General features: G+C 53.4%; 1 protein-coding gene across 1 annotated transcript; it reads left to right on the top strand.

Moving 5' to 3' along the window:
- The first annotated feature begins 11,520 nt into the window (after positions 1-11,520).
- LOC144724674 (CLIP-associating protein 2-like) lies at positions 11,521-51,572 on the top strand. Its single transcript, XM_078603980.1, has 33 exons — positions 11,521-12,068; positions 14,860-14,988; positions 15,485-15,555; positions 16,780-16,872; positions 17,325-17,470; positions 18,717-18,852; positions 19,779-19,849; positions 20,670-20,729; positions 21,527-21,604; positions 23,120-23,296; positions 24,542-24,600; positions 25,517-25,726; positions 27,271-27,363; positions 27,791-28,018; positions 30,371-30,478; positions 32,345-32,452; positions 33,431-33,487; positions 33,774-33,877; positions 34,856-34,876; positions 39,035-39,315; positions 39,799-39,862; positions 41,207-41,370; positions 42,331-42,409; positions 43,016-43,159; positions 43,578-43,727; positions 44,489-44,595; positions 45,334-45,478; positions 46,232-46,286; positions 46,936-47,132; positions 47,313-47,441; positions 48,084-48,290; positions 49,340-49,456; positions 49,681-51,572. The coding sequence occupies exons 1-33, from the start codon at positions 12,035-12,037 to the stop codon at positions 49,777-49,779; spliced, it is 3,921 nt and encodes a 1,306-aa protein (XP_078460106.1). The 5' UTR covers positions 11,521-12,034; the 3' UTR covers positions 49,780-51,572.
- The last annotated feature ends 2,774 nt before the right edge of the window (positions 51,573-54,346 follow it).

Genomic DNA, 54,346 nt, shown 5'->3' with positions numbered 1-54,346 from the left:
CCAGGGGTACGGCAGCCTCCTGGACGCCCACGGGAGGGGGAGCTTCACAGCAACATCTGTGCGGTGGTCCACCAACCCTCCACGGTGCTGAATTACAGGCAGGCCGAGTGCAGCAGCGTAGCCACCACCATGTCACTGGCTACACAGCAACGTAGCCACCACCATGTCACTGGCTACACAGCAGCGTAGCCACCACTATGTCACTGGCTACACAGCAGCGTAGCCACCACAATGTCACTGGCTACACAGCAACGTAGCCACCACTATGTCACTGGCTACACAGCAGCGTAGCCACCACAATGTCACTGGCTACACAGCAACGTAGCCACCACCATGTCACTGGCTACACAGCAGCGTAGCCACCACCATGTAACTGGCTACACAGCAGCGTAGCCACCACAATGTCACTGGCTACACAGCAACGTAGCCACCACCATGTCACTGGCTACACAGCAGCGTAGCCACCACTATGTCACTGGCTACACAGCAGCGTAGCCACCACCATGTCACTGGCTACACAGCAACGTAGCCACCACCATGTCACTGGCTACACAGCAACGTAGCCACCACCATGTCACTGGCTACACAGCAGCGTAGCCACCACCATGTCACTGGCTACACAGCAACGTAGCCACCACCATGTAACTGGCTACACAGCAGCGTAGCCACCACAATGTCACTGGCTACACAGCAACGTAGCCACCACCATGTCACTGGCTACACAGCAACGTAGCCACCACCATGTAACTGGCTACACAGCAGCGTAGCCACCACAATGTCACTGGCTACACAGCAACGTAGCCACCACCATGTCACTGGCTACACAGCAGCGTAGCCACCACTATGTCACTGGCTACACAGCAGCGTAGCCACCACTATGTCACTGGCTACACAGCAACGTAGCCACCACCATGTCACTGGCTACACAGCAGCGTAGCCACCACTATGTCACTGGCTACACAGCAGCGTAGCCACCACCATGTCACTGGCTACGCAGCAACGTAGCCACCACCATGTCACTGGCTACACAGCAGCGTAGCCACCACCATGTCACTGGCTACACAGCAGCGTAGCCACCACCATGTCACTGGCTACACAGCAGCGTAGCCACCACCATGTCACTGGCTACGCAGCAACGTAGCCACCACCATGTCACTGGCTACACAGCAGCGTAGCCACCACCATGTCACTGGCTACACAGCAACGTAGCCACCACTATGTCACTGGCTACACAGCAGCGTAGCCACCACTATGTAACTGGCTACACAGCAGCGTAGCCACCACCATGTCACTGGCTACACAGCAGCGTAGCCACCACCATGTCACTGGCTACACAGCAACGTAGCCACCACTATGTCACTGGCTACACAGCAGCGTAGCCACCACCATGTCACTGGCTACACAGCATCGTAGCCACCACCATGTCACTGGCTACACAGCAGCGTAGCCACCACCATGTCACTGGCTACACAGCATCGTAGCCACCACTATGTCACTGGCTACACAGCATCGTAGCCACCACCATGTCACTGGCTACACAGCATCGTAGCCACCACTATGTCACTGGCTACACAGCATCGTAGCCACCACCATGTCACTGGCTACACAGCAGCGTAGCCACCACCATGTCACTGGCTACACAGCAGCGTAGCCACCACCATGTCACTGGCTACACAGCAGCGTAGCCACCACCATGTCACTGGCTACGCAGCAACGTAGCCACCACCATGTCACTGGCTACACAGCAGCGTAGCCACCACCATGTCACTGGCTACACAGCAGCGTAGCCACCACCATGTCACTGGCTACACAGCAACGTAGCCACCACTATGTCACTGGCTACACAGCAGCGTAGCCACCACTATGTAACTGGCTACACAGCAGCGTAGCCACCACCATGTCACTGGCTACACAGCAGCGTAGCCACCACCATGTCACTGGCTACACAGCAACGTAGCCACCACTATGTCACTGGCTACACAGCAGCGTAGCCACCACCATGTCACTGGCTACACAGCATCGTAGCCACCACCATGTCACTGGCTACACAGCAGCGTAGCCACCACCATGTCACTGGCTACACAGCATCGTAGCCACCACTATGTCACTGGCTACACAGCAACGTAGCCAGTTAACATTGTTTTTATAGCTTTATTTTGGTGATTTTGAAAACATTTCGGTTTAGCCATGTTTCTAGATCTGAAGTTTTCGTGACTGCAATGATTCATACTACTTTGGTTTTTCCAGTAAAGTCACGTAGGTAAAAAATAAAATAAATGAAAACAACTAAATAAAATCATGACGTTTCGAAGGCAACACAATGGAGGCTTGTGTTGCCTTCGAAACGACGCGAATTTAGTTGTTTTCATTAATTTTATGTTTTACCTACGTGACTTTACCGAAAAAAACAAAGAGTATTGGCCATGTTTGTTTGTTGTAGTACAGAGTTAACCTGATAACTTTAATCTAAATTGTCTTACGATTGTTATTGTTTGACTTGCATCCCACTGGGATTTTTGCACACAGCGTTGAAATGCGGTGTTTTTTCCTGGATTTCTCTGTTTGCGAGTAGTCTCTTTAAGATGTTTCTTGTTCATGTTTTTGTTTTGTTGCGGTTGCACCCGAGTCAAGAGCCGCATGGCTCACAGGGTCAAACCTAATGAATGAAACTGAAACCACCGACGAGCTGCCCGGCGCACGCAACTGCTGGCGTTAGGGGGGCACCGCTAGGAAGGAGCGGCACTTGGCCTACACTTCCACCACTGCCCAGACGTCTTTAAAAGAGGAGGAAGAACCCGACCTGCTGGTGGACTCACTCTGGAATACCCATTTATACTGCTGGGTGGACACAGGTGATTGGTGGTGGTGGGGGTTAGGAATCGTGCCCATGTTTCTACTGCCGCGCCGGGAGGTCGTATAGAACCAGCCACCTCTGCATTGCAAGTCAGCATGTTGAACATTACACACACGGGCGATAATCTCGAGACAGTATATTCTATTAGCAAATCATCTTCTTGGTTCTTTCGGTAAAGTCACGTAGAAGGGAAGTAATAAAATAATAAAATAATAAAACATAATAAAATGAAATAATAAAATAAGAAAAAAAAGTATTTATTTTTTTACTTCCCTTCTACGTGACTTTACCGAAAGAACCAAGAAGATGAATCCCTGCAGTCACGAAAGCTTTAAATCGAAATATTAACAAATCATCACGAGATGGGAAAAACCTCTGAAATGGCAATATACTTATCTGAGTGTGGCGTGGCATTAGAGATGATAACGCGTTAGGAGTGGGGGGGCTGTGTGTGGGAGGTCCCGTGATACCCTCGCCATGGTGGTCCAGTCCAAGTCCCAGGGATAAACGGGGGTCGGCTCCTCCTCTGCTCCATCTCGTCGTCTCCACCCCCCTCCTCCAACCCTCTCAACTTGGTTTCGCCGGCTGAGTCGCTAGGATCATCTGTGGAAGCTCCGCAACGGTGGTTGAACGCTAAACCACCACCACCACTACCAGTCCATCATCCCCATCCTATTCCCCATCCAATCCTGCCCGACCACCTCGATTACCTCCTATTCCTTCAGCCCCTACCCCTGCCCCCCCACCAAAAAGAGATCAACATCTCTCCATCAACATCACCATCACTGGCATCAGCATCGGCAAACGCGTCCAGTCCTGCCATGGTGGTAGGAGGCGGAGGTGAGACAGAGCGGTTGACACAGAGACAGATGTCAGATGTGCGGGATGATGCGCGTGCGTGATGCTGTGCATGCGTGCGTGTACGACGCTGTGTGTGTGTGTGTGATACTCTGTGTCCATGTGTGATGCTGCGTATGTGCGTGGTATTGTGTGTATGTATATCTTTGTCTTTGCATGGATGTGTGCATGCATGCGATTCGAAATGTGTGTACGCGTGCTGGTGTGTGTGGTTGATGATGTGAGTGCATGCGTGTCATAAAGAGCTGTCGGCTAACCGGCACTTGCCCCAACAGTCTGTGAAATACTACAGGGGGATCTTTATCTTTTGTATGCATGATGTATGTGTGTGTGCGACGCTGTGTGATGATACTGTGTATGTGTGTAATTGTGTGCGTGTATCGTGGTGTGTAATTGTGTGTGAGTGTAGCGGTTAGCGCTACGAACCCGGCTACCCGAGTTCGATTCCCGCTCACGGCCAACACCAGTGACGATTATCTGAACCAGTCCTGGGCATCCCCTAGGTCGACTCAGCCTCAAATGAGTACCTGTTGCTGTGTGTAAACATTGCCACTGGGGAGACAAAGGCGGCCGGGCGTGGTTGCAAGCTACCCACCCCCTTGTTTGGTTGGTGGCTATACGCGTCCGTTATCCAGCACCGTGGAGGCGAGGGTGGTGAATCACACACACACACGGTTTAGAAACTCCATTTCCCGTTGGGCGTCGAGGTGCAATAGAGAATGCGAGACAACATCTGTGGACTAATACCATCTGTTACATCTGCGTGGGATGGCGTGTCGCACTCTACTCCCCTCCGTGCACTCTCCCACCTCCCCCCCCCGCTCTCCCATCTCGCTCTCCTCCCATCCACTCTCTCCTACCTCTTCCACTCTCATCTCACTCGACAACGCCAGTCAGCCGCCGCCCAGCCACCCGTGCTATCGCCTCAACTACCCCCTGTTGATGGAGACTGCAAATCTTCGTCCATGTCCCTTTGCCTAGAACCGAGCGCCTCTATAAAATAAACACACCAACTGTCCCCTGTACAAGCATCTTGACATGTGGTTGCTTCTAGACGCTGTATGCATCCACACTGCATGATGCCGTATGTATGATCTCTATGCGTGTGTGTGCGGCGTAGTGGTTTAGCCCACTGCAAACGAGACCACCTGAGTTCGATCATCGGCCGCGGCTAACATGATGGGTCAGTGATATCTGGACCAGTCGCGGGCCTCCCTTCGGTCGACTCAGCCTTAAATTAGTAGCTGGTGCGGCGTGTCAAATCATCAGCACTGGGAGACAAAGGCGGCCTGGCGGTGTGCTGACCACTCCACCTCATTGCACCGTGCCAACTTCAGCCGGTGTCTGTAGAAAGTGCACGACCCGGTTGTATCGCGTATTTTCACCATGGTGTCCGACGTTTCGCTCCACGTGCTTTGACCTTCTTCAGGAACTGCCTGGTAAGCAATAGGGGTGGCGGGCGGAATGGGTGAAGGAAGGGGCCATGGAACTTGGGGGTTGAATCCTGGGGTCAGGTTGGCACGGTGCGCGATGGGGCACGGCACGAGAGAGTGGCATCTTCCTTAATCCGCAGCGTCGGCAGCGTCAATTATCGGTGTCAATTAGCCAATCAATTAGCGTTGTAGCTTAATATACCAGTTCCCTCCTGATTACGGATCGCGCCAGACTTGACACGACGCTTGTGTGGGTGTGTTCTGTGCGCACGCGTGTTTGTGTTTGTGTGTGCGTGGCGGGGGAGCGGCGGCGTAGTGGTTAGCACACTGCGCTCTCAACCCGGCGACCCGAGGATCGATTTCAGCTCACAGCGTCGAGAATCTGAACCGCTCGGAGGTCGACTCAGCCTGCATCCTGGGTCGACTTAGCTGGACGCCGCCAAGCCCCTCGTGTGCCGTGCCCGCCTTAATAGGTGCTCGCTAACAGGACTTGCTCCAAGTCCTGTGACGGTGAACCTATGTCTTTATACACGTGCGCATTTGTATTTACGTTCGCGTCATCTGTATATGCAGCGTGTGTGTTGTGCGTTAGTGGGGATCGGTAGTGTAGCGGCTAGCGTGCTGCGTTACGAACCAGGCGGCCCGAGTTCGATTGCCGCTCACGGCCAACACCGGTGACGATTATCTGAAGTGGTACTGGGCCTCCCCGAGGTTGACTCAGCCTCAAATGAGTACCTGGTGCGATGTGTAAACATCGCCACTGGGGAGACAAAGGCGGTTAGGCGTGGTGTTGTGGCCACCCTCGTGTGCCGTGCCGGCCTTTATAAGTGCTCGCTAACAGCACTTGCCCCTACAGTCTGTTAAGGCTACACGGGGGATCTTTGTCTTTTTGTGCATTAGTTGCAACGTGCGTTTCATGGAATATAAATATTTATAACAATAGTGGCAGCCCTTTATCTATCCACTGTTGGATGGAGGCCTCCCAACGCCGTCAGTAGTGGGGTTAGGGGGGGGGAGGCGAGGGTTGTTTGACCATACGTCACCACGCTGGTCATTGCGGGTTGGTTAAGGATAAGCGTGGTGGTAGGGAGCGGACGATGGATGGACAGTGTCATGTATATCACTCGCCACTGATGTCACCCGCATTATGCTCCTTTATCGTAGCGCCGTACTCAAATCTATACATATACACACAGTATATACACACACACACACACGAGTGTATCCTGCATACGGAACCTATATAATACGTGCATTGTCACAGGCTCACTCTGCATGTCCTATTCAGTCGTGATATCAACAATGCCATCGTTACCCAGAAAAGCCTCACCGACTCCCAATTGGGATCTGTGGCCAATTCCATGAATTCAAGGTTTTGGTTTCGTTCGAGAGGAAACCGGAGAACCCGGGGTTAAAAAGATATTGAACAAGAAAACAACCCTGCAAGCTTTTTTTGCACGGATAGATGCAATAATCTATTGCTGTAGAGCCATCTGCAAGACACCTTGCAGCCCGAGACGAGAACACGCGGTATTGCCAGACGGTCTCCCGTCAAAAAACTCGCCAGGCCCAAGCGCAGTACACATGGAACGTTGGGCCAACGTTAGCTTGTGGTCGGAATCGTCGGATCAACGTTGACGCAAACATTGGTCGGACGTTCCATAATTACTGGGAGCCCGTTTTAGCTTCCGAGATGATACGAGATCGGGCACATTTGGGGTGTTTCGGTTGTCCAGGGATAGAAAATCTCCTTTCGGGGGAAGGGGGGGGGTTGACGCGAGATGTGACCTTGATCTGAGCAAATGAATGAAAACTAATTCAAACAAGTGGCTACAATTGTGTGGCTGCACATTGGCTGAGCTACACTGCGCTACGGACCCGGCGACCTGACCTCGAGTCCGCGGCACGACTAACATCAGTGGCTCGTGAGAGTTAAACCGCTGCTGGGTGCTCCCCCCCCCGCTCCCCTCTATGCACAAACCCGCACTACCCAGCGTGGTGAAGTATGGCCAAACGATCCTATGGTCTGGAAAGTAGATGGGCAAACACGTCTTGTATTTATATGTGCACAGAAGTGAAGTCTTCCTCTGGTTGCTCTCAGCCCAAAATCAGAATCGCTGGGTTTACAGTGCAGTGCGCTAACCACTGCGCCACAGCTCCAGTTCAAACTACTTAGGTGTTTCTGGCTAAAGTTCGTGGCACGTGACATCTGAACCACGTCCCCCTCTCCTTCTCCACCACCCCTCACCAGTGCGGTGAAGTAAGATCAAACACAACCCCCGTGGCCCACACGGCGTGCAGGAGGCAGTCATCCAGCAGTGGAATAACAAAGGGATGAACATTAGGTCTATGATACAGTGTTAATGGGCCCCTGCTGTCCCGTGTTACGCGATGACAACGCGCACAAATCAATGGCTCCAGCGATATTGATCGTGGGTGCGCGTCGACAATTACATAAAGCACCTCTGGGTCTAACATCCTCAGTCTGTTGGTCTCTGCTAATCCCCGCGAAGGATACTTCAGATTCACGATCTGTTAATCCACATCCACCGTCCACCTTCATCTTCGGGAAACTGCGGCGGTAGCGGTGACCCCAGGTCACTCTTGCAAACGAGACTCATTCCTGGTCTCCTGGATTCCCACCTGGTTAAACCGCACAAACTTGACCTTGAATTTTTGCCAGATGAAACCTGCAGACTGTGATTCGATTGTCCAACTTCTGCCGAAAATCAAACGGTCACAACGTTGAACCTCGCGGGATGGTGATGTCAGAGAGCTACCGAGTGTGCAATGGTTCGTTCGCCAGAGGTCACCCGTTCTAATCGATCTCCCGGCACGGCAATTTAAACAATGGAGCACGTTTATTATACCGCCCCACCCCCTCGCCTGCTCTCTCTCTCTCTCTACCCAGCAGTATACGTGAGTACATCACAGTTAGGTCGCGCGTCGTGGGTTAAAGTGTGGGTACTCCCACCCCCCCCCAGCTACCACCACCACTTCCAAGATGTGTAGCCAGCAGGGAAAATGGGCCCAAAATAACCTCGAGTGAAACGCCAGAGGTGGTGTGAGTAGGGCATTGCAAGGCTGAGCCTTTACCTCGTGCGTTCTGAACAACCACGGCGCGTCTGTTTATAACGAGCTCCCCCGTGGTGTTGAGGAAGTGAAACTCTAATCATGGATTTACTCTCCTGAGGATTCGGCGAATCGTGGCGATTCTGGGCCGCGAATTGATTCAACTCTGATCTAAGTGTGTTTTTTTACCGTTTCGTAATTTGTCCCGTTTTTTTTTTATCTTCCTCGTTTGTACAGATTTGTTTTCTCCGTTATTCTAAATGTAACGTTATCATATAATTTGCGTACGATGTGCACACGCGTGCTTGTATGCAATGTGGCACGCATATACTTTTGTATATCGTCATTCATTAAATTTCTGAGAAGCACACTTTCGACGCATGTATCGTGAACGCGATCACTGCATCCGTGTTTTCTCCCACATGTAAACACTCATTGATTGGCCGATAAGAGGGAGACAACGGTAGCCCAGTTTCGCCGTTATTCGGACTCGTCGGTGCAGTATGGTTACCAATTCTCACTGCTGCCAAGTCTCCATCCGGGCCACTGATCAGTGGAGACTTCAGCACCTTGGACAGCGACTTAAGACTCACGCGGACAAGTCTAACAAATCAAAGGCCTCTTTCCACGACGATTCGCCGTTATGATTACTTGAATTCACAGCCTCTCACGTCTTCGTTGGCGACCTTAAGCCAGTGGCGGAAATTGCACAATCCCATGACGGGGGCAGGTATATCCATTCGACAACCACTGCTGACTTTTCACAAAGTGGTTGCTCATTTGAGCGATGCCGTGGAGGGATGATGATGATGATGGTAGTGGTTATGATCGTGGTGATTATTAAATGTACAACCTTCCGATTGTAAGTCGAGCTCTCCATTTATGCTCTAGTGGGTGGGAGGTCGCTCATTCTCCTCTGTTGTCCCCAGTGTCTGAAACTCCCCCTCCCCTAACAAACATCCGTGCTGTGGACTGCCCCTGTTCAAGGCATTGCCCAAGAGTTTCTTAATTTTCTCTGCCGATGTCCGGCTGCATCCCTGTCTCTTAGAAACAATTATGTTGAGCGGAAGGGTGGCAACGCGTGTGCCTCATAGCAAGAAGGGCTTGGGTTCGGTTCCCGACTCTGGGGCGTCTTTCTGTGTGGAGATTGTTATGTTCTTCCCCTGTCCCTCTGGGTTCTCGCGATTTTCTCCCGTAGCCAACAGATACGTACACAACGTAACTGGCGTCGATCAAACGTCCCAATGCAGGACCCTCCAGACAAATAGGCTTCAGATTCACGCTGGCTCTCCTGGGTAAATAAATAATCATCATCAGTTTCGCTACGTTCACTGTTTTCCGAAGGGCGTCTTGAGACACGGATGTATTCGGACGCCGATATATGAAGCCACGCGGTTTTGCGGGTCCCCTATAAACGCCACTGTATGGGTGTCCACGTGACTCCACGCGCGAGGCACCGAGGGCTCTCCACTGGAGATATTTTCCAGGTCTCACCTGTACAACCACTCCCCTCCCCATCCTCCCCAAGGTCATTCACGTGTGCCTGGTCTCACCGTCACCCTGGAAACACGGGCGCACCAATTACTGTTACTGGCTGCCCCGTGCTGCTGCCCTGGATCTGGGGGAGGATGGGGGAGGGAGTGATGAAGCGTACCACTGCAAATCCGGCGACGTGCGGGCCGGAGTTGGTGGATCAGGCTGTGATGACTCCCAATAAACGTCTGTACGCATGTGAATTGTAGCCACTTTAACGTATAAATTGCTGTTTGCAAACAAGCAAATTGGGGTGGGGTCGATGATTAAGGGGTGTCGAGTTTGATGATTTTATCTTCTCTCCGGGCTCGCCACAAACGCCACGTGTTGATTCTACTGTACCAGCACCATGGGTTTGGTGGCGTGTGCGAGTGTCTTCACACGTGAAGCAGCTCAGCTGAGCCAATCGCGAGTGGGTTGGTCTGTAGTTAGCCACGGGTTTGGTGTTGCGTGTGATGGTGTGTTATGTGCTGGTGTGTCATGGGCTGGTCTGTCATGGCATGGCTTGTCACGAGCTGGCGTTTCATGGGCTGGTGTGCCGTATGATAGGGTAAAAAATGAAATTAAAATTAATAAAAATAAAACAATAAAATCACGACGTTTCGGAGGCAACCCAAGTCTCACCTGATGACGGAGACTTGGATTGCCTCCGAAACGTCGTGATTTTATTGTTTTATTTTTATTAATTTTAATTAAATTTTTTACCTACGTGACTTTACCGAAAGAGCTAAGAGTATGAATCCTTGCAGTCACGAAAGCTTCAAATCTAGAAGCATGATAGGGTGTTGGTGTACCATGGGTGTGGACCACAACGGGTGTGGACTACGATGTCATGGGATGAGATTGGTGTGGCATGGGCTGCTATGCAATGGGCCCCGTGTGCAGTTGGATTGGGCCGGTGTGCCGATGCTTACTGTGTGGTGGGACCACGCACTGCTGCTAGCTGGGACGCTCCGGGCTGGGATGCTGCTGTCGCAAGGGCCGCTGTGAGATGGGCTGGCACGGGGCCTCTTTATCACCCCACCAGACTGTACCACTGAGAAATCGGATGGATGTGACTCATGAATATTTGAACGTGGGGACGAACCAAGACAAATCTTGACTGCGGGGGCGGGGGTGCAGAGAGCAAGGCACGCGGGGTGGGTGGGACGCAGAGGCGGGGAATTGAGTCTCACCCCCGTGATTTAATAGAGCAGTCCAATATGATAATTTAAAATAGTTTTTATTATTATTATTACACGCTTTTTTATAACTCACGTTGTTGTTGTTGTCGTTGATGTATCCTCAAATCTTGTGACTCAATTTTAAACCACTTCCCAATGTGGTATCGACTGCAAACTTGGTATACTTATGTCATACTGATGACAATACTACGTTCTATCATAAAACATTTAAAAACATATATTTTTTTACATTCTATTTATATGTTATGTTTCGGCTTGGGTCTAATTGTCCACGCTCAACTAACGTTGGCTGTAAATCACCACGGTCCCTTACGTTACGGCAAGCTTCGGGGCCACTTCCTGGAGTCGTGGAGTTCTGCCATTACTAGTACATTTCATTAAAGCGTGTTTAATTTGTTGTTTTCAAAATATTACTTATTTAGCTGGAGAGGAGGAGGCTGGTGCAGACGGAGCGGAGGGAGGAGGAGAGGAGAGTGGGGGGGGTTGTGGGCAGTAAGCGGGGTGGGGGGGGTGTGGTTTAGGGGCGGGGCGGGAGGGTTTTCCAGCCGGCGGCGTTCCGCCTTGCCAAGGTAGTTGTTATGCTCGCAGCGTGCGCGTTTACGTACGCGCGCTCGCGCGCACACGCACGCACTTACGCACGCTCGCTCGCTCGCTTGGACCTTGCGGTGACATCATCGTGCCAGGAGGGATAGAGAAGATGGAGGAGTGGGAAGCCGGGAGCAGAGGAAAGGTGTAACAGACAAGACAGCCGGACAGACAAGACAAGACGCGCATGCGGGCGGACGGGCGTGCGTGCGAGGAAGATGGAAACAGCCTCGGCAGAAATTAAAGATTAAGGGGACATTTGGGCGAAGCTTGCGTTGTGCTGCTACGCCTCCCATCCTGCCCGCCGCTCTGGACGCAGGGAAGATCGCCACTCCCGGAAACTGGTCCAAGAGCCCCCGGGCTAGCCGGCACATTTGAGATTAAGGACACACGCCCGCCCATAGAGAGAGAGAGACAGACAGACACACAGAGAGACAACACGCACGGAGGCACAGCTGCTGAGCTTAACGTGGGCGGGACGCTTGGGTGTGCAGCGCGGTTAAACCCTCGTCATCATGAAGAGGCTCATTTGCAAGAAGATCTGCTCCTGTGAGTTGCACGGCGACACGCGCATGTACACATCAGTTTCGTGCTTGTAGCGATTGTACATTTTTTAGAATTTCTTTACGTTGAATGTTGTTTCTTGACGACGCGGAGAGAACGGAGATTTGCAATCGGTCGCAACGGCGTGGGCCAAACTTAGGTGGTGATTTTCAGTGCGGGCTAAGGGGTCCCCCCCCCCCCATTAATTTGACGGCAGGTGTGGCACAGACGTGACGGCCGCAGCGGGGGAGCTGTGGCAATGGACCACATCTGGTGTGAGGAATTACAGGGGGGGTGGGGGCAGGGTGGGGGGAACCCAAAATTAATTATACATTTTGCATTTAAATACAATGGCAAAGCCACGTGAAAAATGGATGCAGCTGCCCAAATCGTGGCCATGCGTCAACTCGCCGTACATAGTTAAATTAACTCAACACTGTGGTTAACGAAACGTGAAAGGAATGGCTTTTATTTAACAAGTAATTTATCTATAACTGGCTCACAAAGATCGTAGTGGGCCGGGAGCAGACAGGGCGATAATGTTGTCTGCCCGCCACTTTATTCTTAAAGTTGAAAATTATTGAGTATTTTTTCATCCTGTCGTCAATCAACTGCTGGATGAATGACGACCCATGCTAGGCCTGTCGGGGGGATTGTATGACCATACTTCACGCTGGTCAGTGCGGGCTCGTGAAGGGGGTGACCAGGACCGGTTCAGATACTACTCGCCACTGACGTTGGTCATGGCCGGGAGGTTTACAGGACGGTCCATGAACCACCGTGTCCCATGACTACAACACGTTTTTATGTACAGTACATAATATACTTTAAAATTTTCTTGGGTTATCAGAATATTCCTTCCGCATGCTATTAAGGCTACCAACAGTAGGGCTGGGCCAAATTAACTTGAGCCAAGTTCACCCACAGACCAAATCACGATGGGACGCACTTGATCCTGTGAAGTTAAGCAGGCCTGAGACGGGTTCGTACGAGGGTGGGTGACCAACGGGGCCAGGTGTTGTGTCGGCTTAGGCTGCGAGGAGGCTGGAAGACGTCAGTTGCCCCCTCGTATGCCTGGTGGATTCTCTCCGGGTCCTCTAGTCTCCTCTCAAAACAGAACCAAACTCTCATTCGTTACATTCATTAGCAACACATCCCAATGCAGCAGAACCCTCCTGAAAAAAGAAACAGTCACTGAGAGTCGGTGAGCATTGCCTAGGAAAACGACATTTCATACGATGGGGATATTTTTTGCGTGCGGTAATTATTGTGGTGGACCTAAGACATTCAACCGTGTTACCTTGTGTAACAACACCATTGTGGTGGCGACCTAGGTGGGATTTGAACCCAGAATGTTCAGCCGAAGTTGTTGAACCCAACCTCGGTGTCCCGAAATGGCCATTATGAGCCTTCCTGTTGCCACTTAGCCATCTTTAATGGGTTTGTGGGCCCCCAGCGGAGGAGGTCGGCTGCTGAAACCAGGGTTGGTTTTTAATGGCAGAGTAATCGACGATGTAATGGTTAGCGCACTGGACTTGCAATAGAGAAATCGCCAGTTTCACTGGATTTCCCGGCGCGGCAGTTGGGATGACGGTGCAAGTTTCTTGAATCCCCTCTGCCACCTTCTGTACATCTGGCAGCATAATAAATAAAGTACACTATGGTTAGTCAAATGGGAAGGTAGGATATAGTGGGGTAAAACGTGGGTACTCGCAGATTATATCCAACACCGCTGCCTGGTTTGGAAGAGTAGGCCAAAATAACCTCCAGAGGGCCTCTCTAGGAGGGCCTTCCATCAGCAGTGTCGTGAACAAACCTTGCCAGAGGAATGTGGAATTTACACTGAGGCCTGTAATCAACAAATGAGAACCACCCCCAGGCTAGTTTGACTATTAAAAAAACAAGAGATTGCTTGAAAATGTGACAAAAATTTAACATTCTCTCCATAGAACAGCACTATGCACACACACACATATACAGTGAGTCTACTGCATGTCGCTGTGGATTGATGATGTCAGCAGGGCCTGTGAGCAGCACGCGGCCTGGGGAGGCATTAGCGTGGGGGGGGTTGGGTGGGGAAGGCTTGGTATGGGGTGGGTGTGAGATGGGGGGGGAGCTGTGATGGGTGAGCGGTACTCATGGAGTGGGCCCACGGCCAGCTGACGAGTCCCTGCCGCCTGTGACCACGTGGTGACACAATCCCGACGTTGTCGCATCCTCCTCAGCGAGCTGTGGTCTGCCACGAGGTTGTACACTGCTCACTGCAACTGGCCGTGCTAAACCAAGCTTATGGCTCCAAGTACCCCCTCCCTCCCTCCCGTATCCTGTCACCCACCCACCCAGTCCAGTGCTGTGCTCCCCGATACATTTACTAGCACCGTGGACAGCGCCGTGGACGGCGTTATACGTGGCCACGTGTGTGCAGGGTTGCCATCCATCACCACTTTCATGTTTTGTACGTACGTACGTTGAACTGCTTTCGCACCGTACGTAGCCAACCGTACTAATCGGAGTGCCGTTTGTTGCTGACCGCTTGTGGTCCTTCGGCCTTCGGGCCACTGTGTTCTGCGACCATGGAAAGAGCAAATCGGAATTGGGGGAGGTAAATTGCCGACATGGAGTGGCACTCAGAGAGGTCGTCGACCAGGGAGAAGACCTAAAGCCAGACGGCGGACTCCGCTGCGAGATCTATCCGGGATGAAATGACGCGATGGGCGAGGCGCGTGGCGGCGTGGGCTGCGGTGACCTATTGACCTTGACCTTTGCGCGGCCGTGGCCTCTCTCTCCCCCCGGCCAGACAAGGCACACGAGGAGGATGAGCCGGTGGAGGGAAAGGGAGCGCCGGGAGGCAAGGCCGGCCGCCGGGGCCCTGGGCAGGGAGGGGCAGGCCGCAGGCAGGGCCCCTGGTCAGCAAAGGCGGCCACAGGTACGGCGCACGCGGCACCGGCGTGACCCGGATGAGACGTACGCATGCACACAGGTGTAGCTACACAGGCACGCAAAGATCTCCCGTATTACTTTTTGGTTTTTTCGGTAAAGTCACGTATAAAGAGAAAATAATACATTAAATATTATTTTCTCTTTATACGTGACTTTACCGAAAGAACCAAAGAGTAATTCCTGCAGTCACGAAAGCTCCAAATTAAGTATATCTCCCGTATTGCCTTAACAGACTGTTGGGGAAAGTGCTGTTAGCCCGACCGCCTTCGTCTCCCCAGAGGCGATGTTGACACACCGCACCAGGTACTCATTTGAGGCTGAGTCGACCTAAGGGAGGCCCAGGACCGGTTCAAATATTTGTCACTGGTATTGGTGGCCATGAGCGGGAATGGAACTTGGGTTGCCTGGTTCGTGTCTCTGTTTGTGTCTCACCTGCATCCATCTCCGTGTCTCTCCATGGCGTCCCCGTGTCTCGGGCCCAGGGCGGGAGGGTGCCGGAGCGGTGGATGAGGAAGACTTCACGAAGGCGTTTGAGGACGTCCCCTCCGTGCAGGTGAGAGCACGACGGACGTCTGAGAACAAACTAAACTATTAACATTTTTTTTTTTTTACAGGGAAAGTACCCGTGAGCTATGTAGCTCTTTTTTAAGAAGCGACCTAGCCACGAATGATAGCTCTCAACGAAGTAGCTTGTCGCGTGGAGAACAAATACTCTGGGCGCACGTTCATTCTAAATGTGGAGAGGAACCGGAGAAAAATCCACGCGACCACGGGGAGAGACGTGCAATCTCTAAATATACAGCAGCAGGCGTCAGGGTCGGGATTGAGCCCACGATCTCCTGCATACCAGGCGAGGGAGTTAACATCTCCTAGCCATCACAAGCTGGCAAGCCAGTCCATCGAGGGAGCCCCCGCCCTTGTTAGAAGACTCTCCGTGCACAGAAATGCATTGTGCAGTGGCGGTGGCTCAGAGGGTCAGAGTGCGAAGCCGGCACGGCCGAGACCCTGGGTTCGAATCCGGGTGCTAGCTACTGCTGCCCGTGGTTAAACATGCTTCTCACGTGCAGTGAGTCGATGGTCTCGGCCCGGTCACCGAGGACTGTACGAACAACTCATCATAATGAACATGATTTATTTCTCAGTTATGGATGCATTCCAGCTCTTGGAATTAAACGCTTTGGTTCTTTTTCTCAACAATCCGTCCTCCTCCTCTCCCTTAGAGATTTTCCCGACATCCATCTCATCATCCTCATCGCCGCCCTTCCGCGTCCCTGCGCCACGTAGCCGCTCAAATCGTCCCCGTGTCCCCACGCGCCACCAGAAGACTCAAAAGCACCGCTGTCCAAATTTGCTGAATATGAATATTACCCGCAAATTACTCGATTATACATCGCAATCATCGCCCTCCCCCCCCGCCCCCCCCCCTCACTGGCCGACTAATGCCCCAGGTCACACGCCCAGATCAATGGTGTGCTGTCGATATCGAGCGTGCGTGCGTGTCTGTAATTTCATAGAGCGCCTCGGGGTCCCACATTCTCACAGTCTGTAGGTCTCTGCTCAGTGCCCAATGGTGGCTATTTCAGATTCTCAATCTGGGAATCCACACCGTCGAAAGTCGGACGAACACGACATTCCGCGGTCGTACGGGCGCGCTGTTTGGCACGGTGTCTGACGTTTCGCTCCGTGTTCCGGGAGCTTCTGCAGGAACTGAAGCTCGAGTGGTGATGTATTGCAGCGTTTAAACAAAAACGAACTCGAGCCTTGCGCCTCCCCGCAGATCTATTCCAACCGCGACCTCGAGGACGCCATGAGCAAGATCAGAGACATCCTGTCGGACGACAAGCACGACTGGGAGCAGCGCGTGGCCGCCGTGAGTGACCGAGCCACACGCGGCACCTTCACAGCAGTTCCACGGGACTAGTGGTGTAGCTACGGAGTGCGCAAGGCTCCCCCATGGGCCGGAGGGGCCCAGGCACCGGGCTGTGAAGGGCGGTGGGTGGGGTCGGAGGTGGAGGCAGAATTGGGACAGTGGTGGGCCTCATTTCATTCATTGCACCAGGGCACATGACAATTGATCCCGAGCCTTCCCTAGGTCCACTCAGCCTTAACTGAATACCTGGTGCGGTGTGCACACATCGCCACTGGGGATACAACGGCGGGAGGGTTCGGTTCCGGCCACACCACCTACGTGCGCGCCGCGCCGTCCATTTTAAAAGGTGCCCCGCTAACAGCGCTCTGGCCCCAACAGCATCCCGTTGAAGGCTACACGGGGGGGGGGAACTTCGTCTCTGATCTTTCCTCATCTGCGCCGGGCCCCTGCAGGTGAGGGAGGTCCGCTCGCTGCTCGTGGCCGGAGCCATCAAGCACGAGGGCTTCCTGCAGCAGCTGCGGCTCATGGACCCGGCGCTCAAGCTGAGCGTGCGTGACCTCCGCTCGCAGGTCGTGCGCGAGACCTGCATCACGCTCGCGTGAGTCGCCACGGCACTCTCGTCGTCCTCGTCGTCAATGACGTCATCGGCCTTATTATCACAATAATAATAATGAGGCGCTCCTTAGCACGGTTGGCTAAGTACGGCACGGCAGCGTGCGTACGTGCATCGTCGTCGTCAATATACACCTTGGTTGTCCTCGCCGCCATCGTCGTCATTGGCGTCATCGTCGCTCTCATCATCAACATTGTTGTTGTTTTTCGATTTAAAGCTTTCGTGACTGCAGGGATTCATCTTCTTGGTTCTTTCGGTCTGTCAAGTAGACAGACGCTGTCTACTTGACAGACCTGTTCTCCACCTGAGGACGGCTGCTTGCGTTGTGGCCGAAACGTCGTGAGAATTATTTTATTATGTTTTATTTTTATTATTTTATTATTTTACTTCTACGTGACTTTACCGAAAGAACCAAGAAGATTGTTGTTGTTGTTGTTGTTGTCAGCATCGTCAACATTGTTGTTGTGCGAGATGCGCGAGTCGCGCTGACATCATAATCTTTGTTCTCGTCATCCTCGTCGTCGTCATCATCAATATCATCATCATCGTCACTGTCATCATCATTGGCATCATCAGCATCATCATCCACAACAAAATCAACACCACCATCACCAGTTACAATGATCACCCTCCACACCACCATCATCAATATTGCAATCACCAACGCTAACGTGGGCACGTTGGTCACTGCTATTGTGTATGTGTGTATGTGTGTAGTGACTACGCATGCATGCATGTGTAGTGGTAGTTCAGGGAGTGGTAGTTCAGTGGTTAGTGCACTCCGCTACGAACCCGGAGACCCAAGTTCGATTCCCACTCACGTCCAACACCGGTGAAAATTATCTGAACCGGTCCTGAGCCTCCCCTAGGTCGACTCAGCCCCAAATGAGTACCTGGTGCGATGTGTAAACATCGCCACTGGGGAGACAAAGGCGGCTGGGCGTGGTGCTGGCCACCCACCACCTTGTGTGCCGTGCCAGCTTTCATAGGTGCTCACTAACGGCACTAGCCCCACCAGTCTGTTAAGGCTATACGGGGGATCTTTGTCTTTTGCATATGTCTTAGGCCGTGTGACTGGAGAGACAAAGGCGGCCGGGCGGGGTGCTGGCCACCTACCCCCTCGCACGCCATGCCGGCCTTTATAGGTGCTCTCTAACAGCACTTGCCCCGACGGTCCCTTGAAGGCTACGCGGGGGATCTTTGTTTTGTGCACGTGTGCGGGGCGACGCAGGTACCTGTCGGCGTTGCTGCGGAACAAGTTTGAGTTCACGGCGGAGGCGGTGCTGACCGGGCTGTTTGCGCTCGTGCCGAACAGCGCCAAGGTCATGGCCACGTCCGGGCTCGTGGCGATCCGGCTCATCCTCAAGGTACAAAAGGCAAAGATGCCCCCGGAGAGAGCCTTCAAAAGGCCGTAGCAGCAAGCGCCGTGAGCGAGCAGCACCTACGAAGGCCGGCACGGCACACGAGCTGGTGTGGTGACCAGCACCGTGCCCGGCCGCCCTTGTCTCCCGAGTCTACAGACCGTTGCCAGCTACTTATTTGAGGCGAAGTCGACCTAGGGGAGGCCCTGGACCGGTTCACACACACACACACACGTATTTTACAACAAAGACAAATATCCCCCATGTAGCCTCAACAAACTGTTGGCGTAAAGTGCTGTTAGCGAGGTGGCCACGAGGCGGTGGATAGCGCTACCTCCTCGCACCCATGGGGGTTTCTCCATCATCTAAACCACGGTTGTTCTTCACTCGTTTTGAGAGCTCGCCGATAGGACATCATCGGTGTGTGAAGAGGGCCGCCGCACGTCAGGAGCCGCACTAAAGGCCACCAGGGGCCGCCAGTGGCCCCATGGTGGCCTTGCAATGAAGAACACTGATCCAACGACTCATTCATTGCACGATATCGCCTTGATATATAGAGGATCGCAGAGCTTGGGCAATCGTTGGTGGCGACGGGCTCCTCACCGCCGCATTGCTGCTGCTGCTGCCTTCCCGCTCGCGTGTGTGGCTTCTCCTCACGCCGCCTATGAGTCGTCCTCTCTCTTTGAGAGCGAGCGAGCGAGCGAGCACCGTGCTTCGGTTGCGGTAGCACGGAGAGAGAAGATGCAAACTCCAACTAAGCAACTATACAAGCGTAAGGGTCGGGATCGAACACATGACCTCCTGTATACCAGGCGAGGTAGTTGATATCTCACTACCGTGGCTGTGGGCAGAAATCGTTGTTGCTATTGCACCGACCGCAATGTCTGTGTGTGTCTGTGTGTGTCTGTGTGTGCTTGTGTGTGGGCGCACAGAACACACACGCTCCACGCCTCACCCCCATTGTCTGCTCCAACGCCGCCTCCAAGGCCGTGTCGGTGCGCAGGTGAGAACAGCAGACGACAGGCGAAGTGGACTCGGAAACAAACAACAACCACGAGGCCGGTTGATCTCAAGCCAGATTTGAGTTTTCAGATGAAGTTCACTCATTTGTTCCGTGCATTTTGACCTCCTGGATTGTTCTTCTGACTTCCTGGAGCGTAGCCTCAGTAAATTTGACGTAGCTTCAAACGAAACGTTGTGACGCTCATCGCCAAAGTTAGGAGGATTGCGTAGAGTGGTGGAGGATTCATAATGGACGCTAATTTGGTCGGATCAATACGCGGCCAATTATGAATCGTAACATTGGCTGAGAAAACCTTTGTGTTAAATTGGCCGGACTGTTTCGTTATCACTTTCTAACCTGATCCATATCGAGGTATTTTGGGGTTAGACCGCGTAAATATAAATGTGTCGTTAAACCCGCCACCACTCGGCACAGCCAATTAGTGACAAGGTTTGTCACGTAAATAAAGCACGCCAAATTCGCATTGGAGAGTAAACCCACTACAACATTTACAATTCGAGTACTGTGACGTTTCGCCGGTAATCACAACCAGCACCATCAGCCAGAGTCGTGGAGAAAAGCTCCTCCTGTTTAATTTATATTTACACGATCTATCCCAAAAAACTCTGTTATGGATAATATTGGTCGCGAAAGCCTACGTGTTAAACTGACTTTTTCTAACCTTGTAATGATCTCAAGTACCTGTATTTCCTTTGCGCCGCATGGGAGACGCGTTAGAACGAACAAACCACGACGACCATGATGATGATTAGCCATGAGTGGCTAGGTTGAACGCTTGCCGTGTCGTGCGCCTTCTCAGACGCAGTTTCGAGTTCCTGGACCTCATGTTCCAGGAGTGGCAGACGGCTGCGCTGGAGAGGTGAGCGGGGCGGGGCAGGGGGGAACGGCGGTCCGTCACTGTTGGTATGGGGGTCGGGACAGCACCGGCGTTGACGCTGAACGAATGCGGTCATCCGCTAAGCCCTCTGCAACCGCGCCCGCCGCTCTCGAACCACGTGGACGGCATCGTGACGCCACTGCTCACGGGCCTCAGATGTCCACCATGAGGCAACTGCTCGCTCAACGACCTCCGCTCGAACGCGTCTAGAATTTGTGAATGCGACAAGCAGGGCCAAAATGCAGTTGTTCGGGAACTGTCGATGGTATTTTTGCATAATGCAGGCAGGCCGAGTGCCTTTTTTAAATCCTTAATATTAAGTTCACTTGCTTGCTTGCTTGCGCGCTTACGACCGTGCACATCTTTCGGTCGTTTTTTAACCCACTTCCCGTGATCCAATCGAGCTGACATTTTGCACACAGACTCGTTGTGCGTGACAATTTATTTTGGTGAAAATTTTTCCCAAAATTTTCCACTTTTTAGGAAAAAAAATGTTTCATATTTTATTTAAAATACCAATGTGATAAAAATGAAACTCTTACTCAAGAAAAACAGAAATGAATAATAAAATAAAACTGATGCCACGCATATAAAGGATTTAAAGTGAAAAACTTTGTTTTTACGGGTTAATTTTTCGACATGTCTTCCTGCGTGTCCGTTGAAACTTGTCTTTTTTCCCGACCTGCGTGGATGTCTCTGTCGCGACGATGGGTGTTCTCGTCATTTGCAGATACGATGGGCTCACCCACCTGTCTGCCTGTCTCTCCGCCTGTCCGCAGACACGTGGGCCTGCTGGTGGACACGGTGCGCAAGGGGATCACGGACGCGGACTCGGACGCGAGACTCGAGGCGCGGAAGTGAGTGGGAGCGCGGGGCCCTGAATCGGATCCCGGGTCGGGCTCCGGGTCATGAAGAACCCTAAAGGGCCCAAATTGACGTAACAATAACAACAACTCACCAGGGTGATACACGATTACGATCGTGCCATTTTTATTCTTGATCCGTTTTTCGGGTTGTTGTTATTATCATGACACTCATTTTACCCAGGAAAGCCTCACTGAATCTCAAGCCTCTTTTTCTCAGGAGGATCCTGCAAAGTTTTCGAAGGAGGGGGATGATGTTGCTGCTCTATGTGGGATCCCCAGTGAGTAATAATTACACTGGTCAACAAAAAAAAACAAAATTTCTGGCCTGGACTTTTGCAGCTGTTCTAGACTAATTTCAGGGTGCTGATTCCAAATCTGATCTCAGATTTGCTCTACCACATCTCATTTTATGCTATCGGCATACCCCATTTTCATTGATTTTACCCGAAATTAACTCTGTCACTTATGATTGCAAGTTGTTGCGAGTCAGTGACTGCTTTAGTGTTAAAATATGGCACTGTATTTATAGGATTGTGTGTTTATAATATAATTTTACGTAGATATCCACATTTATTTAATATTTTTCTTCTGCAGTTTTTTTATTGAAATTGCAATATTTGATATCTCAAAAACCTGATGTGATAGACAAAAACTGATGCCAGATTTGGAATCAGCACCCCAAAATTACCTTAAAACCGTTGGAATACCTTATGCCAGAAAAAGTGTGTTGACCAGTGTTATCAGTGTAATTTTTCAGCATTGGGATGTTTTGGCCATCAGCGGTTCCACTGCATGGGTTTTCGTTTTGTGAGCAATGGGAGGACACCGGAGAACCCGGAGAGAACCACGCAGACCAGGGGGGAGAGAGAGAGAGAGAGCACACAGACTCCACACGGCGAGGCAGCCGAGTCGGGGATCGAACCCGGGCCCCTTGCCGTACGTATGTTGAACTTCTCTCGGAACGTACACGCTAATCGGAAAGTGCGGGGGTGAGGAACAACGGACTACCGTTGCACACGACAACGGACTACCGTTGCACACAACAACGGACTACCGTTGCACACAACAACGGACTACCGTTGCACACAACAACGGACTACCGTTGCACACAACAACGGACTACCGTTGCACACAACAACGGACTACCGTTGCACACAACAACGGACTACCGTTGCACACAACAACGGACTACCGTTACACACGACAATGGACTACCGTTACACACGACAACGGACTACCGTTACACACGACAACGGACTACCGTTACACACAACAACGGACTACCGTTGCACATAACAACGGACTACCGCACACACAACAACGGACTACCGCACACACAACAACGGACTACCGCACACACAACAACGGACTACCGTTGCACACACGGCAACGAGCAGCGGCCGTGCCGCGACGGCTCCCGGTGTTACCGCTGCGCCGCCCGATCCAAACCACGGGCATCACAGCCCCCCCCCCTAACGCGCGTGCGCACCCCGCACCGGCTCCCAGGGCCTACTGGGGGCTCCACAACCACGCCCCCGGCGCGGCCAAGGCCATGCTGACGTCGCTGGAGCCGTCGTACCAGCGCGCCGTGACGGCGCAGCGCGGGGGCGCCCACCCCAACGGCTCGGGCCTCCTGCAGCCGCACTCGGACCGATCGTCGAGCAGCTCCCAGGAGAGCCTCAAGTAAGGGGGGGGAGCTGGGGGGCAGGGGGAGCGGGGGGAAAGGGGGGGCAGGGGGGGGCAGGGGGGCAGTTGGGCGGGGGGCACCCCCGCAGGGCTGGCCGCCGCCGTGCCACGGTGGCCACCGCACGGCCCGCGATCTCGGTGCCCGCACGGATGACGTGCTGGTGTACGATGGTCGGCAAACATTTCGAGGAGGAAGGAGAAGAAGAAGAAGGAGAGAGAGATTTTTGTTTTGTTTTTGACCAAAATAGTCCGAGAGCCCCGTCGCACGCAGGAGCCACTCGTACGCCACGAACACAGGCGCAGCGGGTAATACAGCGGATGACAAACACACATTCTGACTTCAACAAAACAGGCGGTGGAACAAACTGCGTCTTTTTCGTTTCCCCCCCCCCTTGAGTTATTCTCTAACAATACAGTTTTGACTGTTGTACATTCTGTCATCACCAAGTCATTCCGCGGTGACCCATTCCCTGCCGTATCGAATCAATTTACGTTCAATTGCGTTTAATATTTAAGTGACAAAGGAAGAAACCAATCGGCCGCTCGCAAGGGAGAAGCCGAAGAGCCACATGCATCTTGGGAAGCGCAGGCTGCGGACCCCTGTACGAGTACTCCACCATAGAGCTCTAATAGCGTGCCACGTACTCGCACCGCGACCCCACAATACCGAGATAGTGGCGCACCGACCGTTCTGTCGGCTCCTGGTGGAGCCGGGTACCGTGGAGGACCTCGCCACGGCTACAGGCCGGGCCACATCTTCATCATTGTCATCATCACGAGTCATGGTCTATCCACTGCTGGGCATTTCATCATCACGTGCGCGATGCAACTGTGGTGGCAGGACACGAGAAGAAGAACGCCATGACATTACAAAACCGTATCGCAACAACTGCTGCCGTTCGCCACTGAGCTGGCGGCGACGCCACCACGGCGCTTGTGCCAGGCTAGGTGCACTTTGGGGCCTACTTGAAGTGTCAAAGGCTCGCTGGCAGGAGGTCACGGGACAGGCCCAGGTGTTACGGGTTGACTGACTGACACGACTGGCAGATGCACCAGCTGTGGTTCCCACTGTGCCAACGAACACATCACTAACACGGCGACACCAGAAAAATGTCACACGAACACCATAGAACACTAACACAGGTGAGCAGTGCACTCGCCTGTGCTCACCTCTGCCCCCCCCACCCGCCCCCACCCCACCCCATCCATCAACCTCCTGTCCCATCCCCGCTCCGAACACAGCCGCCACCTGGGCAAGAGAGGACTGCCCCACAACGTACACAAGGCGACGACGACTAAAGGTGAGCGCCAGTCAGAGGTCGCAAATGGGTTTTGATTCCTTACCCGTACCCGTATCCGGCCGCACCAGGTTCGCAAATGGGTACCCGTACCTGTACCTGGCCGGGTACCCGTTCCCTACCCGTACCCGTACCCTACCCGAAATGAGTGACAAACGTCTACTCACCAGTGACTCACGGCCTACCCGTACCCGGCCGCACCAGGGTAACGCAAACGGGTACCCGTACCTGGCCGGGTATGGGTAGCTGGGTATCGGGTAGGGTACGGGTATCGGGTACCCGGTTGTGACCTCTGGCGCCAGTCAGGTTGTGTCGTCGCGAGCGAGTGAGCTACGAGGTGGCCGGCTGGCTCGGAGGTCAGGGCGTTGAGATCCTGGGCGTGAAGCCAGGTTTCGGCCACCGCAGCTGCCTGTAGTGAAACCGGGTTGGTTCTTGCGTGCGGTGAGTCAGAATCAGAATCTTTATTTGTGACTGGAGGAATCCGATGAGCTATGAAGCTCTTTTTCACAGATGGTCCAGGAGGAGCACGGGGTCAGAACGTTACAACAACAAACAATACAAACACGCGGTAGGAGTGCAAAGTATAGGAAAGGTAAACAAATCACTAAAACAATACAAATAATTTTTTTTTTATTTTACGAGGTAAAGCCCACTAAGTTATTATCTTCTTTTTGCAGAATCGATCTGGCGACAAATGATAGCTCAACGAAGTGGCTTATCAAGTGGAAATTAAAACATCGCCGCATTACATTTTACGAAATATTGAATGGTAACTGCTTCGGCGGGGGGTGCAAAAACACACGTAACAACAACAACAACAAACAACACATTCGACTTTGCGTTAAATTTGGTGCCCGACTAAACGTGGCGTTGCTGAGTCCAACTCGAAGCTGACCTCTCTCCTCTCTCTCTCTGCCAGTGCCAGCCGGCGCCCGCAAGCCCCCGCCCTGCGCGCCCGGCGCGATGCAGCGCTCCCGCAGCGACGTGGACGTGGGGGCGGCGCACAGCGCCAAGGCGCGCATGGCGGCCGGCTCGGGGGGCGCCTCGGGCGTGGGGTCGGGGGTCGCGTTGGGCCGCGAGCGACCCCCGACAGCACCGGCCCGGCACCACGTGACGAGCAGCGGATACGGTGAGCGGTCGCCCTGCAGTGATGACGACGATAACGACGATGACGACGATGATGACGACGATAACGACGATGACGATAATGACGACGATCATGATGATGATGACGACGATGACGAATATGATGACGACGACGACGATGATAATGATGACAACGATGATAATGACGACGATCATGATGATGACGACGATGATGACGATAATGACAATGATGACAACGATGATAACGACAAAGACGATAATGACGACGACGATTATGACGACGACGATGACGACGACGATGACGATGACGATAATGACGACGACGATGAAGACGATCACCGTCATTCGTTTTCGTTGTTAATCCGCAGTTGCATTTTGGGTTAGGCCACCAAATGATCTGACCAAACTTATGTCGTGTAACCCTCCACCACCCGACGCTGCCCAATGTATGTACTGTATATGTATGTTGAACTTCTTTTGCACCGTACATAGCCAACCGTGATAATCGGAGGTATGGGAGAAGGACAACAAACTAAACAAAAAAATCAGTTCTAAAGAAATGAGTTTTCAATCTAGATGATTTAAAAGTGCAAAGCTCCGGTGGCTTCCTAATACCGTAAGGAAGAGCGCGTTCCAGACGGCTGCAGATGCGCCTCTGAAATCGCGCGATGCGGTGACCATCTTTGTTAAATTGTCACGCGGTGTACAATCGTTTACCGAAGTGGCAACTATGATCATCGCAGCTCGCTCGACGGTTAGGTTGAAGGAAAATTCTCAGGGCCAAGTTTAGCGATTGGACTCGCGACGTTTCTCTCGAAACTACACAAAGCATCAGCCGGTGATGGTTCACGTAAGTCCCATCAAAGCGGAGATGTTTTGCGTTTTCGAAACTGCTAACCGATGCGACAACTTACGCGCTAAGTTGGGGTCGTTGTCCTTGTATCGTCGTCATCAGCAGCAACGTCATCATCGTCACTGGCGGTAAAGGAAGCAACACCATCAAACACTACCATCACTACCACCTCAACCACCACCATCACTACCACCTCAACCACCACCATCACTACCACCTCCACCACCACTACCACATCCACCATCACTACCACCTCCACCACCATCACTACCACATCCACCACCACCATCACTACGACCTCCACCATCACTACCACCACCATCACAACCACCTCCACCACCATCACAACCACCTCCACCACCATCACAACCACCTCCACCACCACCATCACAACCACCATCACTACCACTACCACCATCACTACCACCTCCACCACGACCATCACTACCATATCACCACCATCACGACCACCTCCACCACCACTACCACCTCCACCACCATCACTACCACCACCATCACCACCACCATCACCATCACTACCACCACCACCACCATCACTACCACCACCACCACTACCACCTCCACCACCATCACTACCACCACCACCACTACCACCTCCACCACCATCACTACCACCTCCATTACCATCACCACCACCATCACTACCACCATCACCACCACCATCACGTCACCATCACCGCCGTGTTCCCCAGGCATCCTGCACAAGCCGGGAGGCGTGGGCTCCCTGGGCTCTCCCGGCGAACGGCACGGACGCCCAGCGGCGAAATCCGTCTCCCAGAACCAGCGTGGGCCCCACACCACAGCCTGCACTCGCACCAGCACGCCAGTGGCCACACACACACGGACACAAGGTCACGGGACAACAGACACACACCCAGGCTACTAGACAGACACACGTGTACAGACAGATCGAGACAGACAGGACGGTTGGCTATGTACTGTGCGAAAGAAGTTCAACATACACATACAGACAGGCAGAGACAGAGGACAGCAGACACACACACACACCCAGGCTAATAGACAGACACAAAATATCCCCCAGTATAGCCTCAACAGACCATCGGGGCAAGTGCTGTTAGCGAGTAGCACCTATGAAGGCCAGCACGGCACACGAGGGGGTGGGTGGCCAGCACCACGCCCGGCCGCCTTTGTCTCCCTAGTGCCGATGTTTACACAATCGGCATTTCGCATCCCCCCCTCCCCCCCATTCAGGCAGCCGCTCCAGCTCCCCGGGCCGGTTCCTGGCGGGGATCGGAACGAGGGTGTCGCGTGGGCCCCGGCCCCTGATCCCTGCGCCGGCCTGCGCCCTCCCCGCGCCGCCGCTCCTGTCCCAGGCGCCCCAAGCGGGGGCAGGGGGCCCCTCGGGGCAGCGGGGCAGCCTGATCCCACGCAGCCTCGGGGGCAGCCGAGACTCTAGCCCGGCCAGGCTCGGGCCCTCCGGTACGGGGGCGCCGCGCGGAATCAGCCGGAGGGGTCGGGGAAGGGTTCAAATGCAACGCCCCGGTAGTTGTTGACGTGGCGTGTAAAGGCGACCGAATCCCACTCCCCCCCCCCCCCCCCCCGACGCTGCGTGGGCGGCGTGAGTGAGTCATTGAGAGTAGTTGGGTAGAAAAAACGAAAGAGGGCAATAGGAACGGTTGGACGAACGGCGGGGGAAGTGAAAAGTGTGCTGGCGTCGTTCGGGAAAAATGGAAGGAACCGGAAATGAGAGGAAGACCCAACAGAGATTAGCTTGACGACGACATCACAAGAGATTGGTGCCAGAAAGATTTGGCCACTACTTGAGTATATTGGCAGAGGAAAGTGGAAACAAATGCCCAAATGTGCAGTGGACACCTACAGGCTATTTGTCCTTGGATCGTGATGATGATAAGATACAAAAAATATGAACTGTTTATTCAATTTAAAGCTTTCGTGACAGCAGGGATTCATCTTCTTGGTTCTTTCGGTAAAGTCACGTAGAAGGGAAATAATAAAATATTAAAAATAAAACACAATAAAAGAAACGTACGTTATTATATTATTTTATTATGTTTTATTTTTATTATTTTATTATTTCCCTTCTACGTGACTTTACCGAAAGAACCAAGAAGATGGTATGAACACAAATGAGTGTTTAGCCTTGACTCGAGCAAAGGGCAGAGTCTCAGCCGCACCGGAGTACGAGAGGAAGAGAATTCCAGACAGCAGGAGTGGCAAGCAGCAGATCTCACGAGAAGGAGCAACCTCCTCGCAAGGAGCGAAGGTCGATGAATGTGGGTGGCTTTGTGAGGATGCCTCTCTGGCCGCTGGAGCGCCATGGGGCAAGACCTTGCATAATCTAAAAACAACGGGCGCTGCAATCTTAGAGAGAGCAAAAGAAAGTCGGGTAGCGTGGTGGTCAGGCAGGGCCAATACCTGGGGTCAGTTGCATAAATAATGCCCGTAACTCTGAATCAATCTTTCCCTTGAGGGGTCTTTATGCAACTGGCCACTGGAGTCCAAAATCTCGGTCGGAACCGTCGAGTTCCTGGAAACTAACGCAGGGGCCCGAACACAGGACGACTTGCGCGATTCTAGAAATATCATAAGTGGCGAGGCGTGTAAAGGGGTTCAGACACAAAAGCGTCGTAAAGTTAGGAGAAAACTTAAGGGGTGCTCGTACATCGATTGTCGAAGTAGAAAAAAGAGTCAACTGATAAGAAATAACATAATCAACGACAACATTCATATTAGTAACACTGATGATAATATTAATGACATTAATAACGAATGTAATAAACACGAACACAAGTGGACCTCCTTCAGACATAGTCTGACTGTAACAACATCACGTCGGCCATGTTGCACGGGTTACTTCAAGGGGGCCATTTTGCATGGGGTTGTGGTTCCTGGCAGCTGATTGGCCGGTTCGATGGGGGTGATGATGCAGTCCCTAGCGACGGCTGCCACGCCCACAGTGTTGCGACCGCACTAAGGCTTACATATTTCCTTATAATTATTTTACGTTTTCTCTTAAAGCTTCTTTGGATCTTTCCAGTATTTTCTGTGCTTAGGCCCTAGACCTGAGCCACCCAACTGCGGTTAAACCAGGTTCTCTAGTGTAGCGATTTGACGGTCTCTGTGTGCGTCTGTGCTTGCGTGAATTCACGTGTGCAAGTCTGTGTGTTGTGCATTTGAGTATGTTTGTCAATGTGTGTGCGATGTGAACTGGTCATTTGCCTCCTGTAGGTCGACTCAGCCTTATACAAGTACTTTGTGCGGTGTTCGAACATCAGCACTGGGGAGAAAAGACGGTCGGGCGTGCCGCTGGCCACCCCCTCGTACGCTGTGCCGACCTGAATAGCTGCTCGCTAACAACACTTGCCCCAACAGTCAGGTTATAGACAATACTGATAGCGGTAGTGTGTTTTCCAGAGCTTCACGGTTAGAATCCAGCGGCTGCCCTGGTTATTACTGCGGGTGTGTAATAACCATGGTAACGCTACGCGTCGTCTGCTGGGAGTTAAAGATCCCCCCGATGTCATTGGCTAGTGGGGCCATCGTGTGCCGGCGTCAGGGGTGCAAAATTTGACAAATCAAAAAATTCATACCGCAAAGGACTAAAGTGGGATCATGCGCATGCACGCAGCAGCAGCAGCAATCGTTGCCCCCAACTTGCAGACCGATGCCCCCCAGGTGACTCCTTGCAAATGAGCCTCATCCTGGTCTCTGTGACGTCTCACCTGGTTCAACTAAAGAACTCGGAATCTCTGTGGGTGATTCTTTGTAAGTGTCCATTCTCGCCCCCCCCCCCACACCCCGACCCGGCAGTTCGGGAGAGCCGCATCCCGCGCGTGAGCCTGAGCCAGGGCTGCAGCCGCGACACGAGCAGGGAGAGCAGCCGCGACCCCAGCCCCGTGCGAGCATTCGCGGCGCTCTGTGAGTGAGAGCACTCGCTCGCTCACTCACTTACTTTCTCATTCACTCTCTCGTTCACTCTCGCTCAATCACTTGCTCACTTGCTCAAGCTTCAAATCTAGAACTTGCTCATTTACTCGCTCATTCTCTCGCTCAATCATTTGATCACTCGCTCACTCGATCGTTCACTTTCTCACTCACCAGCTCATTCTCTCACTCACTCTCTCGCTCTCTCTCGCTCACTCTCGCTCAATCACTCGCTCATTCACTCGCTCATTCTCTCGCTCAATCATTTGATCACTCGCTCACTCGATCGTTCACTTTCTCACTCACCAGCTCATTCTCTCACTCACTCTCTCGCTCACTCAATCACTCATTCTCTCACTCGCTCGCTCTCTCGCTCACTCAATCACTCTCTCACTCACCCGCTTATTCTCTCACTCACTCTCTCGTTCATTCTCTCTCACTCGCTCGCTCTCTCGCTCACTCTCTCACCCACCCGCTCAATCTCTCGCTCACTCGATCACTCGCTTACTCACACGACTGTGTATACACTGATCGAGGCGCGAACACACAGATACACATACACCCGGCCGTCCCATTGGGCCGGTATATGACAGAGCGCCTTACCGCCACTTCTCAGAACACCAGACGCACGCGCGCGGCCCCATTCAGAACGGTTCCTACTCCTAAATCCAGTCTGGTTAAACCCAGGATGATGGATCGTAGGCAGGCTGGCCTGAATGCTTCGAGCTGGCAAAGGTATTGCTGCAGTAAAGGGGCCCACGGTTTACGAATGTAGAGAAGAGATGATCTAAAAACGACCCGGAGCTTCGTGTGGAACGATAGGCCAGGTGGCTTCCAATACAGCCACTGGCGGAGCCAGTGGGGGGTGGGGGGTGGGGTGGCACGTGCCCCCCCAAATGATCCGATCGAAATCCCTAATTTCGATGAGATCATTGGGGTTTATTAGTAATAAATCGGCATTTTGCGACCCCCACTGCCACTGTGTAGCATATTATTATGTGCCAGGGACTCTATGAGATGATAGGACAATAGTCTGAGTCCATAATTGGCAATAAGTAACGGCAAAGCAGTTATAAGTGACTCACAGAATTGTGCGCAGTTGCGTATACAGTCCACGACTTCCCTGAAGGCATTCACCTTCAGCGAGCGCGATGCCGATCACACAGCGCGGTTCGAATTCGACCCTCGATCGATGGCTGCGCCATCGCCGCACACGCGTCGATTAAAAAGCACAGGACAAATCCTTACTTACTAACAACTCCTCTATCATTTTTCATTGCTGGAGGGGTTTCCCCCGCTACCTGAAAATCCTGGCTCCGCCATTGAATACAGCACCGGGGTTTCCTCCGGTCACACCGCGGCTTCGTCCCGCACCCCGTGCCCTGACTGCCGTTCATCAAATTCCTGCCTCGCCTAAAGCGATGTTTTGATCCACCACCTTTGCGTCCACTTGCGCATGTGTGTGCGCATGGGGAGCGGTAGAGTAGCGGTTAGCGTGCTGCCCTATGAACCTGGCGACCCGAGTTCGATTCCCGCTCACGGCCAACACCGGTGACGATTATCCTGAACCGGTCTTGGGCCTCCCCCTAGGTCGACTCAGCCTCAAATGAGTACCTGGTGCATTGTGTAAATATCGTTACTAGGGAGACAAAGGAGGCCGGGCGTGGTGTTGGCCACCCACCCCCTCGTGTGCTGTGCCGGCCTTCATAGGTGCTCGCTTACAGCACTTGCCCCAACAGTCTGTTTCAGGCTATACAGGGGATATCTTCATCTTTGTTGCGTGTGCGCGTGTGTGCGTGTGTGCGTGTGTGCGCTTGTGTGCTTGTGTGCGTGTGTGTGTGCGCGTGTGTGCGTGTGCAGCCCGCGGGAGCCGCATCCCCCGAGTGAGCCTGAGCCAGGGCTGCAGCCGCGACACGAGCAGGGAGAGCAGCCGCGACCCCAGCCCCGTGCGAGCATTCACGGCGCTCTGTGAGTGAGAGCACTCGCTCGCGTAGAGATATCAAGACAAAGATACCCCGTGTAGCCTTGTCAGGATGTTGGGACAAGTGCGGTGTGGCGAGCACCACGCCCGGCGGCCTTTGTCTCCCCGCCGGTGATGCGTACACACCGCACCACGAGGTACTCATTTAAGGTTGAGGCAACCTAGGCGAGACCCAGCACCGGATCAGATGTTCGTCACTGATCTTGTCCGTGAGCGGGAATCAACATCCGAGCCTGCGGGTTCATAGTGCAGTGCGGTAACCACTGCACTACCACTCTCTCCCTTAGATTGACACATATACACACACAGATTCACTTACACGGACATTGTCGTATGTACAGCTATCTCACAGGCCACTCTTGTGAAATGAGACGCCATCCTGGTCTCTTGAGTTATAAAATTAAACAATTTTTATTTTACCACGTAAGGCCCACTGAGCTATATTGTTTTTTTTTATAAGCGACCTGGCCACCACAAATGATAGCTCAAAGAAATGGCTTATCCCGTGGAAATGAAGAGCAGTCAAATACTCCAAACGCATGTGGTGGGAGGAGAGAGAGAGACGCAAACTCCAAATATACAGCAGCAGGCATCAGAGTCGGGATCGAACCCACGACCTCCTCCATACCAGGCGAGGTAGTTAACATCTTCTAGCCACCGTGATGAAGAATGAGAGAGAGACACGCAAACTCCAATTATACAGCAGGCATCAGGGTCGGGATCGAACCCACGACCTCCTGCATACCAGGCGAGGTAGTTAACATCTTCTAGCCACTGTGATGATGATGAGAGAGAGACACGCAAACTCCAATTATACAGCAGGCATCAGGGTCGGGATCGAAACCACGACCTCCTGCATACCAGGCGAGGTTGTTAACATCTCCTAGCCACCGTGGCACTCACCTGGTGACACAAACATAAGATGGACCTGTGTTCCCCCTCCCCTCTCCCCCCCCCCCCTCCAGCCACGCGACAGCAGTCCCGCTCCACCAGCGCCCTCACCAACAGCTTTGTGCCTTCAGGTGGGCGAAGGGGTCGACGGGACGACGCGCGGGGCAGTGCGGGCTGTGTACGTGCGTGCCACCCCGGCTAGCCCGACCGATAGGGCGGCGAGCGTCGGCCCCGGCTGGCTGGCCGTCAATTCGGAAGGCGATTCGAAATGCACGTTTAATTCGATTATTTAACAAATCACCATCCTTGTGCGAACATTCATTGGTGCTTGTTAATAGCACTTGCCCCAATAGCCCGTTAAAGGCTACACGGGCGATCTTTGTCTTTGTGTGTGTGCTGTGTGCTGGGTGCATGTAGACCCCTACTCGCTGATGCAGAGCCGGGGAATCTCGTCGTCCGTGAACGCGATGCGATTCCTCGACCCGGGGTCCGACGTGGAGGCGGCCGTGGCGGATGCGCTGGTGCCGCACGGGGACACGGGGGGGGGGGGGACACGGGGGGGGGCACGGGGGGGCACAATGGGGGACACACGGGGGGGGCACAACGAGGATACAAGGGGGGGGGGACACAATGGGGATACAAGGCGAGGGGGACATGGGAGGGGGACACACAACGAGGAAACCAGGGGGGGGGGACACGGGGGGGTACGGGGGGGGGGGGACACGGGGGGGGGGACACACACAATGGTGTTACAAGAGGGGGGACACGGGGGGGGGGACACAGAGACATGGAGGTGGGGGTCAAGGGGACACGAGATATGGGACATAGGGACACGGGGGTACACACGAGGTCACAGGAATTTGTGGGGAGACGTGAAGACGCACAGGGACACACACATAGAAAGACACAGGGAGACAGGAACACATGGGGACATGAGACAAACTTGGACAACAACAACGACCGCCGTTTGGCACTCAGTCGCGGTGATGTCACAACAGCACTTGTACCAGGCTAGGTGCACCTTCAGGCCACATGAAGTGTCGAAGACTCGCTGGCAGGAGGTCACGGGACAAACCCCCAGGTGCCATGGGTTGACTGACTGAGATGACTGGCAGATGCACCAACCGTGCTCCCCACTGTGCAAACTTTCTGCGTTTTAGCCAATGCAGATGCACCACTACCACCATCACACACACACGTGTGCATGTTAGCAAGCACCGATTAAGGCCGACACGGTACACGAGGGGGTGAGTGGCCAGCACTACGCCCGGCCGCCTTTGTCTCCTCAGTGGAGATGATTTTGCACACCACACCAGGTACTCATTTGAGGCTGAGACGACCTAGGGGAGGCCCAGGACCACTTCAGACAATCGTCACTGGGTGCACACGTACACCACGAGACACACACGCACACACACACGTCTCCCTGTCCCCCTGTCTCACTTCTTCTCGTGTGTCCCCCCCCCCCCCCCCCCCCGGTCATCTCGCTGTCCCTCTAGACCGGAAGCACCAGAGCCAAGGTGAGGCGGCGAGTCTGGTGAACTACGCTGTGCGGTCATGATCGTGGGTGATGAGTGATTGCGGTCGGGGTTGGATGGATAACGGGCGGTGATATTTCACGAATCGCCGTGACAGAAACGGTAGAAAATGGGGATGTGATGATCCTGTTTCATAAAGGTAGATGATGATGATGATGACGGTGAAGAATGCCGATTCATTGTAGTTTAAGATAGTGGCAGATGAATGATGCCTGGCATGACGTTTGCTGATACGCATCATACTATTGTAGTTCATACTCTTGGGTCTTTCGGTCATGTCACGTGAATAAAAAATAATAGATCACGACGTTTCGATCGCAACACAAGCAATCGTCTTCAGGTGAGGAGAGAGAGAGAGAGAAAAAGCTGCTGAGACAAGGTCTTATATAGGCCTGAGATGGGTGCATCAAGGTAGGTGGGTGGAGCTAGAGATGGTCCAACCAACGGAGGCTGCTGCGGCAGTGGCCTTTGTATTGTGAGAGATTAGCCTGTCCTGAGATGGGTGCATCAAGGTAGGTGGGTGGAGCTTGCTGTTACTCATGGTGCTGATACTCATGCCGCTGCTGCCAGTGCCGGATTAAGTTAGTGCGCGGCCTGTAGCATTTGTTATAAAGGTGCCCTAAATAAAAAAAAAAACCATTAATAATAAAACACACATTTTGCATAGTAAAGTAATTGTATTCTTTCATTTCCTCTACAGCCAGATAATACGACAAATCGCTAACCTTAAACACCCAGTCGTTCATAAAAGTTGAAGGCGGTATAGTACTATAGTAATAGAGCAAGTGCAGAATCACTGAACCGGAATTGATAGCTTGGAAGCATTTAGCGTGGGGCCCTTGAAAGTGCGGGGCCCGTAGCATTGGTAGCTACGTTTGCTACTAGGAGAATCCGTCACTGGGTGCTGCTGCTGATGAGGATGATGGCAATGCCGCTGCTGATGGTATCTCTTGACCAGTGGTTCTTAACCTTTACTGCAGCCTTGCACCCCTTTCCTTCTCCATCGTAATTTTTTCTAAAATGTTAATACATACAAGGGGTTTGATGAAGCAACGTAGTTGTACTTGCGTGCCCGTGCTTAACTTGTCTTTAGATGATTTGCCTCCTAAAGAAATCTGGCCGTGTCTCGTACCTCCAGAAAGGGCATCAGGGGGTGCGTGGATGCACCCCAGGTTAAGAAGAAGAACCACTGCTCTTGACCATTGTTCTGACGGTGAAGTCACCTGCGCTGCCAGTGATGACGCTATCTCTGTCCAACCTGCTGCTGCTGCTGATGATGATACCGTTCTGCTGCCGATGATGACTGCTCAACCCGAGCTATCATGCGTTGGCATCTGGATTTGCCTTTGTGCTGTTCGCCTTTTGGTGTCGTTCTTCGGTCTAACACCGGTGGCGAGGCGAGGCCACAAGGGAGACCAATCCGCTTCAAAGACAATGCTTACGCTAATGTCACAGCGTGCTTGTTTGCATGTTTTAGCACAGAGCACCACGTGTGGTTAATGCAGACGCGATGTCCTGCAACGGGTGCCCGTTTTCAGTGGTTCTTCATTGCAAGGCAGAGGTCGCAATCGGGTACCCGATACCTGTACCCTACCCGATACCCGGCCGGGTACCCGTTTGCGACCCTGGTGCAGCCGGGTACGGGTAGGCCGTGAGTCACTGGTGAGTCACCGTTTGTCACTCATTTCCCAACGTCTTGTCTCTTCTCACAATTCAAGTTCCTAGAATCAACCCACCCGCGCCTGCAACATTGCTTCATCCCAGAGGTCACAATCGGGTACCCGTACCCTACTCGATACCCGGCCGGGTACGGGTAACCGGGTATCGGGTAGGGTACGGGTATCGGGTACCCGATTGCGACCCTGGTGCGGCCGGGTACGGGTAGGGTAAGGAATCAAAACCCGTTTTCGACCTTTGTAGCAAGGCCCCGTGGGGCCACTGATGGTCCCTGGTGGCCTTTAGTGCGGCCTCCGACAACTCCACACAACACTCAACTCCACACAACACACAACTCCACACAACTCCACACAACACACAACTCCACACAACAGACAACTCCACACAACACACAACTCCACACAACAGACAACTCCACACAACACACAACTCCACACAACAGACAACTCCACACAACTCCACACAACACACAACTCCACACAACACACAACTCCACACAACACACAACTCCACACAACAGACAACTCCACACAACACACAACTCCACACAACCCACAACTCCACACAACACACAACTCCACACAACACACAACTCCACACAACTCCACACAACAGACAACTCCACACAACACACAACTCCACACAACACACAACTCCACACAACAGACAACTCCACACAACAGGCAACTCCTGTGAAAGACACCCCCAATGTGCTGCTGTCAAACCCCCCAATGGTGTAAAATGCCCTCCTCGCACCGATGATGTCTTCTCGGCGTAGATGCACCCCGCCCCCCACTGAAAATGAACCAAACAGGACCCTGCGGGGTGGGCTGTTAGGAACGAACAATTGAATGGCTATAATAAAATGAAATGGCAAAAAATGGCCGCCAATAAGTGGATGCCCCGTGGGCCCGCGCCCCCGCCCTCCAACCGCGTAACCCCGCCCCGGCCACCCGTAGCCCCGCCCCATCTCGTTGCCCCGCCCCTTACCGCCGTAACCCCGCCCCAACCCCGCGTAGCCCCGCCCTCCACCTCGTGCCCACGCCCCCTGCCGCCGTTGCCCCGCCCGGCCCCGCGTAGCCCCGCCCCCTGCCGCTGTAGCCCCGCCCGATACACCCCTAGCGGGGGAGAGATTCCCAGGCCTGGCTCTAGGCTGGAAAGCCGCCGACGAGGAGGGGGTAGGGAGTTGTTTTTAATGTAAAAGCTTTAAATGTAAATGTTTCTATTAAAAAACATCAGGGAATGTAACATTGTTAAATATAATGGTAAGTTTTTACCCTTTTAACTGGTACAAAACTGACACCTTTATTCAAGGCATCATGTTTGCAATGACCACAACACAAGTAGTCAATAAAGCAAACAAAAAGAAGCAACTCTGATAAGGATAATAATATGCCTTGAATAAAGGTGTCAGTTTTGTACCAGTTAAAAGGGTAAAAACCTACCATTATATTTTGCCACTGGTAAAAGAGATCTCATAGTGTAAATGTTTACCCCGAACTCTCAATACTCTGATATTGCACTGTTTTTGAGTTGTACGCCTTCTGGTGTCATCTGGCCCTACACCAATGGGGACTAGGCTCTAAAGAAAGCCGTCTCGGGTGTGGGCCAATCAACTTCAAGGACAGTGCATATTATTATCCTTATCAGAGTTGCTTCTTTTTGTTTGCTTTATTGACTACTTGTGTTGTGGTCATTGCAAACATGATGCCTTGAATAAAGGTGTCAGTTTTGTACCAGTTAAAAGGGTAAAAACCTACCATTATATTTTGCCACTGGTAAAAGAGATCTCAACATTGTTAAACATTAACTCCCTTGCACACACGCGGGGGAACGATACGAATGGAGAGTTTGAGGCCTAGGTCTAGGCTTTAGGCCTAGGTCTAGGCTTTAGGCCTAGCTGTAGGCTTTAGGGCGCCGTGAGTTAATTTTTAATTTACCTGTTTTAATTATTTATGTAAAAGCTTTAAATTTAAATGTTTCTATTTCAAAGCATCAGGGAATGTAACATTGTTAAACATTAACTCCCTTGCACACACGCGGGGGAATGATACGAAGGGAGACTTTGAGGCCTAGTTATAGGCTTTAGGCCTAGCTGTAGGCTTTAGGGCGCTGTGAGTTTTTTTTATTTAATTTCAAAGTTTTAATTAAAAGCTATCTCAGGGAATTATAAGGGAATGTTACACGTGTTTAGCCAGGAAAGCCTCACAGAGTCTAAAGGTTTTTGTAGGGTCATGCCAAGTGTTTGCAGTAGGGGGCGATGTTGCTACACGGACGGACGATATATTCTATTGTAGGCTGGTCCACTTCGTTCCTACCAGTATAACACCGCTCCTATTTGGTGTTAGAACATCCGAACGCCTGTATTGAATCGCCGCGATCGATACCGTCGATCGCAACGGCAATTTGCCTCGCCGCCCACACACCCTTCTCTACCCCCCCCACTCTCTCCCGGCACTCCAGCGCAAGCCGGTGCGCCGCCGCTACGACGCCTACGGGATGACGTCGGACGACGACGCGATGAGCGACGCCTCCAGCGCCTGCTCCGAGCGCTCGTGCGGCTCGCGGGGGTCGCGGGGGGCTCACGGGGCCCCCCTGGCGCCGGGGGCCCCGGGCCCCTACCTGGTGCGCCAGGCAGAGGACGTGGCCGACATCCTGAACCGCTGCGCCAGCTCCAACTGGGCGGAGCGCCGCGACGGGCTGCTGGCGCTGCAGGCGCTGCTGCGGGCACAGCGCACGCTCAGGTGCCGACACTGCGCCTCCTCCTGCTGCACCTGCTGCTGCTGCTGCACATGCTGCTGCTGCACATGCTGCACCTGCTGCTGCTGCTTGCCCCGTTCCTCCAGTGCCTCCTCCTCCTGCTGCTGCTCCTACTCCTCTCTGTCTCCTCCTGCTGATGATCGTAATGCTGCTGCTGCCTCTTCCTGCTGCACCTGCTGCTACTGCTGCTCGCCCCGCCTCCTCCAGTGCCTCCTCCTGCTGCTGCTGATGACAGTAACACTACCGCCTCCTCCTCCCCGCTCCCCCCGTGTGTCTCCCCGCGGTCTCCTCGTGTGTCTCCATGTATCTCCGCGTGTCTCCCCCCCGTGTGTCTCCCTCCCACGTCTATCCTCCTGCGTGTCGTCTCTTCCCCGTGTCTCTCCTCCTGCGCGTCTCCTCCCCGTGTCTCCTCCCTGTGTATCTTCCCCCGTTTCACCTCCCCGCGTCTCCCCCCCGTGTCCCCACAGCCGCGTGGAGCTCAAGCGTCTTTGTGAAATCTTCACGCGAATGTTCGCCGATCCGCACAGCAAGGTGTGTGTGGCCCGCGCATCACGTGGCCGCGGGGCTGGTGGGATGTGTAAACAATTACGTTACCACGAGGAGAGACCGACGTGACACAGGCATTGTCCACTTGTGATTATTCTGTGGTGTGTATTTTACGCACTGTATCTATGGAGTGTTGCGTAGAAATGGGAGCCACATCTAACAGAGGGTCAGTTTAACACGTCGTAGGCTTTCGCGACCAATATCATCCATAATACAGGTTTTTTTGGGTGAGATCGCGTGAATGTATAAATGTGTCGTTAAACCTGCCACCGCCCGACACAGCCAACTAGTAAGGTGTGTCACATCTATGTGAGGGATGAGTATTGTCTGATCATTATTTTATCACTTGTGCACCTGATATCCGGTCACCTGGTCACATGGCCACCTGGTCACCTGATGACCTCCAATTCATTCGCACACCTGCGGACGAGCTAAGCGGCAGAGCTTATCCGCTCCACCATTTACAACGGCCGCGGAAATGAACGTGGCCCCATTTAAAAAATCATACATTTGATAGGCATGTGCCATTGGGGACGGAGGGAGGGGTGGGGGTGTGGGGGGGTGCCGTTGAATTCCCATTGTTGTTTGTGGTGAGGATCAGGTGAGTTGGTGGGTGTGCCGGCTGGATCTGCGACGAGAGTCACGCGAGTTGTAATGTCACCCCCCACTCGTAACGTAACGTCGAGAGGCGAATCCGAAATGCCCTTCTTGCCATTCCCCTAAAGTCTCCAACCCCTGTGCCCCCCCTGTGCCCCCTGTGGCCCCACGTGCCCGCTGCCCTGGATCGGGATTCTGCAGAGAGTGAGTTCCGCACAAACACTCGGCCAATTCTGATGCGGCGTACTACGCAGCACTGGGGCGGTGCGGCGGTTTGTGCTCGGCGCTGCGAACCCGTGTCCCCCCGTCCTCACGTCCCCCCGTTCTCACGTCCCCGTCCCCCCCCCGTTCTCACGTCCCCATCCCCCCACGTCCCTGTGTCCCCCCGTTCTCACGTCCCCCCACGTCCCCCCACGTCCTCACGTTCCCGTGTCCCCCCACGTTCTCACGCCCCCATCCCCCCACATTCTCACGTGCCCTTACAGACAATGTCCTCACGTTCACGTGTCCGCCTATCTCCACGTCCTTTCGTCCCCGTACCCCCGTGTCTCTATGCCCCTATACCCCCGTGTCCCATCCTCCTTACTCCATGCGTTGCTGCATCCGCGCCCCTCCCCCCCCAAAACCACCGCATCGCAATCGCCCAACTCCACGCACCCGCGGCCCATGCCTCCAACGGTGCTCCTCACCTCTACCCCCCCCCCCCCGTGCACCGCCCCCTCCCCCCCCCAGGTGTTCAGCATGTTCCTGGAGACGCTCGTGGACTTTGTGCTGACGCACCGCGCGGAGCTGCACGACTGGCTCTTCGTGCTGCTCACTCAGCTGCTCAAGAAGATGGGCGCCGACCTGCTGGGCTCCGTGCAGGCCAAGGCCCAGCGCTGTCTCGACGTCACCAGGTGAGGCCGGCGCGGGGTGAGGTCGCCCCGGCGAGGGGTGAGTTTGCCTGGTGAGGGGTGAGTTTGCCTGGTGAGGGGTGAGTTTGCCTGGTGCGGGGTGAGTTTGCCTGGTGAGGGGTGAGATCACCTGGTGAGGGGTGAGTTTGCCTGGTGAGGGGTGAGGTCACCTGGTGAGTTTGCCTGGTGAGGGGTGAGTTTGCCTGGTGAGGGGTGAGTTCGCCTGCTGAGGCAAGCTGAATGAGGGGTAAGTACCGGGTGAGCCGAGCAAAGGCACCAGGCGAAGTCAGTTTGGTGAGGTCAGGTGGGGTCACCAGGTGAGGTCAAGTGAGGTCAGCAGGGGTCACCAGGTGAGGTCAGAATGGTGAGGTCAGCATGGTGAGATCAGGCGGGGGTCGGCATGGTGAGGTCAGCTGGGGTCACCAGGTGAGGTCAAGTGAGGTTATCAGGGGTCACCAGGTGAGGTCAGAATGGTGAGGTCACCAGGTGAGGTCAATGCATGGTTACCTGGATGTCAAGGTCACCAGGTGAAAGCAGAACAGGTCAGCCATGTGAGGTCAACTAAGGTCACAAATTAGGATGAGGTCATTCACCAGGTTAGGTCTGCCCAGGTGTGGGGTGGGTGGTGTACTGCGGTGCGGGAGCGATGCAGTGGTGCGATGGTTACGCCGTTGCTGCAGTGGCATCAGCTGGCGTGATTGTGACGCTGGAACGGTGCGATGTGATGGTGTAATCATGGTGTTGTGATGGTCTGATGCCATGTTCTCATGGTGAGCGCATTAATGTGGACATGTTGTGATGGTATGATGTGTTGGTATAGTGTGACGATGTGACGGTGTAACGACGATGGAACGATGCGAAAGTATGATGTGATGAGATTATGGTATGACGTAGCGGCGTGACGGTACGGCGTGATGGCACGGTGTGATGACGATGGGACGATGCGGTGTGCGCGCCCACAAGGGAATGCTTCCCCCCGGACCTGCAGTTCAACATCCTCATGCGCTTCGTGGTCGACCAGACGCAGGTGCTTAACCTCAAGGTGAGATGCGTCCTGCTTGCTGCACCGCCTACAAGAGACAACAACAAGAATACTCAAACACGCGCGGCGGTAGGGGGAAGATGACGTTCGGTGGTCCGCACAGATGGGTTCACGAACCCACACTGCCACCCCTACGGCTTTGGCCGTCAGCGCAGCGGCGACGCTCGCGCCTCACGGCAAGGAAGCCCCTGGGTTCGATTCGGGACCCCGGGCCACCGTTCCATGTGGAGTTTGCGTGTTCTCGCTGTTCTGCGTGGGTTGTTTCATCCGGGGCTCCGGTTTCCTCCTAATAGCTAAACAATGACCACCCACACGGTACAACTTGTGTCGGTCAAAACATCCCAATGCTGAAAGATCACCTACAAATGTACTCAATTGCGATCATGCACAACAGCAGCAGCAACATCGCCCCCTACTTGCAAGCACGTGGCAGGACCCTCCTGACGACGAGTCTTGAGACTCAGCGAGGCTTTGCTGGGTAATACAAGCGGAATCCCGATAAAAAAAAAATAAAATCAACAGGTTTTTGTGAACCCACTGGGCCGCGTGACCTGGGCCGTGATACTCACCGCGCCCTCCACCCCCGCCGCCCCCTCCCCCCCGCAGGTGAAGGTGGCAGTGCTCAGGTACATCTGCGCGCTGAGCCGCATCATGGAGCCGCGGGGCTTTGTGAACGCGAGCGAGACGAGGCTCGCCGTGTCGCGCATCATCACCTGGACCACGGAGCCCAAGAGCTCGGAAGTCAGGAAGGTGCGAGGGCGCCCACGTGACCACACAAAGACAAAGATCCCCAGCCCCCCATTATAGCCTTTGCAGACTGCTGGGGGCAAGAGCTGTTGTTAGAGAGCGGCAACGGTGAATGGCGGCCACGGCTCACGAGGGCGCAACGCTCGGCCGCCTTTGTCTTCTGCCCCCTCCGGCCGGTGATGTTTACTACACACCGCACCAGGTACTCATTTAGGGCTGAGTCAACCTAGGGGAGGTCCAAGACCAGTTCAGATGATCGCAGATCTGTGTGTGCGTGTACTTTTGGAGACGCAGACACACACGGGTCTGTGTTCCCTTTAGACGCAGGTACGTGTGTGCGTGTTCTTTTGCGATGCACGCGCACCCAGACCCACAGACCCGTGCGTGCGTTCTCCCTCCCTCCCTCCTGCCTCCCACCCAGGCGGCCCAGGCGGTGCTGATTGCGCTGTTCGAGCTGCACCCCCCGGAGTTCACGATGCTGCTGGGGGCACTGCCCAAGACGTTCCAGGACGGGGCCACTCGCCTCCTGCACAACCACATCAAGGCGGCACCCAAAGCCGGGGGCAACCAGGCGAGCCTCCGCACCCCCCCACCGACCTCTTGAACCCCCCCCCCCCCCACCACCAGCCTCCAATACCAACAAGCAAATGGGACCAACCGCACACGTAACTTCCACATCACTCCGGCACGGTGGTGACGGTCAAGGTGGTGGTGATGAGTGCGTTCGTTCTGATGATGGCGTTGGTGGTGGTGGGGGCGGCAGATCACGGGGATGGTGGAGATGATGGGGATGGTGGAGATGGTGGGGATGGTGGGGTTGGTTTGGGATGGTTGAGATGGTAGAGAATAACGCCATGGGGGGAGGATGGCGATGATGTAAATGAGTATATGTAAATGAGCTTCACTTCGTCAGGTCATTGTCAGGTCGTGATTGGATCACGTGGGTCTGCTCTGGTCCAGTTGATTCAGGTGATGTCGGGTCACAGCGGATCAGATCACGTGGGTCGGGTAAGCTCACGTTGGGACAGATTTTAGGTAAGTCAGGTCAATTCAGGTCAGGCTGGGAAGGCCGTACGAGTCGAATAAGTTGCGGTCATTTTGTGTCGGATCAGGTTGGGTGGCGTCAGGTCACGTGGGTCTGCTTGGCTCCTGTTGAGTGGACGTTTGGTTGGATCAAGTCATTCGAGTCTGTGTAGGTGAGGTCAGGGGTGGGGTCAGGGGTCAGGTCGAGTTGGGCCAGATCAGGATAGTTGGGTCGGGTCAAGTTGTATGGGTCTGGTTGGGTCACCCGAGGTCGTCGTCTGTGTCGCTCCCTGTCCCTCCCCGCTCCAGGCGTCGCCGAGTGGAGCTGCCCACCGTGCCCCCATGCGCCCCCCAGCGAACAGGGTCAGCCCCGTAACCTCGCCCTCCGCCTCCTCCCAGGGGACCGTGTCTCCCGGGTAGCCGCTCGCACCGCCCTCGACCACGCACAGCCACACCCACAGCCACACGCACAGCCACACACACATTCAACCACGCACAACCACACACACGCACAGTCACACGCACAGCCACACACACATTCAACCACGCACACATCACACGCACGCACAAGCACACGCACAGCCACACACACATTCAACCACGCACACCCACACGCACGCACAAGCACATGCACAGCCACACACACATTCAACCACGCACACCCACACGCACGCACAAGCACACGCACAGCCACACACACATTCAACCACGCACACCCACGCAAAATCACACGCACGCTCAACCACACGCACACTCGACCACGCACAACCACATGCACGCACGCACAAGCACACGCACGCACAACCACACGCACGCACAAGCACACGCACAAGCACATTCAACCATGCACACTCAACCACGCACAACCACACACACACAACCATACACTCAATCACGCGCTACCACACACATCCTCAACCACACACACCCTCAACTACGCACACCCACACTCACCCACACACACCCTCAACCACGCACGACCGTGCACAATGACAAAGATTCCCTCCCGCATAACCTTCAGAGACTTTTGGGGGAAAGTGCTGTTAGCGAGCAGCACCTGCTCACCAGCCCACACGCACACCCGCGCCGTTGCGGCAGCAGCAGCGTTGCCGACCGTGCCCGTCTCGCTGCGCTCGGACGAACTCTGGCGGCAGGACGAGCGAGGCGGACGGGGAGGCGGCGGGAGAGGAGTTCTACCGCTCCCTGCGGGGCGTGTCGCAGGCGATCCAGAGCTACAGCTACCGCAGCCAGGAGGACCTCACCGAGCAGTCGGCCGCCGCCACCGCCGGGCGCGAGCAGGTGATCGTCAGCATCGCCGCAGCCCATCGGCGTGACGGCCACTATCGTTGTTATCTTTCGATTTAAAGCTTTTGTGACTGCAGGGATTCATCTTCTTGGTTCTTTCGGTAAAGTCACGTAGAAGGGAAGTAATAAAATATGTTTTATTTTTATTATTTTATTACTTCCCTTCTACGTGACTTTACCGAAAGAACCAAGAAGACCGTTGTTATCTTTGCCGTTGTTGGTATTATCGTCGGTTATCGGCAGGGTCGGATTAACCCATGGGCTAGTAAAGCCTTCAGGCCCTCGTATTTTGTACGCCCTCCCTTAGGGCCTCCTTGCCATGTTGAAATAACAGCTGAGCGACGGTTGCCTTTGAATTAAGAATTCGTGCACTTTGCCACAGCTGAAGCGAGGAGAACTAATTCAATTGAGTGCGTTTAAAGAAATGAGCGGAGCGCACAATTTATGTTTGATGAATTTACCTTGGGTTGCATAACGTTGGTAATTTTACACGGGTAAATGAATCAATACATATGTGTGATGCCTTCATAGAAATATTTGCAATGGAATGTGGATCTTCCACTGTTGGCTCAAGGGTGTAAACATAAGATGGCCACCGGTGTGTGCTTATATCCGATGTAGTGTGCTTGTATCCGAAGTTGTGCTTTACCTTCCCCCCACCAATGGAACGTGAGGACTCGTTGCTTGTATGAGAACTGTGCTTGCACAAGGCGTGCTTATATCCAGCTTGTGTGTTGCCGTGTTCAGGGCACGGGGGCGGCACTGGGGAGGGAGGGAGAGGGGGGGCGGGACACCCCCGACAGTGAGTGGCGCTCACACCACCACACTGCACCACGTCCCCGTGTGGCCACACGCACACACGTACACCCATGATTACACCCAACCATGTACCCACTCACTCGCTCAGCCAGCCATGAATCAAACCACTGGTCGGTCCACACACCATACATATTGACCTAACCACCCATGTAACCGTCTACACACCCACCCATCCACCCATCCACCCACACCCACCCACCCATCCACCCACACCCACCCACCCATCCACCCACACCCACCCACACCCACTGACCCACCTACCCACACCGACTCACCCACCCACCCATCCACCCACCCACACCCACCCACATACCCACCCACCCACACCCACCCAACCACACCCACCCACACCCACCCAACCACACCCACCCACACCCACCCAACCACACCCACCCACCCATCCACCCACACCCACCCAACCACACCCACCCACACCCATCCACCCACACCCACCCACACCCACCCAACCACACCCACCCACCCATCCACCCACACCCACCCACACCCACCCAACCACACCCACCCACACCCATCCACCCACACCCACCCACACCCACCCAACCACATCCACCCACCCATCCACCCACACCTCCTCGTGCTTCTCTCTCGCCCCCCCCCCCCGCCCATCCCAGGCCAGGGCGGGCCCCCGGCCGCCTCGTCCCTGGCCGAGCTGCTGGCCGAGCTGACGGGCCCCGGCGGTCGCCCCGAGGAGCGGCGGGCCGCGCTGCGCGAGCTGCAGCGCGCTGGCCGCGAGGAGCCGGCGGCCGCCTGGGAGGAGCACTTCAAGACCGTGCTGCTGCTCTTGCTCGAGACGCTCGCGGACGCAGACGTGAGCCAGCCCGCAAGTAGTTCTGCGGCGTCCGCTTCTGCGAGCCCGTCGAGATTTTCGTCTCGGCGACCGGCCTTTTGCGTCTTCGCTCGGTGCGCCTTTGAACAAGACCGGTTCGTAACGTTCACCTGTCACCCCCCCCCTCCCACCCTCCCGCGTCGTCCTGACCGTTGCCCTCAGCACGTGACCCGCTCGCTGGCGCTGCGAGTGCTCAGCGAGTTCCTGCGTCGCCAGCCCACGTGCTTCCGCAAGTATGCGGAGCTCACCATCATGAAGGTCCTGGAGGCACACAGAGACCCACACAAGGAGGTATGGGAGGGAAGCAGCCACCACCACCACCACTCTCGCGCAACACCACCAAAATCATAACCGGTAAACAAAACGCTGTCGTCGGTAACACTGTGGCTTTAATGTAAAAAGTATATTAGAGGCGATGTTTTGGTCAATAGCTCTTCTTCATAACTCATAAATAGAGGCTAGAGAGGTAGGAGAACCACAACCATCATCACAACTATAATCATCGCTGTTGCCCCCAGCACCCTAACTGAGATCAATCAACACCACAGACATTTCCACCACCACCACCATCATTATCGCCAATCAGCTCAACCACCACCACAGCCACCACCAACGCGATCACCATCACCACAACGAATCCCACCGGCGTCACCAGTACCACACCTCAAACCCAAACCTACACCGCCAACCGCCCTGAACGCATGCTCGCGTCACCCCGCTCCCACGTCACCCTGGACCCATGTCACCCAGTGCTCACGTGATCACCCCGCATCCACTTCACCCCACTCCAACCGTGATAATCGGAGGTGCGATTAGCATGGTTGGAGTGGTTGGCAACGTACGGCGCGAAAGAAGTTCACCATGCATACAGTCCCTGACCTCGCTCCAACGTGACCCCGCCTCCCCCCCCCCCCCATGCCCGCACGCCGCTAGGTGTGCCGCGCCGCCGAGGAGACGGCGTCGGTGTTGGCGGCGTCGCTGCCCGCTGAGCAGTGCCTCAAGGTGCTGTGCCCCATCGTGCAGACCGCCGACTTCCCCATCAACCTCGCCGCCATCAAGATGCAAACGCGCGTCATGCAGCGGCTGCCGTACAACGCGCTCATCCAGCTGCTGCCCGACATCATCCCGGGCCTCTTGCAGGTGTTTGTTGTTGTTGTTTCGACTGCTACGTGGGAAACTACTCGATTGGCGCTGTTGAAGGTAGCCTGAACCGGCATTGCCCGAGTTCTGCGGTCCTGTATTAGCTACACGGGTAGACTTTGCCCCATGTACAGTTATGAAAGCTGGCTAGGTCTTTACAGCAGCAGCTCTGCTCCAGAGAGCATTCATTTCTTTAAAACTGCTTATTGTTGTGTTTAGTTTTTTGTCCTTTCCCCGCACCTCTGATTAGTATGGCCTGCTACGTACGGTGCGAAATAAGTTCAACATACATACGGAACGTTTAATGAATTCCATTGAGTGCCTGATCGATTAAGTCCCAGATTATTTTTTTTTTCCCTTCTTTCCCAGGAAATATTTGCCGAGTCTTTTACATGAGGGTCCTGCCAACTTTTTGCAATAATGTGGCCGATGTTGCTGCTGTGTGTGATCCCAATTGAGTAATTAGCAAGTAATTATACAACTTTGGGATGTTTTGGCCCATGCCAGTTACATTGTATGTTTTATTTTCTTTATCTATGGGAGGAAACCAGAGAACCCGGATGAAACAGAACAGGGGGAGAACACACAAAACCCACACGAAAAGGATTCGAACCCAGGCCCTTCTTGCTGCCACCACACTACCGCCCAAACAACAACCAGACGCACACACACCTGCAAACATTATTGTATGGCAAGCGCCTTGAGTGAACACGCTCTATAAATATAAATTAGATAATTATAAGCATCTTTTTGGTTCTTTCGGTAAAGTCACGTACAATGGAAATAATAAAATAATACAAATAAAACAATGAAATAATTTTCACCTGAGGACGGCTGCTTGTGTTGTGGCCGAAATGTCGTGAGAATTATTTTATTATGTTTTATTTGTATTATTTTATTATTTCCATTCTACGTGACTTTACCGAAAGAACCAAGAAGTTGAATCCCTGCAGTTACGAAAGCTTTAAATCGAAATTATAATTATCATCAGCCACTCCGAAGTTGGTTACAACGGCCGCCCCCCCTGTACCCCACCCCATCCCCACCAGGGTTACGACAACGCGGAGAGCAGCGTGCGGAAAGCGAGCGTGTTCTGCCTCGTGGCGATTCACACTGCCATCGGAGAGAGCCTCACCCCCTACCTCACTCACCTGTCTGGCAGCAAGGCGAGTCTCCCTTTCACCTGCTACCGAATTCACTGCATTGTTAAATTAAAGTTGCAACTTTTACATTACTAACTATGCACTGCAATCACCGTAAACCTTCCTGGATAACACATGTAGGGAGACACTGGAGTGTTAGAAACCTCACAATTCCTTTGGCTTTGCCCCTATATCCCATATGTATAGTCATTCACACTAAATCTGCCTCCCTCTGCCCCTCCCTACAGATGAAGCTGCTGAATCTGTACATCCAGCGTGCAGAGAGCAATGCTGGACCTGGCTCGCCCGGCTCCCCGGCTCTCAGCCTCTCGGGTCAATGCAGCTGATGGCCGCTTCATCGCTTCAGCACCCCCTGTCAGCTGGGCAGCTCCCGATATTCAACCTAAGTTTCAGTACCCTCCTATTGGCTGGACAGCTCCCCACCCACCAACTCTATTTCGTGTCAGCACCCCCTATTGGCTGGACAGCTCACCATACCGAAAACAATTCCTGTTTAACACCCCCTTTTTACGTGATAGCTTCCAACACCCCAGCCGAATTATGTTTCAGAACCACCTATAGGGTGGACAGCTACCCCACTACCGAGTGTACTTTCTGGTGTCACCACACAATAATCCCTCGCTTAAAAAGTACCCACGCCACGGCTATGGAGCCGATGGCGATTGCAAGCACGGCCCGATTATAAATCACGCAAGTGTCGTTATTATTGGGCACACGTTGTCCGTAAGGGCAAGTTCTGCTCGGGTGAGCTATGGGAATTCGAAGCAGCACTGACATTACATGTGTTTGAATACATGGTAAATATGCAGCGCAAACACACGCTATAATGGGGCGCACGAGCTCTTAGAATGTAGCAGATGTCAATGCCTGGAATAAGGGCGTAAATTATTAAACAAACTCCTCTTCCCGCACCTTCACGGTGCCATTCTGAACAGAAAGGATTCGTTCTGAAAACACTCGTGAATTCTATTTTTTTTGCAATTTGGGGGTCATATATTGGTATTGTTTTATTGTTATATCTATTTATCAGCTAAGATATTTCACGTTCAGAATCCCTGCAGATGGAACATCCCAATTGCAAGGTGTCCACACGCAGACAAACACAGTATATACACAAAGTACCGTGGCATGTAGGCATTTAGTTTTTTGTATCATAACGCCTCTTTACTCAGCCCAGCCTCACTTGAGTCTCAAGCACTCCTTTCCTGGATGGTCCTGCCAATTAGTTTTGTTTTGTTGCAGTAGGGCACAATGGTCGCTGCTGTGTGCAATCCCACTTGAGTAGCTTGCATGTATATTGATCAGCATTGGGATGTTTTAGCCAATACCAGTTACATCGTACAGAGGGTTTTTTTTTTGCTATGGGAGGAAACAGGAGAACCTGGAGGAAATCCATGCAGAATATGGGGGAGAACATCCAAACTCCACACAGAATCGTTCCAGTCACGAATTAAACCCATCTATGGACTCGAACAGGACGAATGTACAATCTCCAGCGGCGTGAATATTCAGAATCTGTAGCGGTGTGAATCTCCGTGACACACAGCCGTATGAATCAATATTGGCATGGATTTTTAAGGCTGCGTGGATTTATGGTGTGTACACAGACATTGGTATGGATGTCAACTATAGAGCGCACAATCTATACCGCGTATAATGCTATGAATGCATAAATCTGGACCATATAAATCTGTATTAATCTGTGGACTATGTAGGGGTGTGCATCTACTAACGTTTCGACAAAATTACCCATCACTTAATGCGGATATTCCGCAAATCCCAATGGCAAAAGCTTTTCGGGGAATTTTTTTGTACAAGTGCATGCCAGATGAACCTCGGCCGAATATGGAAATAAATAGGAAGCGTGTCTATACAACCGTCAAGTGCACACGGTGTGCCCCTCACACGGTGATGCCAGTGGTAAACACAGCATCCGTGACATTGTTTCTGCTGCCGTTATATCGTTCAGATCAAGATTGCCGTTATGTCTTGAACCGTTCATCGTTGCACGCACGCGGTCGAAGATGTGTCAAGACCTGCAGACGCGATGTGGGCAGTGCCAACCACTCGAGCTTGAGGATGACCGGGAGCGCCGTTCGTCCACCTTCGTCGTGAGCCCAGAACATCATTCCGCTGTGGATGAAACAACGCGGACCATTTTGTGGGAAGCAATCACAAGTGACTCACGAACATACTTGCCCCGGTCATGGGAATGTGGATGCATATTCACCACTGGTGGATTGCAGACACCGCAGCGATAGCAGAAACAGCAGCAGCAGCTAAAACACATTCCTTCTGCGGAGGGAGCTGGTAGGAACGCTGGGTTGCTCAGTCAATGGCCAGGGTCAATGGCGGCGTGGTGTATTCCGCAAATATGCCCGACTGTGAGGGCGGGCACAAGTCGGCGTGAGTAGGTTAAACGTTGAGTTTTATAAGGGCACCACGGGGTGACCAGCCCCTCCCCACCCAGCCCCACCCCTCCCAGCCCCACCCTCCCCTCCCCACCCAGCCCCACCCTCCCCACCCAGCCCCTCCCTGCACGACGGACGGACGGACACAATAATCCCCTGTGGGCTGGTGTAACCAGGAGGTTCCTACCAGTAAAATCTCCATCAGCTGGCTTAGTACCAGCGGCAGTAATGGCACTCGTAGTTGGTGTGTTGGTGGGGGAGGGAGATTGTGGGAGAAGATCCATAATGAATAGGCATGCAACTACTCTACAAAACTCTCTTGCAACCTCCTGCATCCCACCCTCAAAGAATCGACGAATCGTAACGATTTAACAATCGGCTTTAAAAAAAAAACAACCGACTTGCTGTGATGCGTCCAGAGTTCCATCCCCACGCGACCCACCAACTCCTTCATTCTTAGAGAATTGTTTCTTCACAGAGGCTGGCGTGGTGGCAAACGTAGAGTGCGCGAAACACAAAGAAGCAAGTGGAGGCACCGCCAAAGTGGAGACGGAGCGAACTTTTTTTTGCGTGCGGGCACCGTGACTTTAGCGGTAGATCGAGACTGACTGACGATGCTGCTAAAGTATATATTTGCCGTATTGTGTCTCTGTGATAATATGAGGGTCCAGACGATGACGTGATGTAATCGATGTTAATCATCGATTACATTGCATAGGTGACTAATCCCGGCCGCTTGCAATGCGTCGTTTTTGCTGGGATTTGGGGCCGGAGATGGAGCCGAGACGCAACGAACGAATCAACAGAGCCCCCTGCTCACGATCGGAGATGATTAATCGAGAGTATCGGATTTCCACGCGTGAACACGCCTGTACCCGTACACAGCTTCTAAGAGATTAACAACACACAAGTTAGTAGCAATCTCGCTTATTTCAGCTCTTCATCAAGTGTATTCTCATTGGCTGGGAACTTCATGATTATACTGCGGATTATAAGACGTACCGAAGAGTGAGACTCACGGTATTAATACGGTTATGCAAGTGTCGTCTCTCACACAGATACAGACCGGATTAAAAGATTAACCCCCAGACTTTTGTTTTGAAATACATGGGGGTAATGTCCGTCTTATAACCCGGAGAATGCGGTAGGTGATGCTTTTTTATTGTATGAGAATGTGGCGGTTGGAGGAATGAGGAGCGAACGTAATTCGCACCGAATCGAACTAATTTCAACATTTCGTAATAATCAGAATATTTATTTGACGCTGGAGGAATCTGATAAAGCCACAAAGCGCTTCGTCCACAAGAGGTCAAATTAACATTCGTGACCACGCCCTCTCACGACTAGCCACGCCTCCGCCGCGGCGCACCATCAGCCAATCGCGAGGCGGCTTCGATCGGCAGCTCGACGGTGATTGGCTGTTCGCTGCACGGTGGGCGGAGAAGTCGCACGCGATTTTATTTTAGTTTTCTTGGTTCTTTCGGTAAAGTCACGTAGAAGGGAAATAATTAAATAATAAAACATAATAACATAATTCTCACGACGTTTTTATTATGTTTTATTATTTTATTATTTCCCTTCTACGTGACTTTACCGAAAGAACCAAGAAGATGAATCCCTGCAGTCACGAAAGCTTTAAATCGAAATTTATTTTTGTTCTCCCCCTTTTCCAGCCTCTGAGCAAGCGGATATCACCGCAACAAGCAGATCGATTACTTGAACCTTCACATCGACCGGTCGTCATCCAATTCAACGATCCGGTTAATTTCATTTTTTCCGAGCCGATGGGACCGAGCGCGACTGAGTTGCATGCCATAGCGATCGTTTTGAAATGAGCACACGGGGGGGGGGGGGGTTCTGGAGGGAGTGAGGATTAGGGTGGGATGGGATGAGGAGGGATGATGATGATGGATGGCGATGGATGTAATTGCGCGATGATCGATGGCTGCCTCGTCATCTTGGCGGTGAAGGGGAACGTTGTTGATGGTTGCCGGGTGATTTGTACATCGCCTTCCCTCGCGCGATTAAATTGCTCGTTTGCACAAAGATTACACCTGGAGGGAGCTGCGGTGTTGTGATGTGCGTCGTGTTGCCGGACTGTCGATTCCCGCCCACCTCTTAACATAGTTCGCTGTCACCACTGGTGACGATTATCCTGGACCTCCCTTAGGTCGACTCAGTCTCAAATGAGTAGCTGGTGCGATGTGTTAAAACATCGCCACTGGGGAGACAAAGGCGGCCGGGTGTGGTGCTGGCCACCCACCCCCTCGTGTGCCGTGCCGGCCTTCACAGATGTTGCTCGCGAACGGCACTTGCCACAACAGCCTTGTTAAGGCTACACAGGGCATCTTTGTCTTTGGTGTACAATTGTGTTAGGATACGACTGGGTGGAATGGTGGTGGTGTAAAGTGTGCGGCGTGGTATTTATAGAATGCTGTGGTGGTATGGTGTTGTACAGTGGTGTGTAGTGCGTGGGGATGGT

Source organism: Lampetra planeri, chromosome 21, assembly GCF_965212315.1.
Source record: "Lampetra planeri chromosome 21, kcLamPlan1.2.h2, whole genome shotgun sequence".
NCBI lineage: Eukaryota > Metazoa > Chordata > Hyperoartia > Petromyzontiformes > Petromyzontidae > Lampetra > Lampetra planeri.
Note: the sequence above shows the minus strand (reverse complement) of the source record. Positions and strands in the feature narration are given on the sequence as shown.

Bases quoted from the DNA above. Each gene is read 5' to 3' on its own strand.
- LOC144724674 (XM_078603980.1), top strand. From the start codon at position 12,035: ATGAAGAGGCTCATTTGCAAGAAGATCTGCTCCT. The intron at 27,364-27,790 runs GTGGGCCCCACA...CCCCCCATTCAG, and splicing joins ATCCGTCTCCCAGAACCAGC to GCAGCCGCTCCAGCTCCCCG. The intron at 34,877-39,034 runs GTGAGGCGGCGA...CCGGCACTCCAG, and splicing joins CCGGAAGCACCAGAGCCAAG to CGCAAGCCGGTGCGCCGCCG.